Source organism: Papaver somniferum, chromosome 11 (genome assembly GCF_003573695.1).
Source record: "Papaver somniferum cultivar HN1 chromosome 11, ASM357369v1, whole genome shotgun sequence".
In the NCBI taxonomy this organism is placed as follows: Eukaryota; Viridiplantae; Streptophyta; class Magnoliopsida; order Ranunculales; family Papaveraceae; genus Papaver; species Papaver somniferum.
In genome coordinates, this window is record NC_039368.1 from 55,656,956 (window position 1) to 55,729,044 (window position 72,089).

The 72,089-nt window shown below is 37.6% G+C and overlaps 2 protein-coding genes across 2 annotated transcripts; one reads left to right on the top strand and one right to left on the bottom strand.

The window, feature by feature from the left end:
• The first annotated feature begins 7,192 nt into the window (after nucleotides 1-7,192).
• On the top strand, nucleotides 7,193-11,092 carry LOC113322012 (ubiquitin-conjugating enzyme E2 22-like). Its single transcript, XM_026570009.1, has 7 exons — nucleotides 7,193-7,398; nucleotides 8,549-8,721; nucleotides 9,021-9,162; nucleotides 9,249-9,326; nucleotides 9,612-9,724; nucleotides 9,830-9,933; nucleotides 10,388-11,092. Exons 2-7 carry the CDS (start codon nucleotides 8,719-8,721, stop codon nucleotides 10,764-10,766), a joined length of 819 nt encoding a protein of 272 aa, XP_026425794.1. The 5' UTR covers nucleotides 7,193-7,398; nucleotides 8,549-8,718; the 3' UTR covers nucleotides 10,767-11,092.
• A 1,368-nt stretch (nucleotides 11,093-12,460) lies between these two features.
• LOC113322014 (calmodulin-7) lies at nucleotides 12,461-14,519 on the bottom strand. Its single transcript, XM_026570010.1, has 2 exons — nucleotides 14,324-14,519; nucleotides 12,461-13,251 (listed from the first exon to the last, which is right to left on the bottom strand). Exons 1-2 carry the CDS (start codon nucleotides 14,397-14,399, stop codon nucleotides 12,878-12,880), a joined length of 450 nt encoding a protein of 149 aa, XP_026425795.1. The 5' UTR covers nucleotides 14,400-14,519; the 3' UTR covers nucleotides 12,461-12,877.
• Nucleotides 14,520-72,089: the final 57,570 nt, after the last annotated feature.

A 72,089-nucleotide genomic window follows, 5' to 3' on the forward strand; every position in this document is an offset into this window, starting at 1 on the left:
AAGGAGTTCTGGTATACATCTTTAGAGATTTCGTCTCTTTCCATATAGTCAGACTGCTTCAAACACAGACTTATTAGGTCTTTACGTGTTTTCCTGCTCTGATACCAATTGAAAACACCGGGGTACCAAAATATACCACTAATTTTTTCGTAGGCAATCTGTATGGGCTAACTCAACACAACTCCGAGAGTAAAAACTCAATCAAGGAAAGTGTCTAGAGTTATATCTCTCTCTCTCTCTCTCTTATTGTTAGAACGTTTACAGAACTGAATCCGTGAACCTAACTACAAAGAGAGTTCTTGGACGGTACCAAAGTCCAATGTCTTTGGATCAATCAAGTATTATCCAACAAACAAGGTCAGACCTATTTCCTGTGATTGATCAATGCACAACCTGTGATATTCCAATTATAAAGATAAACAATATAATGCGGAAAAACAAATAACACAGACACCAAAAAATTTGTTAACAAGGAAACCGCAAATGCATAAAAACCTCGGGGCCTAGTCCAGATTGAACATAAAACTGTATTAAGCCGTTATAGACACTAGCGTACTACCAATTAACTTCGGTCTGGAGTGTAGTTAAGCACGAACTCAGTCTCCCACTGATTCAGGTATAGCCACACTCTTTATGCCTCTTGAATCCCAGCAGGACTCTGCGCAATTGATTCCCTTAAATGGTCTCACACCAACTAAGAGTTGCTTCAACTCAATTGAAGACTTTAAACCAAATCTGCCTCCCACAGATTAAGCTTATGATTGATTTTCTGATTTACGATGCATACAGATGATGAGATCAAATAATAGATTCAGGTGATGCAAATCGATAGCAACTTGAAAAAAGTCTGGCTATCCTCAAAATCCGGACTTATGCAAGCTTAAGTGCAGCCTAGATTATCATTCACCTCACAAGTATAAAACTTGCGGAATCAACAAAGTCTGAGACGAAGATAACTTTGATGATTACTATCTATCTTGATCATTGGAGCAAGGCTCTACAAACAATCAAGATCAGGATACTGAGTTATCAAGATAAAAGATAACTAATCATGGCTTCACGAATCCCAATGAAGTCTTTGTAGTCGCTAAACCCTAAAAGGGTTTCTGGAGAGGACGACTCTAGATACAGCTAGGACACACCAAAAAGTAGTGCCAAGATTCAAAGATTCCAGTTGCCAAGAGTTCCCCGTATATAGACTTCAAATCCTAGGTGTTTGAGGGTGAAAACAATTTCTGCTGATTTTGGTAATTTCGAGTGTGTGGGTGAGAAACGAGTCTTAACCCTAAACAATGTACTTCAAGGGAGTACTTTGATTCGAGAGATCAATCTGTACAAATACGACCTAAACCAAGAAATGGCCATTCCAGACTTGCTTCGGTCACAAAGTGAAGGAGAAGGGTTTGTCTAGGGAGGGAAGTGAAGAGAGTGTTGGGACCAGAATAGTTAATTCGGGAAGAGTAGTTGTTTGGCGACTTGTATCAGAAAGTGGAAAGCTAACATATGGGAAAGCTAACAAGTGATTTCTGAGTGTTGTATTCTCCTGAACAAAACCTCTCTCTTTGGTGGAAATAGGTGAGACCTATTTATACAAGTCGCAACGAAACGTACCCTGGTCTCGTAAGAAGTGGAAACGGTTGAGTAAATGGAAGAAAGCGGTAACGGTAACGTCTGGAATTGATGTTTCCATAATGAATGAAATGTTTCACCATTACTCCTTGTATTTACTAACCGCTTCACTCTTATGACACTTTCTTGTAACAGGCGTAGTGTACACCGCACGCTGTAAACCGCCAGACCAATACCCTGATGAGCATCCCCCAGTTTGTGACATGTTTTGATGTCTCGAATGTTTTCGTAGAAAACGTGTAACATGTTGCTTTTGTTTGGAAAGTTAAGATTGAGAGGCTTGCCGGTTCGGTGGTGACTTTCGACGACCGAGATTTCGCATCTTGAGAGGAAGGTTAGCCGTTGATTGTGGTTACCTTCCGTTGGTAGCCAGTGGCGTGGCCACGGTGCTGGCATGGCTTGCACATGCTCTTGGCGTGGCTAATTAGGGTTTGGTGTCGTGACCAAAAAATTGGCATAGCTAAGTATGCGTCGTGGCCAAAGAGTTGGCATCGTAGCCAAAGGTTGCCACAAGTCGTTTGGTGGCAAGTTTGTACAGCTGAGATCTGCATCTCAGGATGAAGGATAGCCGTTGATTGTTGCAACCTTCCGTTTGGCATCCAGCGGCATGGAGGCATGGCCGGCATGGCTTTGGCGTGGCCAAATTAGGGCTTTGGAACCGTGGCCAAGAGATTGCCACAAGCCATTTGGTGGCAAGTTTGTACGGCTGAGATCTGCATCTCAGGAGGAAGGATAGCCGTTGATTATTGAAAACCTTCCATTTGGCAGCCAGCAACATGGAGGTATGGATGGCATGGATTTGGCGTGGACAAATTAGGGCTTTGGCACCGTGGACAAATTAGGTTTTTGGCACCGTGGCCAAGAGTTGGCACCGTAGCCAAGGGATTTCCAGAACTCGTTTGGTGGCAAGTTTGTACGGCTGAGATTTGCATCTCAAAGGGAAGGGTAGCCGTTGATTGCAATCCTCCGTTTGGCAGCCATCGGCATGGAAACATAGCCGGCGTAGCTTTGGCATGGTTTAGGCGCGGCCAAGCTAGGATTTTGGCATAGTTTTAGGCGCGGCCAAAATTAGGGTTTTGGCATAGTTTAGGCGCGGCCAAAATTAAGGTTTGGCATTGGGACAATAGTTTTCACGCGTTTGGTGGCGAACTTGGACGGCTGAGATTTTCATCTCAGAAGGAAGGGTGGTCGTTGATTGTTGCAACCCTTTGTTTGGCAGCCAGCGGCATGGAGCCATGGACGACGTGGCTTTGGCATGGTTTAGGCGTGGCCAAGCTAGGATTTTGGCATGGTTTAGGCGCGGCCAAGCTAGGATTTTGGCATAGTTTTAGGCGCGGCCAAAATTAGGGTTTTGGCATAGTTTAGGCACGACCAAAATTAGGGATTGGCATTGGGCCAAAAGTTGCCACGCGTTTGGTGGCGAACTTGGACGGACGAGATTTTTATCTCGTAAGGAAGGGTGGTCGTTGATTGTTGCAACCCTTCGTTTTGCAGCCAACAGCATGGAGGAATGGCCGGCATGGCTTTGGGGCGGAGGTGTGGCTGGCATGGCATGTCATTGGCACTATGGTGCGGCTGGTATGGTTGGTGTGCCTTTGGCACAGAGACGTGGATGGCATGGCATGCCATTGGCACGGTGGTGCGTCTGGCATGGTTGGCATGCCTTTGGTGCGGAGATGTGGCTGGCATGGCATGCCATTGGCACGGTGGTGCGTCTGGAATGGTTGGCATGCCTTTGGCGCGGAGATGTGGCTGTCATGGCATGCCATTGGCACGGTGGTGCGGCTGGCATGGTTGGCATGCCTTTGGCGCGGAGATTACTGAATGGCATAATGGGTGCATGAGCTGATTGAAACCTTTTCTTTTTTTATGTGCAGACTATGGATGCTCGCAACTCGTAAGAACAACGACGATCTTTGCCGAATCTGTTGGAGTTTTTGCTTTTGTTTTAGCTTTTGTATTATGTTAAATCTCATGCCTTAAAAAGTAAAAACTATGTTTGTAGCAGGTGGAATTTTGTCTTGCTGACACTTTTTATTGAAAATTTAACCTGTCGGATACGAGAAACTGACCAAAATAAAAGATTGTTTATAAATCGTTTGGTTTTTAACCAAACCGAGTAGAAACTGAACCGAGTGAAACCGAATAGGTTATATGGTTTCATTGGTTTTTAATATTGAAAAACCGAACCATGTGCAGCCCTAGCCGTAACGTCAACAAACCCATAATTTTTTTCTAATTTTAAACGGATTTTAATCTATAAAATAGTTATTGGGAGTTATTGGTTTTCCTAAGTATTTTGACTAAGGTTTTCATCAAAGTTTTTCAAAAATATTTCATCCTTCTTCATAATCAAGGAAAATAAAGTTTTAATTTTCAAAAGGTTAATCATTTAGTTAGTCTAATCCATTCACCAATATTGATTAGATTAGTTAATCACTATAATTAGCACTAATCAAATTTATGGTACATTAGGCATTACAAAGAATACTATGATAAAATACTATGATAAGGGATATAGATTACCATTTCATGACCCAATTTTGGACTCTAGTGAACCCCAAAACACAGATAATCTCATCCCCAGTGATATGATTCTTTAAAATACAATAACCATACATTTAATAAAACAAGACCTGGTTTTGGACTCTAATGAGCCCCAAAACCCAGCCGATCTCATACCCAATAATAGGATTCTTTAAAATACGTTAACCATACATTTAAAAAAAAATGCTAACATCCAAAACTCCCAACCGAACATGAGCCAATTAAAACAAGCAACTAACTCATGGAAGTGGCATTGTTGGTGAATCGGTGTGCCAGTTCTATTATCTTTTATCTTTCTTGTTTCTTCATCACTCATTGTCCACTTATCGATCCTGGCTTGATTGGGATATACCCAGATTAATTAGGATATACTCATTTTATTTTCATCCAAACTAGTGTGTTAAGGGGTGTCTAAAAGATCAAATTGTCCATACTAAAAAACCATGCCGACCAAAACATATTAAAAAAAAAATCAAAATCTTTCTTCAAAATTCTAACTATACATGATGAGATAAAAAAATAAAAAAATAAAAGCGAAGAATCAAAACGGATCGTAAGTCGGAAAGGTTTTCTTTGTCGACCTTGCCGACTGAAATATAGTCGGCAGGGTATAAGGTTGAATAATGTGCCGACTTTTCATCTCTGAAATCAGCAGTTACAGGGTCGACACGGTATTCAACCTTATACCCTACCGACCATATTTTAGTCGGCACGATATTCATCCTTATACCTTGCCGACTATAGTTTAGTCGGCAGGTTATGAAATTAATACCTTGCCGACTAATCATGCATTTGAACACCTTTTTCTGTATGTCAAAAATCCTATAGTCGGCAGGTATTCTTTTGTCGACCTTGCTGACTTTTCATATTTTCAGAACTGAAAATGTTGATTTCTTTTGTAATTTTGAGTATACGCCCAGCAGCTCTACAATCTCATATTTATAAGTGTTTGGGTAGTACGATTTCATTTCCGTTTCAAGTAGAATTCTCAAAAAGAAAAAAAAAAATCTCAAAAATCTACCCATATCCATGAGTTCAATCTAAAATAAAACCTAATTCCAAAATTTCAATAAACTAATTAACTAACTAAATTAATTAACCTAATCGTATTTATTAGTGTTAATTAATCAATGGTATATTAGCCATTTTTGTAAATATGTGGTTAAGGGGCTTTGTGTTTTACTTCAAAATGACCTTATTTTGTCTCATTTGGTATACCCCAATTAATTTGGGTAATACCTCAATCAAGCCGAGAATTTTTTTAATGGGGCAAATATGGATGGGGGCGTGAGGGACAAATAAAATGACGTCATGTGTCTGTGCAGTTAACTGTTTTAAACCAACAAAAATTCCGATTACTACATATGAAAAAAGACTCGGTGTTCTGTGTGTCTTATTATTTTCCATCTCCCCATATCTTACAGGAAATATATGAATCATTAGACCAAGTGATTTCATATATCGTTTTGGTCGATTTTGTTTTGGTTGGAGGAAACTTCAATCATCTCTTCCTCTCACACATAATTTTTTCCTCCATCCCTAACAGTCTCATTACTCATTAGAAGAACATGGATCACTAGTAACCTTAAATCACAGTAACATCAATAGTGGGCATCCTTTCTTTCTTAGGTTTATATTGATTAAAATATTTGATCTCAAAAATCTCAGTATCTATCACTATCAGCATCAAGATCAATGAAACCCCCAGAAGATGCCCTAACTTGTATATAATTTTCAAATGAATTCTCTTTGTTTTGCCTCTTTTTGAAATGAGTGAATGAGAAATTAGAGTTTTCAGGATTAATGGTTTCAATTTTGGTACTGTACTTGATCTGCAGTGCATCATAACTTTAATTTTCAAGAACTCATAACTGCCATGATCGATGCTTTTTAATTGCAGACAGAAATACCCTTATATCCCACATAACCCAAACATTTGTTAGTTTAGAAACAGTTAACTACCGCGACACATGGCATAATTTTATTTGTCCCTCACGCCCCATCCAAATTCGCCCCCATCAAAACATTTCTCAATCAAGCAGTTACCGATTTCTTTTTTATGTTTTCTAATAAAAAGGTAGTATGTTTGAATTTTTGGAATCTTCCTTTTATACATAATCTCAACCGCTGTGCCTAGTTGTATAGAATCCAAGCCGACCATTTACAAATTTTCTGGCTGTCTCTTATAACGGCTACTTATGAACTATCAACGCTTACACGGCTCTCCGCTTCCAACGGTCACAAGCGTCGGCAAACCTAACCGTGGTTACAAGGTTGCATAATCGTGGTTAACTTAAAATTTTAAAATACCAGTAGGACCCGCTGAAAGGTTGAATGTGACCCTACAATCCGACAATTGGCGGGACCTAAAACTACACCTAATCTAAATTCTCACCTTCAGTAGTAATTTTGGGTTCCGGTTTGAGTTTGCCTTTTTTATAGAAATGACTTTGCTATCCTCAACATCTTTGACCATGCAATTAACTCAAAGCACCCTTGGGACAGAATTTAATTAGTCATTAGTCCACAATGACTCATATCATTAAGTCCGACTTAAAAATTACTAATAATTAGAGTTATAAAAAACATTTGAATCCAGTTAGATGTGTGCTGAGTGATTTACAAGTCAAATGTACGAGCCAAAACAGACCTCAAATCACACATCAAGAAATAAAAATAAACAGTCTGACGTCTGACTCGCGAGTAAAACTCAAATCGGGAGTGCAACTCAGGCAAACAAGGCTTAATACCGATACAGGTTGTGTCATTGCCTTTGTCAAAGAAATTTGGATGTCTCTCCAGGTAAGAAGTGAATTAGAATAGTTGTGAAGGAATTTGAAAATGAATGTTTTCTTTTCGATTTTGGCGTTGCAACAAAATGAAATGGAGGGTGTTTTTGTATTTAGGCGAAAAATTGACTATGTTACGAGGACGAAATTAGAAAAGAAGGGCAAGGGCAATAAGGTGAGAAGAGATTAAAAGAGGCACGTCAGTCGAAAAACAATTCAATTGTTGTTTTCTTCTTCCTTTGCTATAAAACAACAAAGAAACCAAATACGTATTTTCTCTCTGGTTTTCAATAATTCTCTTTCACATCAAAATAAATTCTTCACAAGAGAAGAGAAGAGAAGAGATCGCTCTCCAGGATCGTAGCCAGCATAGATCAATCTCTAACCCACTTATCCTCTTTCTACCTATCTGGGTTACGTTTCGTTTGTTCAGGTCTGATTTCTCTCTCTAGATTATAGTTAGTTGATCAATTTTGTGTTTTTCTTTTGATCTATTTGGTTAGATCTTCAATTCTAGGTTTTCAGAATTCCTGGTTTACTTTGAACTTTAATTAATCTTTTAAATCGTTGTATTCTTATTACCGATTGTGTCTTCTGGGATCTGTGTGAAATTGTGTGGGAGTTTGATTGATAATGTTTGTTTTTGTTGTCTGTGTCTTCTTGATTAGTAATTAATATTCAAACTTTGGATGTCCGTATGTGTTCAAATATATAAAGTCGTCAAAAGGATAGTGAGATTTGTGGTTAGGGTTTACTGTGTCTCACATTATTTTTTGTACTCTTAAAAGAAAGTTATTTCTTTTAAAGAAAAACTATAATCACTTTCTATGGATAATAGCATTTTCATTGCTTATAAATGTGTATTACTTTTACCTTTTTTTGGAGTAAAATGTTGATCAAATGAACCTACAGGTCAATACTTTCATAAATTGACTTGATTGATTTAGGGTTTTCTGTATGTTGTCATTGACTTTATGTTTCATTTCTGATTAAAGCTCAAAATTTGTTCTAGTGTCAGGGTTTGCATGATCATTATATCCCCTCTTCTTTTTCTTTTTTAATTTAACTTTATAATCAAGATTGTCTTTGCATATTGCTTTTTTCCCCTTGTCATATTGTGTTTCAGTTGAATTGTAATTGTAACCCTTTGTCACGAGTATTAGTAATATAGAATACAGACTGATTGGTGTTTATGATCATTGGGCAGCTAGATTGCTATTCTCTATGTATATATAGCGTTATAAATTCTGGTTTGTTATTTTATAATAAAGAGGATTGGACATGTGGAAGCTGTTGGTAGGTTAGATGCCCGATAGAAGTATTCTCATTATGCCTGTATTGGAAGGCATTTGGTTGCTGCGAATTGGCCCACTCTTTTGGTTACTTATGTTTGAGTGCTTACATTATGTTTGAATGCTTACATGAGAAGTTAGAATTAGCTTAATAAGTAATGTTTCCAGGTTACCAGTTCTTAGTGTGAGCTGATTCTCTTAATTGAGTGTTTCTAGTTTCTCAATGTTCTGTTATTGCTTTTAGTTACAATATTAGACGCACTGATGGTAAGAAAAGACAATGTCTTGCAGGTCTTGGTGACTTCAATTACAGCCGGCTGTGTAACCTGTTAGCTTCTTATATCTCCTACCAACAATTGTGGGCTTAAATTTAAGACGAAGCATTAGCATTTCATCTGCAGAAGTTTTAATTTCTTCGCAAGGAGTTTGATAACTTCCTTGTATCAGGATACCCTACAGCCATGGTGAGTGTTTACCAATAATCTACTTCTGTCTGTGCCTATTGATTGTTAAAGAGCTTGAAGAGTTTTGGGCTTGTAGTCTGTTACATTAAGCTCGTGTGATATCAGAAGTCTTGTCATCTAGGGATAATGGTAGAATTTTCTCCTAAATAGTGAAGTTGTATGGTTGAACAGTGTTCTACCTACAAAGTCATGCTCTGACTACCAATTTATCTGCTGTTTCGCTTCTCTTCATAGTCTGTCTATCTCGAAGTATAGGGAAATTTGGTTGCTGACTTCTTCTTCTTTTTTTTTTGTTGCAGGCCAATGAAAATCTTCCACCAAATGTGATAAAGCAACTCGCAAAGGAATTGAAGAATCTTGATGAAATCCCCCCAGAGGGCATTAAGGTGGTCATCAACGATGATGACTTTTCCACCATATTTGCAGATATTGAAGGACCAGGTATGTGGCTCTTCTTCTGATTCTTAGTCACTTTTATTGTGATTTATATTGCTTCGTACTGAGTGAGAAAGAAAATGGTTTTACAGCTGGAACTCCATACGAGAATGGTGTTTTCCGCATGAAGCTGATATTGTCTCACGATTTTCCACACACTCCTCCCAAAGGTATGTCCTGGTCGGTGGTTCACTGATTGCCCTATTCAGTTTTGTTATTTGGCAATGCTTGAATATGCATCTATTCTCGTTTATGTCAAGATCATCAAATTTAACTCGTTGACCTATTAAAATCTGGATGTGACGGTGATTGAATTCTCATTTCATTTTGGTTTGGACCGCAAGATGAATGAGATTGTTCGGTCTTGTCGCTATGGGGTTTTAGTCTAAAATATTTGGACTTAAATGATTGGGGCATTACATGGGGTTTTCATTTCAAGTTTATTTCATCTGTAGGTTATTTCCTGACAAAAATCTTCCACCCGAACATTGCAACCAATGGTGAGATTTGTGTCAACACACTGAAAAAGGATTGGAGTCCAAGTCTTGGATTGCGCCATGTTCTACTTGTAAGCTGCAGTACTTTTGTTTCACTACCTTTGCCCATCACTTTTTGGCTGCTTCTTAGATAGTTGATTTCTTATGCCAGTGTCAACTTCTATTTATGGTAACAGGTGGTCAGATGTTTACTGATAGAACCATTTCCAGAATCAGCTTTGAATGAACAGGCTGGTAAAATGTTGCTTGAAGATTATGAGGAGTATGCCAGGCTAGCTAGGTGAGACTTGTCTCTCTTTATTTGTTTGACATTGTCTCCTCCATGCTCATGTAGGACCCCCACTCACCCCACCCCCCACCCCATATCTGACAGCTGTTCTAAGTAGTAGGGTGGGAACAAGAATGTGCAACAAGAAGTTTGTTCATGTTCCCCTGAATCCTAAAAGATCAAATTAGTATGTTAGCTTGTTAGGATAGTGGAGCGAGAATTTGAAAGGATAAACAACCAATCTGTTTGATTGTGTTCACCTGAGTGTGCCGTGGGTGATGAAGGCCAAATTAGGATGTTTGCTTGATTTGTTCAGAGGTGGAGTTAAAGTTATAAAGTATTATGGAATCTATTATTGTTCGGTGCACATAACATTACTGACAGTGGGGAAAATAATTATGTTATTGATGTTTTCCTAGCAGGTTCGCTGATGAAATAATATCTGGCTTTTGAATGAATCTCACAGGCTTTATACAGGAATTCATGCACTAAAGAAGCCTAAAAGCAAGACAGGAGCCATATCTGAGTCAACTACTGCCCTAAATGTAGATCAGACGAAATCGACGAGTCTAGTTGTTGACCACAAAAACAAAGTATCTTGTGTTACAGTACAACCATTGTCATCCCCTCTTACTACTCCCGCAACGCCAACTAAAGGAGGAACTACTGCCAACAGCCAGGATCAACAGCCTACAGTGAGTGCTACGCCAGCTACTGAGACATTAGTTGGTGTTGAGAACACAACACTTGCACAAAAGACCGTAGCAGGCAATGGCGTGGCTGCTAAAGTTCAGGCTGAAAAGAAGAAAATGGATGCCCGGAAGAAGAGCTTGAAAAGATTATAGAATGGAGAAAGGGCTGCGAAGGCAAGTGTGAGCTACGTATAGACAAACATAACCTTGAAAAAGTGATGTCGAAAAGAGAATAACAGGAATGGGAAAGGGGAAATTCTTTGTATGCACGCAGTTGGGGTAACCAGCAAGGGGCAGTTGTCCCAACTGGTTCCAACTTCCCTCCTCGATGTTCTTTGGAACTTTATTTGCCAATCTTGTTGTGAAGCACCCATTTTAATCGTTAATTTCCTGTTGAAATGTCATGACAAAATGCTTTTAGGAGGTCAATATTAGCCTTGTGAAAACATCATTGCTGAATGCTAAGTAGTATACTAGTATGTGAGAGTTGTCCGAGGCATATCAAAACCCGTAATGCTCAATGTGGTAAAAAGAAGCTGGGCCAGTTGATCTTCGAATTGTGGAATTAGGGATTTAGGGTCTTGGACAGTGTTGTTTGCTGAATCTCATTCTGGGTCCTTAGGTTTCGTTTGTCAAATATTCTCATGCACCACAAGACCTTGGCAGACGTATAAATTTGAAAACAATTTATGGCAACAAACCAGTCAAATTTTATTATGGACTTCTTTAATTGGAGTGGTTTGAACCTTCTCAGGACAGGGAAATAGATGTCTATAATGGAGAAGGTCAACATGGACAGCTCACAACTATTGTGACCTCTCCATGTGAGTCAGAATACTAAACCTCCCTCGGATAGATAGGGAAAGATTTAGCATGTACTCGTGGACTTTCAAAGAACAACGCAGCGAGAACGAAGGCGTTCTCTCTTGCTAACACTGTATGCCGGATCGACTCCTTTCTTGGCGCTTGATGAACTCCTATCCTCGAACTTGTTACTCCGTCTTCTGCAATTATATAAAAGAAGACAATTACACTCATAGCCTACTGCAAATTCGTAATTTAGACAATAATCAAAATATGTGTCGGGGAGAGTTTTTCCACTTCTTTGTACACCAGGTACTTTTGCACTGGTATCATGAAATCCAAAGTAACACTTAAAAATATACCACCCAGCAGATGAACTCCGAAAGTAATGAACGTTGCAGCAGCAATCTACGGAAAGCATGCTCAGACTTGGTTTGCCATTAAAAAAGTGAGGTGCCCAAGAGATGAGGAATATTGATGAGAATTGATGAAGAAAAGCAGAGGAAAAAGAAACAAGGGATGTTAGAAGTGCTAGAATTTCTCCTGAGGGTGTTGCAATCTAGAATGCAATGAATTTGAGTGATGCCTCAGGTTTATCTCCTAGCCTTGTAAATTTTGTTGTTATAATATCCGATCGGTATGTTATAATTCATGGTTGAAATGTTATAGTTGATGGCTAGGGGAAAAAAAGGCTAGTCTTGCGTTAACCAAGCAAATGATTTCCCCAAAATTTCAATACTGGGTCTTCCTAGCGCTCAAAATAGAGAAGAAACGAATTGGCTCTTCCACTAAATAAAAAGGCTCCAGTTCAAGGTCAAGTATTATATCGTTTCTGTTCAAAGTGAAAAAATACATCAGCTTACGAGAAGTGGGTGCCTTCAGGAAAAAATACTCTTACGGAAGAAGTAGGTTTCCTTTAAAGTACAGGTTATACCCACATCCTTTCTGCTGGACTTGGGCCATCTTAAAGAACACTAGCGTGTAGAGATATTCCCTATGGCCAGTAGAGCGACCAAGGCAACCAAATGATTTCAAAGGACTACTTGAGAATTCTTTTTACAATAATGATAATAAGGATTTCAATAAAATTAGTCATCCAAACAAGACCCAAAACACATTAGACAAATGTCATCGTCTCAACCTTCAACGACAAAAAGATATTCAAGAGAGAAAGAAAGAAATAAACAACCTACAAATCCAATCTAATACAAAGAAAGATGATGAATGACCGAAAAGACAAACGGCAATTACACAACGAAAGATGGAACAAGGAGATAAGACTGACCGACTGACCAGACCACCAAAGAAATCACCTTACGCTTTTCCTTCGAGATCTATTTTAGTTAAAACAAATTCATAGAGGAGAATGTAATAAATACTTATCTGCCTTGTTTCCATTTTTTTTTGGTTTTTTGTTTCTGTATTTTTAGAGAGAGAGAGGGAGTGAAGTGAAGGGGTCCTCACTTGGCCATCATGACTTTGACGAATTCCTCATAGTTGATCTGACCATCACCGTCAACATCAGCTTCTCGGATCATCTCGTCAACTTCCTCATCAGTGAGCTTCTCCCCTAGGTTGGTCATGACATGGCGCAACTCAGCTGCGGAAATGAAACCATTCTGGTCCTTGTCAAACACTCGGAAGGCCTCCTTAAGTTCTTCCTCGGAGTCGGTATCCTTCATTTTCCTGGCCATAAGGTTGAGGAACTCCGGAAAATCAATGGTACCATTTCCATCAGCGTCAACCTCATTAATCATGTCCTGAAGTTCAGCCTCTGTAGGATTTTGTCCTAGTGATCGCATAACTGTTCCGAGCTCCTTGGTTGTGATGCAACCTAAAAAAAATTCAAGATAATTTAGAAGACACGAGGACAACCACTTAAGCAAGTTCAAAGTACCAGTAAAGACTCGTGGTTTTTCCTAAACACTTATATAATGCCTTCATTCCACAAGTCACAACTACACAAATACAAAGTACCACAAACCTCATCTGTTTCCAATTTATCTAGTTTCCTAGCAGATGTTTGCTGATTGTCGATTATTACATGCTAAAACCTGAATGATCTAGCTTTTCATCTTTCAATGGCATATGATGCCATCCATCAACACAATAACTTCTTATAGCGTCTTTCAAGTACACTTTAATCAGGCAAGGAGCATGTAAATAAAACTATACAAGTAACAGTATAAAAAACTGATCCCGGAGATAAAAACGAATTAGCAGATAACCATACAAGCAGCTACGCACATTAAGATCACACTTTTTTTTTCATGTTGGAAATAAAAAAAAAACAAAAGACGCAGATCAGAGATAGTGAACGGACGAGACACAAAACTGATGTCCTTGATACTACTAATTCCACAGCCATGATTTGGGTCTTTCCATATTCATGATCCATGAACGATAAATGCATCCCGACTACTTGAACACGATTAACGGGTACATAACCAAGAGCAAGTAATACAGCCACAGCCAAATTTGAGCAAAGATTCTAATGGCACATGTATATCATAGCTCTGAAACTAACACCAACAGAGGATCCAAGTAGTCTATATTGTCAGACAGGATTCTAGATTCATGCAATCAAACATTATCTGCACAGAATTCTGCATCTACACGATCATCAAAGAAAAATAAATACAAAACAAGTAGGTCAAACAGGTGACCATCCTAAACACAAATAACATCTCTGATCTGGAAATTAAAAGCTTATAATCAAATAATTATCAATATCTTCCAGTAAATTGATCGGAATATTTCGTCAAATATATCTAATCAGTAGCTAGATCTGATTAAAACTGGCAAATAATTGATCATAATGTAGTTACCACAAATAGGAATTTGATTAATCGAAAACAAACATAAGAAGAAAAAAAGGTATAAATCAAAAGGTATATGAATCTAACCATCTCCATCCTTGTCGAATAAGCTGAAAGCTTCCTTAAATTCAGAGATCTGATCGTCAGTGAGTTGATCTGCCATTGTTGTTTCTGTAGATGTTTTTTTGTTTTTCGGAGAAGAAAAAGAGAGAGAGATCTGAGAGAAAATCGAAAAGATAGTTTTAAATTGGTGTTTCGTTGTGTATTACCCGGACAATTAGGGTTTTATACGAGTGGAGAAAAGTCATCGACAAGGAGAGTAAGTGGTGGGCAAGGGCATCTAATGCTGCCAACCCAGGGAAGGGTATCGCCTTTTCGGAATCGAACATTTCAAAATTACATATTTATCCTTATGCTTCCCTTACCTATTTTAAGGATGAAATTTTTTAATTTTTTCAAAATTTAATTAAGTTTAGACCACTAAAAATTAACGGAAAAATCACCAAAACCAAAGATCCAATAAATAAGGTCATTTTCTTGATTTGAAGGGAAACAAATTATTACAACACTAATGCTGTCAATATTGACCGTATTGAGTCCACATTTAAGCAGTGTGGTTTGAAATTTGAACCAGATTACCACTTTTCATCATCTTACTATTATGTTACCAACTAACGCTTAGCTTAGCTACTAGCATAGATCAAGGGGCAAAATTGCGGACGGCAAATATTCGTAGCTTTTTCAAGCTAAAGCGATGGACGATATTCTTGAATGACTCACGGTATTAAAGAGTGTTTGAGATGCTAAGAATTAATGTCGATCCTTGTCATTTTTCAAAGAAAGAAAAAAGCAAGGTATAACTTGTCACAGTGTAAGTCGCATAAGATATGGAAAAGATTGTGTCAAGTAGTTCACGGGTTCTGGATTTAATAAAAGAGAAAGCTCACTCGTTCCCACTGCGTATTGGCAGATTTATGCTCAAACAATTGTCTTTGGCTGTCATGTTGCTGGATCGTAAATATGCAAGCAAATTCATTCTGAAACAAGTTTCGTTTTACCTCCCGGCTCCCGAGTCAGGCAAATAACAATGGCAAGGCCTATAGCCTATAGTTGTTTTCAGCGAATCAGGCCTATAAGGAACCCCGTGGATGATGTGGTAACATAAGATTGAGCCAAAATGCAGATGCCACGTATTTACTAGAGACTACAGTTTTGTTTCCGCACATCCTCTTCTTTTGGAATCTATCTATCTTTTTCTCATGATAAATGATAAAAGAATCTCTCACTATCTTACGCTACGCGGTCTTCACGCGTAAAAATCTGATCCAGAATTCGTTATAGCTGACCCACTATGGCGAATTTTTATAATAGGCTCCACCATCACCGAGAGCCAATGGGCTCATGATTTGAAGTTTCATGTTTTTGTTGTTAGAGATTAGATGTCCTGGTTTAAAATGTGTCGACTCATTTATGCCGGAGAGACGGAATGTCCTGTCGGAATGTCGGACCAAAAACTTATATAAAATAAATAATTGTTTGTCCTGACATTTTTAATCTAACATCATTCTTTAAAAAAAAAATTGATAAAAAGAACTTTTTCATTAATGATAATTCGTGGTTCCAATGAGTTTAAGATCGAAAATAAGAGAATATAAAGAAACAAGATCATATCGTAAGAGTATAATACCAAAAAATCCAACAAGAGAAAGATAAACATTATCGGAGTAACACAAATAATAGTATGAATAAGATCCGATTAAATCGGAGGAAAAATGGTTCTTTTCGGAATTAAAATCCAACCATTTTGTTTGGTTTTCTTCTATAGGATGTGCTCCCAAAATAGGAGTGATTTCATTAGTGCTACGTACACCGTGGGCTCGCCACAACAGGTTGTCCCGTGTGAGACAATCTGGCAGGACCCACAGACCCGCTGACCCTGGAGTTAACAGAGGAGTGCGGTTTTTGGTTGTGTGGGGGTCCTACCAGGTTGTCTCACACGGGACAACCCGTTGCGACGAGTCCACGGTACACAAAGCATTATTGGAGTGATTGCTCATATCTCTTGTAATTAGAGATGGAGATTTCTTCGTCAAAAAAATCACCGTTGTAGTTTCCGTCGCCGGATAAATTAGTGATGAAGATTTCGTCGTCGGAGACAACAAAGATGAAGGTTTCTTCGCTGGGGAATATCCCTATTGATCTTAAAACCCAAACTAGTAACCAAGAATCATCATTAAAGCGTAGATAAACCTTCAAAAAGGAGACAAAACCACCACAATGGTATATATAACTAAAAAAAACATGATTACAACTAAACTAAACTTACTAACTAACCTAGAAAGCAAGAAAAAGAGAAGAAATCTGCTCACATGTAGCCCAAAACGGACAAAATCTGAGCAGAAAAGAAGTTGTTAAAGGTGTTTTTGTTGGAGAAAAAGAAAGGGTGAGAGAGGGGAGAGAAGAAGGAACCGTTGATTTCTAATTTATACTCTCTGTTGAATAATCAAGCAAGAAACGTCATTAAAGTGTCGATAACTAAAAATACGATAACAACTAAACTAAACTTACTAACTAACCTAGAAAGCAAGAAAAAGTGAAAAAACCAAATCGGACTAGATCTGAGTAGAGAACCGCCGTTAAAGCGTAGATAAACCTTCAAAAAGAAGATGAACCTTAAAACCCAAACTATTGATCTTAAAATCAAACTAGTAACCAAGAACCGTCATTAAAGAATAGATAAACCTTCAAAAATGAGGTAAAACCACCATAATGTTGTAGATAATTAAAAAACATGATAACAACTAAACTAAACTTACTAACTAGCCTAGAAAGCAAGAAAATGTGAAGAAACCTGCTCAGATATAGCCCAAAACGGACTAGATCTCAGCAGAGAAGGAGTTGTTAGAGGTGTTTTTGTTGGAGAAGAAGAAGGGGTGAGAGAGAGGGGAGATAAAAAGGAACCATTGATTTTCTAAATTATACTCCATGTTGAGTAATCTAGCAGCATTATAATATTCACACTGTTGCTGCCATACTAAAAACGCTTTTAAAGTATCAGTACGAAATCCCAAATAAGCTGTGATGATGTGAGATAAAAAAGTATTTGAATAATATGAGAACAGAAAATAAATCGGATCAGATTATATACGTTAGTTTTTGTCTATTATATTCATTATCTAGACTTTATATTGATATATAATCTACTAAGTCAAGTTTCGGATATGTTAGAATTGTAGTTGAGTATCAGAGATCACCCTTGAAGACTGAAGATTGACGAAGACATTTGGATAACTTATGTATCAGGTATGTGAACTCCGAACCATTCTATCTTACTCACTATGCCATCATTCTATTTAATGAGACTATGTCGTATGAGTAAATTCACAAAGAAGATGTTTCGAGTCAAGCTTGTCTTGTGAAAAATCTCGTAACATGATTTAGAGATTAGATGTTCAAAGGTCGTTAACAATATTAGTTATATGAATTAATTTCTATATATATTGAAAATTCCCCATGCAAATGATTATATCACTTGGAAATGTTTCAAACATCGTAAGAGAGAAATATGAACTTACTGGAATTTCTACTCAGGGTGCATGGGTTGGCGAACTCAGTTTGCAAACCATAGATATCTGAGATACAAAAATACAAGAAGGTTGGCGAACCAGTTCGCAAACCACAAGTTCAGTTGGGAATAGGTCACGAACCCGGTTGGCGAACCGTGGTGAACTGATTTTATAAGTTGGATTAATTAGTTGGCAGTTGGTGAACCCGGTTCATGAACCAAGGTCATCGGAGTTCGGTAGTCTAGTAGTATTGGCGAACCCGATTTACAAACTGTAGAACCCTGACTCGTGAACAAGCCTTACGGTTGGCGAACCGTTGTCCCAATTGTCCCGATAATGTTTAGCAGATGCTTAAAGACTTATTATTTTAATATGTCTAGCATTTAGAACTCTCTTAAACACTTCTACGACTTCATTGGTTACTTAAACACTTATGTGTTTGAATCATGATTAATTTCTTAGGTGTTTAAATAAATCTCAAGTACCTTTTAGTTCTTTGGCTAACTTGCCAAACCCGACTGTCATTATACACGGTTCAGTAACCGAACCTATATGTATAGTCTTCTATTGTAGTTTGAAGACCTATTTTGTTTTCTTGATTTTCAGGTTATGTTAGCTTGAATTCTAAGCTAACCCTAGTCTTTGAAAACTATAAATAGAGCATCTCTGTCAACTGGGAAAATCAATCCCTGACACTTTATGTCCTAGTTGATTATAGAGTCGCCTCTATTGATCTTTTAGGTCTACGGCTAAAAAGACTTCGCTTGGGGATTCGTGAAGCCAGGTCCGACTATCTTTACCTTGAGAGTTCGTGAATCATTGTTTTAGGGTAAAAACTGTTTCTGTCGGTTTTGGTAAATTTGGGTGTGTTGATGAGAAACAAATTTAGACCTAAACAAATGCACTGCACGGGAGTACTTTAGATTCGCGAGATCAATCTGTACAATCCTGAGCTAAACCAAGAAATGGTCGTTCCAGTCTTGCTTCGGTCACATAGTGAAGGAGAAGGGTTGGTCTTAGGGAGAGAAGCGAAGAAGGTGTTGAGACCAGAATGGTTGATTCTGAAGGTGTGGCTATTTTATAACTTGTATCAGAATGTGGAAATGGCTTGCGGAATGTAAGCTATCGGTTCTTTTGTGTTTTTTCTGGATACTTGTATTGTTGTTCACCAAAACTCTGTTGTTTTTGGTTGAAATAGGTAGAAATACAAGTCATAGTTTGAACGCACCCTGATCTCGTATGAAGTGGGAGTAGTTGAGTGATGGAGAAGTGGGTAATGTGTAAATGCTAGAAACCACGTCCCCACTATGAACGAAACGAGTTAGTTTACACCCACTACTTCTTGCCTCCACTAACTGCCCGCTTTCCTGACACTTTCTTATAATGGGCGTGTTGCACACCGCACGCTGTAAACCACCAGACCAATACCCTGATGAGCATCCCCCAGTTTGTGATATGTTTGATGTCTCGAGTATTTTCGTGGAAAATGTGTAACAGATTTTTGAGTGGGTCTTGTGTGCAAGACTTAATTATTCTGATCAATCGTGCGCCATCTAGGTGGCGGATGATCATGTTTCGGCAAGTCAAGCGATGGAACTTGCCGCAGGAAAATGGTGTGTGAACCTAAGACTTATTATGGGACGGTCAATTCTGTGGCGAATTGGGACGGATGAGATTGTAAGTCATGAAAAAGGGTGGTCGTTGATTATGGCCACGTTCCGTTGGCACCTGATAATAGCATAGTGGTGCCATTGGCACATGCTAGTGGCATAGTGGCATGAATAGCGCCTAGCGTAGCCGTGGCCGCTATATTTTGGCATATTGGTGTTAGACCCAAATATGGCTCGGCAACATTGGTTCCAGTTTCCATATCAAACTTAATGCTCTAGGTAGCATTACTTAGCTTGGTTGGCGTAGCAACCTTATTTAAATTAGTGTTTGGCATACCAAAACCCTAATTAGAGCGTGTGGCATGTGGTCGCGACACGGTGACATTCTTTGTGGAAATAGTGCCATGGCCAAATCAAAGGAATTATGGCAGGGCCATAACATGGAAATGACCACGGGCACAAGGATGGCCACGGGTGATCATAACATGGCGCCATTTTTAGGGTTTCCCTGGCCGCGTACGGCTTGTGGCACGTCGTGGGGCCAAAGTGGCGCAACTTTGGGCCACGACCAAGAATTAGGGTTTCGACTAATGCCACTAAAGCAAAACGTGTTGTCTGATAAGAATGCCCTGGTTGGAGTCTGTTATGGCGTTGTCCACGAACAAAAGTGGGTTAGCACGTAGCTGCGCTGTTTGTGGCACGTTAGCATGTTATTGCAGTGGAGCGGCATGTTGGCATGTCGATTAGCACGTTTGGCATGCCGATTAGCAATTGGCGTGGCATGACACGTTTAGCATTCCATTAACATGTTGGCACGGAATGGCACGTTTAGAATGCCATTAGAAATTGGCGTCGCAGGGCGCATTTGGCATGCCAATTAGCATGGTGGCGTGGCAGGGCGTGTTTGGCATGCCAATTAGCATGGTGGCGTGGCATGGCGCGTTTGGCATTCCATTAGCATGTTGGCGTGGCAGGGCGCGTTTGGCATGCCAATTAGCATGGTGGCGTGGCAGGGCACGTTTGGACTTTAATGCATGTGGCGGTTTTAAAGCGACCTGATTGGTCAAGAAAAGGGGTCGGCTAAACATAGGGCGACCACACCTCTAGTGCTCGTGGCACATTTAAAATGACCGTCGATGGGAAAGAGGAGGGCCGACAAGCAGCATGGGGGCGTGGCCATCTACAGGTGGCGCTGGATGGCCTATGGCACGGCCACACCTCCCCTTGTTGTGGCTACTCTTTTATTCCTCGTTTTCTTATTTCGGGTAGGACTTTGCACCTACTAATCCATGGCGGATCAATTCCCTAGCTTGCCTAGGTTTAATTTCGACTAGCAGGGTCTGATATACTGCGCAGGGCGCACAACCCAATTTTTGCAAATTAATTAGGTTTATATTCGAATGTTGTGAATTATCACAAAATTGATTAAATTTGGTGAGTTATGTGTGTTGACACAGAGTTCTTTTTTATTTTCAGAGAGTAGCTGGCGCGTCTCTTGACTGAATACTTTATGCATACCTTAATGTTGATACTTCGGGAAATTCATGCTACTCTGCTGTGAGTGAGCATTAATTGTTATGTCATATCAATATTAAGGGTTCAGCCGGGAAACATAGCACAAAAAGTATCCAGCGAGCCTTACATTAATGAATAATACAGGCATGTTGTTGAAATTTACAAAATATTTGGGATTGTTGCTACATGCACCATTCTGGAAATATACTGAATTTATCAGTACATGTGAGAGTAGAGAGTCCCGGGAACTCATTTATTTTAAATGGCTCAGTCCTTTTGCAGACGGCGCATTAAATATAAGGTTTTACATTTTTAGCCCTGAACTGAAAACCACCATCAACAATCATGATCTTGCTTTCTGTTATCGAGGTTTTCGTAATCTCTTTCTGGCAAGATAGATAGTAATCACAAAGTTTTCATCATCCATACTTTTGTGATTTCTCAAGATAGATATCTAAAAACTAATCTTAGTTGATTTTTGGACGATTTTTCTTGAGAGGTGGTTAAGAATCTAGGCTGCTCTGCGGGAGTCGTAAGTTCCGGATTTGTGAGGTTTGCTAGCTTGTTAATTTTAAATAGATTTCCATACCTTGATCTTTGATATAAAAGAAAACTAAATAGGCTTATCTGTTAGAGGCGAATTGGTATGAAAAGTCTTCATTTCGGCTGAAAAACTCTTATGATGTAAAGGAAGTCAATTAAGGGAAATAAGTGAGTAGAATCTTACGAGGTTCAAGAGACGTAAGGAGCGCGACTGTATCTGAATCTCTTGAAGGGTAGATTCTGTCTCAACTACATTCCAGTCTGAAGTCTGATAGTAAGCCAGTGTCTGTAGTGGCTTAATATAGGATGGTGTTCAATCTGAACGAGGTTCCGGTGTTTTTATGCTATCGTGGTTTCCTCGTTAAAAAAATTTCTGGTGTCTTGTGTTTTTTATTTTTCGCATTTTATTGTTTATCTTTATAATTGGAGTTACGCATTTTTGTACGTATTCAATCTAAGTAGATACGTCCACTTAATTGTAAACGATTACGAGACTAGTTTCTTGTAGAATTCGTATATTGAAAGGTAGATATCAAATTTAATCGCTTGGCAGAATTCCGTTTGAATTATTTGAATATGACTAGATTGATCTTGGATATTGATTTTTGAGATCGTCCAAGTACTCTGCTTAATAATCAGGTTCACGAACTTTCTGTCTATATACATATTGATACTGATTGAGTATAGGTTGAGATATTAAATCTATATACATATTGTCAAGGATCATTAAGTTGGTCTACTTGCAATTGTGTTAATTTTTTCCTATACAGGATGCGAACAAAAAAGTTGGGTGTATTTGGTATCCCCTGCGTTTTCAATTGGTATCATAGCAGGCAAACATTGTTGACCTAATAATTTTGTGTTTGAAGCGATATGTATTATGGACAAGAGTGCAATATCAATCAACGTACTTCCAACTTTCAATGTCACAAATTAATTATGGTAGAAAACTTCTATACATACCTTTTTACAAGCTCGTGACTTTCGGACATGGGTACTTGTTGTAATAGGATATGATACTCCACTTGTTGGAGAAGGAGCTGCTGCTGTTCCTAAAGGCATAAAAGCATATGTTGATGAAGAAATCAAAGATGCTAAGTGCAAATCCTATGGATTAAACGCCATAATCCAATATCTTCAACATCATGTGTCTACGTGCACTAGATCAAAAGATTCTTGGGATATCTTAAAAACCGTATTTGAAGGGAATTCCGCAGAGAAGGAAGTCAGACTTCAAAACCTAACTTCTGAATGGGAAAACCTTCTTATGTCTGATGAAGATTCTTTTGAGGAATTTAATCACAAAGTGTAGAAAATTGTGTATGCTTGTTATTCACTAGGTAAGACTATTCCTGAACGGGATATTGTGATGAAAATTATAAGATCTTTACCAGCTCGATACGAGTCTAAGAAACATGCCATTATGGTAGGAAATAATCTTACTACACTTTCCAGAAGTACTCTTGTTAGAAAGTTAAAAAAATTTGGTCATGAGAAACTCACTGCTAAAGAATAAGCCTCCGTTCTTGAAACCGTGGCTAAAACAAGTTTTCCTCCTCCAAAGGGTAACTTGTCCTGGGCCGATGAATGTTGTAATGATCATGATGAGGTAGACATTACCATGTCTCTGACTACACAACATTTCAGAAATATTCTCAAGAGACGAAGAGAAATATTTTCTGGAAAAAGGCTCCTTAGATCAGACTTTCAAGATAAATCTTCTTCTCATAATGAAAGTTCACTTTAGTGCTTTAAATGGCGAGATTTTTGACATATGCAAAAGGAATTCCTAAGTATGGAATACTACCAAGGAAATAATACTCTTGTTAATATGCCGGACGAGCTTCCCTCTGAAGATTCAACATAGAATTTTGCTTTTGTTGCAGAAATACTTGTAGTTCCTAATCCTAATTCAGATGATGAAGCAGATAAGGAGATTCTTAAATTATTGGATAAGAGTAAAGATTCATCTTGAAAATCTTCGTCTAAAGAAAAACTTGCAAAAGGTTGAAACATCTCTTCAAGTGAAAATTCTAGAGTTTGACAGACTCAATGAAAATCTCACTGAAACTCTGTCTCTTAAGGATGAAGAGATTAATCTACCTAAGTGTGACTTACATAGACTTTCAGGAAGTTCTGATAAGATTTGAACTATGATGTATAGTCAAAAGTCTTTTGGTAACACAAGTGGAATTAGGTTTAAGAGTAATATAGCTCCTTCACCAAGAACAATACCTTCGTTCTTGCAGGATCTAAGGAGAGTGAAAGTGTTCAAGGTGGTAGAAGTGAGCCAGTTTTTTCTCAAAATTCTCTTGCCTTAAATTGCACTTTTTGTGGCAGTTGTGGTTATTCTAAAGAGAAGTGTCGGATATCAATGAAAAATTACAAGATCCTTGTCAAACTTCAGAATTATATGGAAAGGATGAGTCTTGCTTTGCCTTAGCGAGATAAAAGAAAGAGGAAGCCCAGAAACAACAAGAAAAATGCAACTAACCTTGTTGTGTCAATTGACACGAGTAGTGAGTTATCTACTCACCCCATCACTACTTAATTCTAGTGATGAGTGAAACCTCACAATATTAAATTGAGGTTATGGGGTTTTGCACTAAATAAACATCATAAGAACTATGTTTTTATGATGTCAAGGTGTTGATGGTGGTTTTTATCTTAGGGTTAAAATCGTAAAACCTTGCATCTGATGTGACGTCACTCTGTAATGAAACAGAGCCGTGAGTGTTAACCTCTCTGATTAATGATTTTTCGTGGGTTGTAGTAATGAGGTTCAAACTCTCGGACTTGTGAAGGATAATTTTTTTAGAAAATAAATATATATATATATATATAAATATTGACAAATTGGTAGAGAGTTACTGGGACTAAGGACTTGGCCAATTCTCATGCATATGGTACATTTTATTTATCCTTAACAATTATCGCTCAAAACATAAAATGTAAGGACTCTTATTTTGCCAATATAGATTCTCAGAATATTAGTTATAAATCGTAAGCATGGGACATCAAACATTTAAGCAAGCATGCCGCATCAAATAAAATGATAACTAATTAATCAAAATCATTTTTCAATTTTAAATCAATGCAAAAGTCATAAAAAGAATAAATTAAATTTACCAGAATGACGAAAATCGCCTCCTCCGTTGTCCCAATGTTGGGTTTAGCTCATCATGGTGAAATACCTCTCAAAATATTTTATTAAGCTCAATTGGTGTTTGCAATAAAGAGAAGAAGAGAAAATGGTGTGAAACTGTAATCTGCGACGCACAAAAGGCATCCAGAATAAACGATAAAATCTAACTGTTGTTGTCGCTATGGTTCTAAGACCCACACCTACGACCCACGAGCCACTGTCGTTGTCACTGTTGAAGAACGACGGTTTCTGAGAGTCTGTTCTTCGTGTTCTTCATCTTCATCAGCAGCATAAAACAGCAGCAGGAAGCTGCTGTTCATGGTGATTTCTTGCTCCTCAGTTCTCCTCAATCCCCCAAACTCTCGACAACCTTTCTCTAACCTCCAAGGACTCTATTTAAACCCGAAGCATGCATCGAATCTCCTTCATAACTCCACAAATCCTCGGAAGTGAAAGAAAATATTTTCGGATATTTTCTTTCCTGTTTTAGCTTTTCACGCGTTTTCTCTGGTCCAGCACGCTCCAATTCGACTTATTCACGCCTCAACACTCTTCCAACGCCAGCAGAACTCCCCCATGCACACAAGAACTTCAATTTTGCTCGTGTTACAGTCCACGTGCTCTGTTTTGGGTGTGTGAATCATACCGAAAATTCCAGCCAAATTTGATCGATCATGTCACCCATACTATGTTCCTTAACCTATATCGCCATTGAATCGACCCATAACCCCTTCATTTTGACGATCGAAATTCTGCCAGAACTGTTTAGAAATTTCCCGCCAAAATCGTTTTAAATGGGGAAGAAACTGGTAGCCCCTATCCAGAGTAGGGGTGCGAATAGCAGCTGCCTTGGGGGCGACCTGGGGGTGCCCCTTAGTAATTAGGTTACCCCTTATCCAAAAGCGAGAGTCCGAATAACACTTGTCCTCCGGGTGCCAAAATCAACTTTTTGAGCCGAATTTTCCATAAATGTTTATTTCCTAAAAATACATAAAAACATAATATTAGTACAAAAATAGAGTTCCAACAATACGGACATTGAGGACAAATTAGACACAAAAATGTGTCTATCAAGTACCCCCAAACTTATTATTTGCTAGTCCTCGAGCAAATTTATTCTAGAAGGGAAAATCATTTGAACCCCTAGGTGGCCCTAGTGGCGGAGTGTTGTCTCCGGAGGGTTTACCAGAGGTGTACCCACAAAACTTTTACTCCAGACCCTAGCCATCTACGCAGAACCTTGGAAGGCACTAAATAATCTCCTTGGTTGGCATACTTATTGACTACACGAGGAAGTACCCTGGTGCGAAATTCCAATTGATGTACACGAGTTTGCACTCAAGCATACTAAAATTCATATATAAGTGACAGAGCTCTACTCATATAGTTGCACTATGGACATCATATTCAGAGTCAAACTAATCACATGGAAAGATTAAGAGAAGGATATAGAAAAACATAGATGGTTTTGATGTTTACTAAGTGAACGGCGTTTCCCATATCTGTCTGAAGGCCTCCGCCAAAATGAACCTATCCTAATGGATTGAGATACTAGTCTGACTAATATCAACACACTGACATATACAAGGGAACCAGTGGTCGATAACCTAACTCTAGGTCAACACAACTGGCACATACAAGGGTACCAGTAGTCGACTTTATTGAATTTATTCCTTTTGGTCAAATGGTCTGGTCTCAATATTTTTTTAATTTTATTTTTTTTTCAACTTTTTGGTAACTACAATTTTTTTTTCATGGTATCTCAATCACTCTAATTCACCCTAGCATTGGTAACAACTTGAATCGTGGGCCCCACCTAATCACTTAGAGTACATAGTTTAAAAATAAAATAAAAATAGAAGTGAAAAGGACTCAACGAGATATGGTGCAACTATCATGTTATTTCTAACACCTGAGCTATGTGCTTTTATGAATAGACTCTTTAGATGTTTCCATCTATTCAGTTTGGTTCCTCAACTCCTACAACCAAAATGCTTTCATCCACTTAGATTGGTTAGTGCCGTCCTAAATACGCATAAATTTCTAGGCTCTGGAGTTTATTTTTTGCAACTAAAAAGTTTCTCCCATACCCCCAAACTTAAATCTAACATTGTCCTCAATGTTTAAAAGATGAAACTAAAAGCATGAACAAGGAGAAACTGTTACCATTTGAAGCAAAAAGAGTTAAGGAAGGATATTACCGTGTTGCATGAGATTGGGTTACCTCCCAAGAAGTGCTAAGTTTAAAGTCTTCAGCCAGACGTAGGAAAGGTTTAGTCAACTCGAACCGTATAACAGTAGCCGGAATATCTGTGGGTCTTTAAAACCAAAAAGAGCTGACAAAAGGAAACTGCAGTGAACCAACGAAATGAACAACACTAGCATGCCCTTACCTAGTTTCCTGATAACTATTGCTAATTGTGGTTCAGGTTCAGGTTCTATGAAAGGGTCTAAATAGAATATTTTCATTGGCTGCGTTTCTTCATAGGTTGGATCCAAATTATTAGGTCCTAGAGTCTGGAAAAACTCAAATATGATCTTAGAAGCGCACAATAATAACCTAAATAACTGAGGATCCTTTAAGTCAATAAGATTTGACTTACATAATTGACCAAAATGAGAGTAGTGGTCATTCTTAAGCAAATGTGTCGATTCTAATTTCCTAAAGCATTTAGGTTTAGTCTCACAACTTAATATTCGACACATTTGGAATATAAACGTTCCCACAGTTGGAAGAAAACTATTTGGTGGGAAAACAAAGTCAATCTGGGGATCATAGCCTGGGAAAACCACATCAACCAGAGGATGGGATCTAACGACTGAACTCCTTTATGGACATCATTAGGCTCGGGAAAACGAGTATGAAGGTAATCTTGTAAAATGGTCGAGGCACAGATATCAAGTCCTAAGTGTGGGGACTTTCTGAGAGTTAAAGGTAAGGCACTAGGGAAGTGATAATCACCCCCAAACTTAGAGTTTTCAGTGTCTCTAGATAGACCTCTAATTATTTCTTGAATTTCCGTATCTTCAGAGTCCTTAAAATATTCAAGAGATTCTTTTAAATTATTATCAGGTAGTGCATCTTTACTCATCTCTACGGGTCTATCTTCTTCTTCCAAGACTATTGTTTCTAAGTCGCGAGACTCTAAAACAGTATTTTCGAAATGAACCCGTTCCTCTAAACCACTATCGGCTTCGTAATCAAAAAGGAAAATCTACATCGTCTAAAACGGTGGTATCCCTAATCAAATCCTCGTCCTTTTGAATAGGTGAATAATCATAAAAATTATTTGGATTTGAACTAGAAATAATATAATCACTATACAGCTCAATTGGATTATTAGACTCCTAATCACTATGCCTACATATTTCAGATTCTTCATTACTGCTATCCTCATCATCATAGTACGAAGATGATTGAACCTTATCTAAATAAGTAGTGTCTTTTATTCTAACCTCGTCCTCTAATTTAGGCAATATTCACTATTTACATCAAGGGTAAAATTGGAAACACTATTTTGGAATGTAAGATTATTTCGAGCAAGTCTTTCGTTCGTCTCAGCCATCATCTTGAGGGATTCCTCTATAGAAAGTTCACTCATTATTGTAGTTCTTTCGTCTAGAATTACATTATTCATCTCAGCTAACTTACGCGTCGACTCAGCTAACTCCCTGAGGGACTCTTCTAAAGGAGGAATAGGAACAGAGGGATCATAAAAAGGACTACTTTTCAATAGTTTGATTGTATCCTCTAGAGACGAAGAACTAGTACTATAATCTTCTTGATCGTAAGACTGATGCATGTGTGGATAGTAATTGGGCTCACCAGGGTATGACCCATATCCTTCAAATGATGGCGTTCCCAACCACTATTCCCAACATGGTCATAGAAAGGATGATGTCCATATTCAAATTCAGGTCGATATTCATTGTATTGGCTTCTATCATACCAGCTCGACATTCTTAGTTGCAAGGGAATTCTACACAACCACAAACAAGGCCGACTCGACTCCACCAAAGCAAACCTAAAGATTTCTAGCAAACAAAAAGCATGATGGCTCCACTTAGATTGTTTTCTAGACCGGCTTCTATTCCTTCGAAAAGGAATTCGTTACAATTTGAGCACACCCCTCTGGAATCAATCTGAGCTAATGTAAGTTGAATCGAGGCGAGAAAATCTTAGTAGAGCTTTGATACCCAAGGCCTCACCGCATTAGAAGGCGGCGCAGTCACGCATTCAACTCACAGAAACCATCATGAACTTTGAAGTGTGCTTAAAGAGGAACCGATATTTTTCGAACGAGTTTCCTATTAATCTCGTTACCCTATCGGTCTCGTTCTATTCCAAATTTTAAAGCTTGGGTTCGCGTTAGGTTTTGTTTTCCTAAGGCGGGCAAGAAGGGAGCGGTGATGAAATCCGAACCCTTATCTTGTATTGGTCAGGCCTTGCCCTTTACTAGGAATTTAAAAACAGTCCAAATTCGTCCTCAATCAATGAATCACCTTAAGGAATACAGTAACTCGCTTACAGGAGATTCGCGAGTGTTTCGATGGACTTACCTCCCGTACCAGACGGGGGATGAACCGTTGAAGTCGACTCGGGCCACGACTCCTATGTCATGTACGAACCCGAGGGGCCGAGACGATATAGTAATCGTCGTCCTTCCCTGCACACAATTTATATAAATGTTTTCTTTTTTAATAATACCCTTCCGTAGGGTTAAAAAATTAAAGTCCAAATGTCCAGTCCAATTAAAAAGTCCAAAAATTACAAAAATTATGAAAAATAAAGCCTATTTACAAATTCTAAAAATAAATAAATAAAAGCTATATACAAAAAAAAAATAATAAAAAAAATTAAATCCTAAAAAAAAAAATTATGTCTTTTTTTTTCTTCTCTTTTAGCTTTTAGCTTTAAGCTTTTTGTTCCCAAGTCCTTAGTATTCCACTTCGAACCTGTAAATCAAAGACACAAAAAGAAACGTAAAAAGGAACAAATAATAGTAAAAATAAATAAATAATAAACCTAAAAATTCTACCTAAGCACAAATCCGCGTCGGCGGCGCCAAAATGATTAATGATTTTTCGATGGTTGTAGTAATGAGGTTCAAACTCTCGGACTTGTGAAGATTAAATTTAAAGATTTGATAAAATTATATATACAAAAATATTAACAATGGGTTCGAGAGGTAACCAAGACACTAGATTCCACTATTATGCAAAATTGAATGATAAATATTTTCAAAACTCTATTCAATTTTTAAGTCCTCTTTTATCTTTAATTCACTATCAATCATACAGATTCTCAAACATTATTTGTAAACCTTAAGCATAGATTATCAAGAGATTAAACCAAGCATAACCTATCAAACTGAATAACAAATAATTAAGACAATCATTCAAACAATTTAAAACTCTGCAAAAGAAGCGATTAGGTGAATTATATAATTAAATGAAATAGTTACTCATTTATGTTGCGTGAATAGCTTCCTCCATTGCCTTGGTTACGAGGGAATTAGCTCATCATAGTATAAATGCTCTCAAAATAATTTATTATGGCTCAAAAATGATTTACAAATGATGAGAAGAAGAGAAAATGGTGTAAAACTGTAATCTGCGACGCACAAAAAGCGTCACAGAATGAACGATAAAAGACAAGTGTTGCTGCTGTTTAGACTGCGTTGCGACCCACGGGTGTGCGTCCTAGACACTGTTCATAAACGACTTTCCTTGCGGGTCCGTTCTTCGTGTTCTTGGTGTTCTTCATCATCAGTAGCAGCAACAATAGAGTTTCATCAACTCTTGATTTCTGCTTCTCTGGACCTCCTCTCGACCCCAAACTCTCGACAACCTTCTATGCTAACCCAAGAGTTAAATTTATACACCTTTGGACCAAGAATAACTTCTCATTAATCCAAAAATTCTTCCAATTACTCGGCAGTGAATGAAAATATTCCCGATATCTTTTTTCTTTAATTCTCTGATTTGTTACGGATTGTTCCCTGTTTTATCTCTTCTCACGCGTCATCCTTGAGCTGTAGGGATTGTTTCCAGCCAATAGAATCAACCCATGCACGTCTCTTCCATCCAAGAATTCCAAGAATAGAATATTTTTCCTATTTTAGAATATCTTCCCTGATTTGATTACCACCGGTTATCTAACCAATTTTGACCGAATCCAACACCCATACCAGCTCTATCTAGGCCCTAGGAACAAACCCATTTATTTTGGGCCATTGAATCTCACTGGAACACCTTCAAATCCTCAACCCTAGTCACGGCAGTTCAAGAACAATTTTTCCCGCCAATTTTTGGTTTTTGAATTTGGGAAGAAGATGTCCTCCCCCTAACCAGAACTGGGGTGCGAATAACAGCTTCCTTGGGGGTGATCTGGGGGTGCCCCTTAGTAATTAGGTTACCCCTTATCCAAAAGCGAGAGTCCGAATAACACTTGTCTTCCGGGTGCCAAAATCAACTTTTCGAGCCGAATTTTCCAAAAATGTTTATTTCCTAAAAATACATAAAAACACAATATTAGTACAAAAATAGAGTTCCAACAATACGGACATTGAGGACAAATTATACACAAAATGTGTCTATCACTCTCCACTGGCATATTCATTGAGCCGTTCAATATATTTACATGAAATTTATCCAGACTGGCGCATGTATCAGTGATGTGATTTTTAATTGAGTTGTAGTAAAAAGTTCGTTGAGACCTGTGAAAGCAAAATATTTTAGATTTAATGAAATTTAAAAACAAACAAAACTAAATTCAAGATTATTGGGAATAACCAAGACACTGATTCCACTATCACACATGAATAAATTATGGCAAATAATCCAAAACTCTAAATATCTTTTAAGTCCCTTATTTCTTAATTCACAATTAATCAAACATATTCTCAAATATTAATTGTATTCCCCAAGCATAGACTATCAATTGATTAAACAAAGTATAATCTATCAGATTGAATCACAAGTAATTAAGAAAATTATGTAAACATTTAAAACTCTGCAATAGCAGCGATTGAGTAAATTATAATTAAAAATTAGAGAGAATGAAATAGTTACCCATTATTCATGCGTGAATAGCTTCCTCATTGCCGTGGTTGTGGGAGAATTAGCTCATCATCATGTTGGAAACACACTCAAAATTCATTTTTATTGCTCAAAGGGTGTTTACAAAGATGAAATGGAGAAAAACTATTAAAAACCGGGTTTGCAACAGTTATAAGTGTTACAAACTGAAAAGAACAGTAGAACAGTATTGTCGCTGATTCTTGACCCACGCCTGTGTGTCGTTTCCACTGTTGAAAAACAACTGTCTTGGATGGTATGTTCTTCGTGTTCTTCAGATGAGCATCAGCAGAAAAATATTTCTGGAACTTGATTTTCTCGATTCTGTGATGCTCTATAATCTCCCCAAACTCCCCGTAACCTTTCTAAGACATCCCAGGGACCTTTTTATACCTCTCGTGCACAATAAATATCCTCCATAACTCCAAATAATTCTCCATTACTCGGCAGTAAAGAGAAAATAATATTCAAATATTTTCTTCTCTGAATTAACATTTAACGCGCTAAAATGATGTATAAACACTCCAAACATGATCGTACACGCTGTAGGATTGATTCAACACGCCTCAGACACATATAATCTTTCCAAAACAACAAGAAATCTCGTGAAAACTTCTCGCGTGAACGTATTACCCTGTTTTCTTCTCGCGGAATATCCAGCCAAACTGGATCGAACCAAAGGCCTTTACCAAGCGTGATAATCCCAATCACGCCATCCCAAAGAGTTTCAACCGTTTAGTCTCTTTGATTCCCGTCCAAAATGCGAATCCAAAATCTGCTACAGCCTGTGAGCTTTTCCCGCCAAAACGATTTTTGAAATGATGAAGACGGTGTCCCCCTAACCAAACCAGGGGTGCAAATAGCAGGTGTCGTTATGGGGGTGCAAATAGCAGGTAGTGTGCCCCTTAGTAATTGGGTGCTGAGGATGAATTTGGGCTAGGCATAACCTTGGGTGCCCCTTAGCCAATTCTGGGATCCGTACAGCAAATGTCCTCCGGGGATCCAAATAGCACTTTTTGAGCAACCTTTTCCACACAAGTGTATTTCTCCAAAAACACCTACATAAACATAAAAACACCATAATAAATACAAAATCAAGCACTAGCAATAGAGACACTGAGGACAATTCAGACACAAAAATGTGTCTATCAAGCAACCATCCCAGATGTCTTGTAAATTTCATCACCTTGCTTATGTTCACTGAATATAAGTTCCTTTCAATGCTTTCTATGCTATGTTCCCCGGATGAACCCTTAATGTTGATATGGCATGACAATTGGTGTTCACTCGCAGCAGAGTAGCACAAATTTCCAAATATCAAGAATAAGGTCTTTGCATAAGGTATTCAATCAGAAAGCATGTTGCTCTCTGGCTATGAACTTAAAGAACTCTGTGTCAACACATAGAATTCAATCAATTACTTTTGCGCCTTGCGCAGTATACCAGACCTTGCTTGTCGAGAGTAAGCCTAGGAAAACTAGGTGGTTAATCCGCCATGGATTAGTAGGTGCAAAACCTTGCCCAGGGTCAGAAAACAGGGAGCCGCAACAGCAAAGGAAGGCGTGGCCATGCCTTGGCACCACTTTCCATTGGCCACGCCCCATCCTAAAACCGACCCTATTTCCCTCGACCAATCAGGTTGCTTTAAACTCGCCACACACACATAAGTTGTGGCTGGGCCCATACTTTCCGGCCCCAACTCCCATCGACCAATCAGGTTGCTCTAAAGCCGCCACACTCACACCAGAAGTGTAGCCACGCCCATGCCTGGCCGGCCACTCTCCTTCCTACCGACCAATCGAGTCACTTTAAATGCGCCACAAGCACTAGAGGTGTGGTCGCGCCTTATGTTTGGCCGACCCCTTTTCTTGGCCAATCAAGTCGCTTTAAACTTGTCACCATACATTAAAGGCCAAACGCACCCCGTCGCGCGACCATACTAACTGGCAAGCCAAACGCGCCCTTCCACAACTACATATTGATCGGCATGCCAACATGCCACTCTGCCGCAGTAACATGCAAAACATGCCACTTCGTGGCAACATGCCATAAATAGCGCCCTATGTGCTAACCTACTTCCTGTTCGTGACCAACGCCATGAAAAGCTTAAGATTAGGGGTTTCTGGTCAAAAGCACGCTTATGCATTAACCAAATCCCTAATATCCAGTCGTGGAACAAATTATGCCACTTCGACCCCACAACATGCCACGAGCCGTGTGGGACCCAGGAAGCCCTAGGGTTGGCACCATATCATAGCCACCCACCACAATCCCTACTCATGTAGCCGTTTCCACACTATGGCCTTGCCATAACTCCTTTTTCATATCTATGGCGTCATTTGCACAAAAGTATCGCCATATCGCGACCGCATGCCACACGCACTAATTAGGGTTTCGACATGCCAAACCGTAATTTGAGAAAAGTTGCTACGCCAACCAAGGCCAAATAACGTTCCCCAGAGCGTTGGGATTGATGTGGAAACATGGAAAATATTGCCACGCCACATGTGGGTCCAACACCATGCCGCCAAACCCTAGCATTGGCCATGCCGCCAAGCCATAACTTTGGCCACGGAGCCAAATCTTGGCTTTGGCCATGCTACAACGCAACTGACATGCCGCATGCCACGGCTACTAGCATGCCGCTATGCCAATGGCGCCACTTCGCTATACAACAAGATGCGACTATAATCAATGGCCATCCTTCCTCATGAGATGCAATCTCAGCCATCCAAGTTCGCCACCGAACTGACAGACTTGTGGCAAGCTTCAGGCGACCAGCTGTCTAAATCTAGTGGCCATGGCTACGCTAGGCGCCACTTGCAACACCGTGCCACTGGCATGCACGAGCCATGCCAGCCATGCCACACTTCCACTGGCATGCACGAGCCATGCCAGCCATGCCACACTGCCACTGGCGTATACCAAAATGCCACCGCGCCATTATCAGGCGCCAACACAAGGTATCCATAATCAACGACTACCCTCTTTCATGAGATGCGATCTCAGCCATCGAAGTTCGCCACCGAACTGACGAACTTGTGGCAAGTTTTAGGCGACCAGCCAAAACGAGCCTAACAGCATTACATGATATTTTCCTGCGGTAAGTCCCTTGACTTTGACTTGCCACACGTAGCGAAGTGCTACATGTTTTCCACGAAAACACTCGAGACATTAAACATGTCACAAACTGGGGGATGCTCATCAGGGTATTGGTCTGGTGGTTTACAGCGTGTGGCGTGCAATGCGCCCGTTACAAGAAAGTGTCATGAAGCGGGACAATTAGTGGTGGTGAAAAGTAACGGTGTAAACAAATTTATTTCCTTCATCATGGAAGCATAATGTCTGACGGTTATACGAATTCAATTCCTTCATCATGGAAGCATAATGTCTAACGGTTACACGTTACTCTTTTCTTCCACCACTCAATCGTTTCCACTTCCTACGAGACCAGGGTACGTTTCAAAATGAATTATATAAATAGGCTTCACCTATTTCTCACAAAACACAAGTTTTGGTCGGCAAAAATACATTATCTAGAAATCACCTGGTAGCTTTCCATTCTGCTATCCAGTTCTACTTTCAGATACAAGTCATAAACAACCACACCTTCAGAATCAACGATTCTGGTCTTAACACTCTCTTCGCTTCCCTCCCTAAGACCAACCCTTCTCCTTCACTTTGTGACCGAATCAAGCATGGAACGACCATTTCTTGGTTTAGGCCAGGATTGTACAGATTGATCTCTCGAATCAAAAGTACTCTCGTGCAGTGCATTGTTTAGGGTTTAAATTCGTTTCTCATTCACACACCCAAATTTAACAAAACCAGCAGAAACAAGTTTTCACCCACAAACACAAGGTTACTCAAGTATGTTATAATCTTTTGTGTTATATTGTATTTTACAGTTTATGATTACAAAGATATTCAGTGTTCTTGATTTCTAAAGGTGTTAAGGGCATATTACTAGGTTCCGTAACCTATGGTATACTAGGCCACGAACTTTCTATGGAATGTTCTGTGTATACCAGTTTTCTTATGTTAAATAACTGCTCGGTCGAACTCGCAAGCGTTTCTATCCCAAGCTTGTTTGTCAAGTTTAGTTGATCAAAATTATATACTTGATTTGTAGTCTACTTATAGCTATGTCTCGGATTATGATAGAATGTGTAGTTGAGATTTAGACTTCACGATGTTCACTAATTGAAGAAGAATATCTACTGAGGATCTTGGAGGAAATTCATCAACAAAAGGTATGTGGAGACTAAAACTTATCTATCACTCAGAAGTCTATTATATTCTATCTTTTAATGAGACTAATTCGTATAACTATATTGACTTTTATATTATACACATTTGATATTTCGATCCGAGTTTATCTCGCTTATCTATTTCTCAAAGTATGTGTTGGAAGCTTTTGCTTTAGCTATGTTCATTGTATTCTTGACGAGTTTAGTTGGAGACAATTTATTTGTTGGTAACTAAATATTAGGTCAAAATATGATCATGTGAAAATTACCTTGAATATCTTATATGATTCGTATGAGACAATCATTTGATGTTAGCCTGGGAAGTTTCGTATTGATCATTCGATCACTTGAAAATTACTTGAAGCTAACGGTATGTGTGAGATTACCATTGTCGTCTTCTAAGGATGTTTCAATGATTTAAATAAGAGTTTAGAACGATTACACATGCTGGATACAACAAGGTATGCATATCCAGTATGCAGACGGCTTAATGTTCATGAATTGATTCTTGTATAAGTACTTTGTACGATTACGAATCAATCCGATTTCGTTTCAACTTGTTCATGAAATATTTCTATGAGATAGTGAACAATTGAAAAACTCTATTTTAAACACAATTAGATTCATTTGATTATCTATCATGATTGATTGATTATCATATTTGATCTGAAAGTGTTAGATGAATACGGCTAAGTCAAAAGTGTTCATACGGCTAACTTCGGTTAACTGTTATTGAGCCAACCCAATATACACGTTTAGGTACGGTTTCCCATATCTAAATATAAGTATATATATATTTCATTTGTGTGTAACAATTCAAGACCATCTAGCAGTGGAGATTGATTGCTTCATTTCTAAGCAGACTTAGCTTGAATCTTAAATCAGGAGTTCATCTAACGGTGAATATTGAATGCTTTGTTACCAAAGATATCTTAGATTTGATTGTAAGCATCCTTGATTTGAAAGGCTATATATGGTAAAACTCTAGCAACTAGAAAAACTAATCCCGACACTTTCCTGTGTCCTAGTTGCAAACTAGAGTCGGTTCTCCTTTAATCTAGGTGTTCCAAAACCATTTTTATATTAACGACTTGAAAATTTCATTTGGGATTCGTGAAGCCAGATTCAAATATTTTCTCTGTAGTTGCGTATCCTGATCTTACTTGTTCTATCGCATTGAGTTTTATCTTATCTAAGATATACTCAAGATTTATTTACGATAGGTAAGATATAAAAAGTAATGACAACAGTTCTTCGTCTCAGACTCTTGTGATTCCGCAATAACTTCTTATGTTAATCAGTTAGGTTATTGTGAGATGACTAATATTTCTAGGCTGCTCTTCGGAAGTATAACACTGGATTATTAGTTGGTTCCTGTTCACCTTGATCTTTGTATCAAAATACAGAACAAAAAGAATAAAGGATAGACATATCTGTGGGAGACAGATTTGTTTTAAGTCTTCGACTTTGGGTCGTAGTTAGTTGTGTGTGAGATCAGCTAAGAAAATCGAGTGTGCAGAATCTCGCGTGGTTCTAGAGGCGTAATGAACGCGACTGTACCTTAATCGGTGTGAGACTTGGTTACGGCTCAACTACATTCCAGTCCGAAGTTAACTTGTAGTAGGCTAGTGTCTGTAGCGGCTTAATACAGTGTGGTGTTCAAAGTTGGACTAGGTCCCGAGGTTTTTCTGCATTTGCGGTTTCCTTGTTAACAAAATTTCTGGTGTCTGTGTTATTTCTTTTCCGCATTATATTTGCTTATATAATTGAAATTTCACAAATTGTGCGTAGTTCAATTACAGTTGATAAATCCGACCTTGTTTGTCGGATAGAACTTGATTGACACTTGGGCATTGCTCTTTGGTACCGTCCAATTTATTTCTCATATCAATCAGGCTCACAGATTTCTATCTGATCGATTTTATGATTGTATTGACAAAGAGATTAAGCTCTTTGATATGTTTCTTGGTCGAGTCTCACTTTTAAGTTGGTTCTCTCAGAATTATATTGGAGTTTAGTCCATATAGATTGCCGAACTAATTATTGGGTGTGGTTGTTATGCCCCCACTTTTTCACCTTATTTTCTTAAATTCTTGATTTTATGATTCTCCTATGTATGTATAAACATGTCATTTAAATCCCAAAGAAGGTGGAGATACAATGGCTCATATTGTTAGAGGTGTTACGAAGAAGGATGCAATATAAGCTGTCAATGTTTTTCTATGCGAAGGAATCACATCATCAAAAACCAAGAAAAGAAAGTCTTCAAAAGTTGCAAATTCTTCCTCAGCTACTGATAGACCCATTTATGTGTCTAATATAGCCCAATTGTATATATTGTTAGTACCCATTTTTGTACTTATTATGGTATTTTATTTATTTGTAGGTGTTTTTTGGAAAAAATAAGGTTTTGCGGCGAAAGTGACTAAAAATGTGGCATTTGGACCTCTGTAGACAGTGAACCGGAAGTACCCCGAAAGTATGTCGGAAGTACCCTAGAAATACCCTGGAGGAACCTCGAAAAAGTGCGGAAAACATCCCAGAAAAATTACTAAAGACACCCATGTTTTGGTTATTTCCACCCCAAGAAGTCTATTTCAACCCCACTTGCTATTTGCACCCCTGAACTGGATAGGGGAAGGTCTTCAACAAAATTCAAATTCTTTTTTTTGGCGGGAATTTTTCTTCTTCCCTGGCAGAATTTCGTTCGAGATTTTTGATGGATCTGTTGGGAGATTAAAGAGCTGAAACTTAATGGGTATATGTGATATGAGTATAAGAAGATATTATGGTGGTTGGGATCGATCAACTTTGGCCAGAAAATCAATTCCCGATCAAAACAGGAGAGAAGAATATCGGTTTAATTTTTGGAAAGAAAATCACGTAAAAGATGCTGCATGGTTGTGGAGTTAAGACCAGATACTTTCCTAGGTTGCGTATCAATCAGTTTCTGAAGATTTTCAAGGAAATTAACGTACACAGAGAAAGAAATAAGAAATTATTCTCAAAAATAATTTTCTTCACTGTGAAGATTTTTGAGGAGTTATGGAGAGATTAAATGAGGCTTAGGAGTATAAATAGGTTACTATTATCACAGAGAAGGGGGTCGAGAGTTTGGGGTCGAGAGGAGAGCTCAGGAGGCGTGAATCAAGAGTTTTCAGAACTCTGTTGCTGCTGCTCCTGCTGCTCGTGAAGAACAGGGAAACGTCGACGGTTTATTCATCCGTTGTAACAGTTTCTTCAACTGCTTGTAACAGTTACTTCAACTGGATTGCAACGCTTATCTCCGTTGTAACAGTTTCTTCATCCTCGTTTGCAACCTTTATCTTCAGATTTGTAACGATTATCTTCAGCATAACAGTTGAGACTTGAAACAGTCGGTCTGCAACGCATATGTGCTGTTGCAGATTTCCTGTTTCATTGTTTTCTCTTCTTGTAAATACCAATTGAGCTTAGTAAAATATTTTGAGAGGTATTTCACCATGATGAGCTAAACCCAACATTGGGACAACGGAGGAGGCGATTTTCTTCATTCTGGTAAATTTAATTTATTCTTTTTATGACTTTTGCATTGATTTAAAATTGAAAAATGATTTTGATTAATTAGTTATCATTTTATTTGATGCGGCATGCTTGCTTAAATGTTTGATGTCCCATGCTTACGATTTATAACTAATATTCTGAGAATCTATATTGGCAAAATAAGAGTCCTTGCATTTTATGTTTTGAGCGATAATTGTTAAGGATAATAAAATGTACCATATGCATGAGAATTGGCCAAGTCCTTAGTCCCAGTAACTCTCTACCAATTTGTCAATATTTGTATATATATTATTTTCTAAAAAATTATCCTTGACAAGTCCGACAGTTTGAACCTCATTACTACAACCCAAGAAAAATCTATAATCATTTTGGCGCCGCTGCCGGGGAATTGTGTTTAGGTAGAATTTTTTTTAGATTTATTTTTCTTTGTTTTTTTTTACGTTCTTTGGGTATTTGTCTATGTGATACAGGTTTGGAGGCTTGGATCGAAAAGAAAAAAGAAGAAGAAGTTGTCAAATATTTTTGGCGATTTCATAAAGACTAGGAGCAAAGCTTAAAGCAAAAAGAACGGAAGAAGACGAAGGACTTTTTTTTTATTATTAATTTTTTTTTTAGAAACTGTAAATAAGGTTTTTATTTTTGTAATCTTTTATTTTTGGACATTTTTTTTTCCGGACATTGAACGTTGGACATTATTTTTAAAACCCTACGGAAGGGTTATAAATTAAAAAATAAATAAAAATAAATACAAACTGCTTGCAGGGAAGGACGACGATTACTATATCGTCTCGGCCCCTCGGGTTCGCACACGGCATATGAGTCGTGGTCCGAGTCGACGACAACGGTTCATCGCCCGTCTGGTACGGGAGGTAAGTCCAATCGAAACACTCGTGAATCTCCTGTAAGCGAGTTACTGTATTCCTTAAGGTGATTCATTGATTGAGGACGAATTTGGACTGTTTTTAAATTCCTAGTAAAGGGCAAGGCCTGGCCAATACAAGATAAGGGTTCGTATTTCATCACCGCTCCCTTCTTGCCCGCCTTAGGAAAACGAAACCGAACGCGAACCTAAGCTTTAAAATTGGGAATAGAACGAGACCGATAGGGTAACGAGCTTAATAGGAAACTCGTTCGAAAAATATTGGTTGCTCTTTAAGCACACTTCAAAGTTCATGATGGTTTCTATGAGTTGAATGCGTGACTGCGCCGCCTAATACGGTGAGGCCTTGGGTATCAAAGCTCTACTAAGCTTCCCTCGCCTCTATTCAACATACTTTGACTCGGATTGATTCCAGAGGGGTGTGCTCAAATTGCAACGAATTCCCTTTCGAAAGATAGAAGCTGGTCTAGAAACAATCTAAGTGGAGCCATCATGCTTTTTGTTTGCTAGATTTTATAGGTTTGATTTGGTCGAGTCGGCCTTGTTTGTGATTGTGTAGAATTCCTCTGTAGTTTGTATTTCCTCGGTGATGAATCCTTTTCAGGAGACGCCACCTGAGATGACGTTACGAGAATATATGTGTAGAAATTCTCGTTATCAAGAGACGTCTTCGAAAATGACTCTTGGTGAATATATGCAAGGGAAATGACATCGGGATGTTCCAACGGTTAGCGGTGAATCACCTCTAACGATCTACGAGAAGTATTATAAAAATAGACCGCTTAGTTTGGAACAAAGATCTAGAATTATTAGATGTCAAAAATTATATTATGATGATGAAGATAGTGCTGATGAAGAATCGAAATTGTGTGGGAATAGTGATCAGGAATTTGTTACCCCAGTTGAGCCTTATAATGATTATAGTATTTCTGGTTCAGATCCTAATAATTTTAAAAATTATTCACCTATTCAAAAGGACGAGGATTTGACCAGAGATACCCCCGTTTCAGACGATGTAGTATGTCCTGTTTACGAAACCAAGAAAGGTTTAGAGGAACCGGTTTATCCTGAGAATACTGTTTTAGAGTCATACGATTTAGAAACTATAGTCTTAGATGAACTCGTAGAGATGAGTGAGGATGCATCGCAAGATTACAACTTAAAAGAATCAATTCCCCATTTTTAAGAATCTGATGACCTACAAATTAGGGAAGTTGTGACTAGTCTATCTAGAGACACTGAAAACTCTAAGTTTGGGGGTGAGTATCATCCTCCATGTGCTTTAACTCTTAGTAAGGTCCCTCACTTGGGACTTGACATCAATGCCTCAACCATCTTACAAGATTATCTTCATACTCGTTTTCCGGAACCTAATGATATCCAACAAGAGTCTCAACTGTTAGAAACCCATCCTCTGGTTGATGTGGTTAACCCAGGCAATAATACCAAGATTGATTTTGTTTTCCCACCAAATAGTTTTCTTCCAAATGTGGGAACGTATAGATTTAAAATGTGTCGAATATTAAGTTGTGAGACTAAACCTAAATGCCTTAGGAAATTAGAATCGACACATTTGCTTAAGAATGACCACTACTCTCACTATGGTCAATTATGTAAGTCAAACTTGATTGACTTAGAGGATCCTCAGTTATTTAGGTTATTATTATTTTGTGATTCTAAGTTCTTATTTGAGTTTTTCCAGACTCTAGGACCTAATAATTTGGATCCAACCTATGAGGAAATGCATCCGAGGAAAATATTTTATTTAGACCCTTTAATAGAACCTGAACCACAATTAGATATAAATATCTTAATCAGGAAACTAGATAAGGGCATGATATACTTTTTCACTTTCTTGGGTTATTGTAGTTTCCTTTGGTAAGCTCTTTTTCGTTTTGAAGACCCACAGTTATTTCGACTGTTACTTTATGGTTCGAGTTGACTAATCCTTTCCTAAGTCTGGCTGAAGACTTTAAACTTAGCACTTCTTGGGAGGTAACCCAATATTCTTGCGACACGGTAATATCCTTCCTTATCTCTTTCGCTTCAAATGGTAACAGTTTCTCCTTGTTCATGCTTTTAGTTTCATCTTTAGAACATTGAGGACAATGTTAGATTTAAGTTTGGGGGTATGGGAGAAACTTTTTAGTTGCAATAAATAAACTCCATAGCCTAGAAATTTATGCGTATTTAGGATGGCACTAACCAATCTAAGTGGATGGAAGCATTTTGGTTGTAGGAGTTGAGGAACCAATCTGAATAGATGGAAACATCTAAAGAGTCTATTAATAAAAGCACAGAGCTCAGGTGTTAGAAATAACATGATAGTTTCACCATATCTCGTTGAGTCCTTTTCACTTATATTTTTATTTTATTTTATTTTTAAACCATGTTTCTCTAAGTGATAGGTGGGGCCCACGATTCAAGTTGTTACCAATGCTAGGATGAACTAGAGTGATTGAGTTACCAAAAAAAAAAAGTTGAAAAAAAAAAAGTTGAAAAAAAAAATATTTTTTTTTTGAGACCAGACCATTTGACCAAAAGGAATAAATTCAATAAAGTCGACCACTGGTACCCTTGTATATGCCAGTTGTGTTGACCTAGAGTTAGGTTATCGACCACTGGTACCCTTGTATATGCCAATGTGTTGATATTAGTCAGACTAGTATCTCAATCCATTAGGATAGGTTCATTTTGGCGGAGGCCTTCAGACAGATATGGGAAACGCCGTTCACTTAGTAAACATCAAAACCATCTATGTTTTTTTATATCCATCTCTTAATCTTTCCATGTGATTAGTTTGACTCCGAATATGATGTCCATAGTGCAACTATCTGAGTAGAGCTCTGTCACTTATATATGAATTTTAGTATGCTTGAGTGCAAACTCGTGTACATCAATTGGAATTTCGCATCAGGGTACTTCCTCTTGTAGTCAATAAGTATGCCAACCAAGGAGATTCTTTAGTGCCTTCCAAGGTTCTACGTAAATAGATAGGGTCTGGAGTATTAAGGTTTTGTGGGTATATCTCTGGTAAACCCACCGGAGAAAACACTCCGCCACTAGGGCCACCTAGGGGTTCAAATGTTTTTCCTTTTTAGAATAAATTTGCTCGAGGACTAGCAAATAATAAGTTTGGGGGTATTTGATAGACCCATTGATGTGTCTAATATAGCCCAATTGTATATATTGTTAGTACCCATTTTTGTACTTATTATGGTATTTTATTTATTTGTAGGTGTTTTTTGGAAAAAATAAGGTTTTGCGGCGAAAGTGACTAAAAATGTGGCATTTGGACCTCTGTAGACAGTGAACCGGAAGTACCCCGAAATTATGTCGGAAGTACCCCAGAAATACCCCGGAGGAACCTCGAAAAACTGCGGAAAACATCCCAGAAAAATTACTAAAGACACCCATGTTTTGGTTATTTCCACCCCAAGAATTCTATTTCAACCCCACTTGCTATTTTCACCCCTGAACTGGATAGGGGAAGGTCTTCAACAAAATTCAAATTATTTTTTTTGGCGGGAATTTTTCTTCTTCCCTGGCAGAATTTCGTTCGAGATTTTTGATGGATCTGTTGGGAGATTAAAGAGCTGAAACTTAATGGGTATATGTGATATGAGTATAAGAAGATATTATGGTGGTTGGGATCGATCAACTTTGGCCAGAAAATCAATTCCCGATCAAAACAGGAGAGAAGAATATCGGTTTCATTTTTGGAAAGAAAATCACGTAAAAGATGCTGCATGGTTGTGGAGTTAAGACCAGATACTTTCCTAGGTTGCGTATCAATCAGTTTCTGAAGATTTTCAAGGAAATTAACGTACACAGAGAAAGAAATAAGAAATTATTCTCAAAAATAATTTTCTTCACTGTGAAGATTTTTGAGGAGTTATGGCGAGATTAAATGAGTCTTAGGAGTATAAATAGGTTACTATTATCACAGAGAAGGGGGTCGAGAGTTTGGGGTCGATAGGAGAGATCAGGAGGCGTGAATCAAGATTTTTCAGAACTCTGTTGCTGCTGCTCCTGCTGCTCGTGAAGAACAGGGAAACGGCGACGGTTTATTCATCCGTTGTAACAGTTTCTTCAACTGCTTGTAACAGTTACTTCAACTGGATTGCAACGTTTATCTCCATTTTAACAGTTTCTTCATCCTCGTTTGCAACCTTTATCTTCAGATTTGTAACGATTATCTTCAGCATAACAGTTGAGACTTGAAACAGTCGGTCTGTAACGCATATGCGCTGTTGCAGATTTCCTGTTTCATTGTTTTCTCTTCTTGTAAATACCAATTGAGCTTAGTAAAATATTTTGAGAGGTATTTCACCATGATGAGCTAAACCCAACATTGGGACAACGGAGGAGGCGATTTTCGTCATTCTGGTAAATTTAATTTATTCTTTTTATGACTTTTGCATTGATTTAAAATTGAAAAATGATTTTGATTAATTAGTTATCATTTTATTTGATGCGGCATGCTTGCTTAAATGTTTGATGTCCCATGCTTACGATTTATAACTAATATTCTGAGAATCTATATTGGAAAAATAAGAGTCCTTACATTTTATGTTTTGAGCGATAATTGTTAAGGATAAATAAAATGTACCATATGCATGAGAATTGGCCAAGTCCTTAGTCCCAGTAACTCTCTACCAATTTGTTAATATTTTTGTATATATATTTTTAAATCTAAAAATCCATCACCTTCACAAGTTCGAGTTTGAACGATACCCCTTACCACTACAACTACAACCCCCAATGAAAAATCCTTAATCATTTTGGCGCAGCCGACGCGGAATTGTGTTTAGCTAGAATTTTTTTTAGATTTATTTTTCTTTGTTCTTTTTTACGTTCTTTGGGTATTTTTCTATGTGATACAGGTTTGGAGGCTTGGATCGAAAAGAAAAAAGAAGAAGAAGTTGTCAAAGATTTTTGGCGATTTCATAAAGACTAGGAGCAAAGCTAAAGCAAAAAGAACGGAAAGAAGACGAAGGACTTTTTTTTATTATTATTTTTTAGATATTTTTTTTATTATTATTTTTTTTTTTAGAAACTGTAGTTAAGGTTTTTATTTTTGTAATCTTTTATTTTTGGACATTTTTTTTTCCGGACATTGAACGTTGGACATTATTTTTAAAACCCTACGGAAGGGTTATAAATTAAAAAAAAATAAAAATAAATACAAACTGCTTGCAGGGAAGGACGACGATTACTATATCGTCTCGGCCCCTCGGGTTCGCACACGGCATATGAGTCGTGGCCCGAGTCGACGACAACGGTTCATCGCCCGTCTGGTACGGGAGGTAAGTCCAATCGAAACACTCGTGAATCTCTTGTAAGCGAGTTACTGTATTCCTTAAGGTGATTCATTGATTGAGGACGAATTTGGACTGTTTTTAAATTCCTAGTAAAGGGCAAAGGCCTGGCCAATACAAGATAAGGGTTCGGATTTCATCACCGCTCCCTTCTTGCCCGCCTTAGGAAAACGAAACCGAACGCGAACCTAAGCTTTAAAATTGGGAATAGAACGAGACCGATAGGGTAACGAGCTTAATAGGAAACTCGTTCGAAAAATATTGGTTTCTCTTTAAGCACACTTCAAAGTTCATGATGGTTTCTGTGTGTTGAATGCGTGACTGCGCCGCCTAATGCGCTGAGGCCTTGGGTATCAAAGCTCTACTAAGATTCCCTCGCCTCTATTCAACTTACTTTGACTCGGATTGATTCCAGAGGGGTGTGCTCAAATTGCAACGAATTCCCTTTCGAAAGATAGAAGCTGGTCTAGAAACAATCTAAGTGGAGCCATCATGCTTTTTGTTTGCTAGATTTTATAGGTTTGATTTGGTCGAGTCGGCCTTGTTTGTGATTGTGTAGAATTCCTCTGTAGTTTGTATTTCCTCGGTGATGAATCCTTTTCAGGAGACGCCACCTGAGATGACGTTACGAGAATATATGTGTAGAAATTCTCGTTATCAAGAGACGTCTTCGACAATGACTCTTGGTGAATATATGCAAGGAAAACGACATTGGGATGTTCCAACGGTTAGCGGTGAATCACCTCTAACGATCTACGAGAAGTATTATAAAAATAGACCGCTTAGTTTGGAACAAAGATTGAGAATTATTAGATGTCAAAAATTATATTATGATGATGAAGATAGTGCTGATGAAGAATCGAAAATATGTGGGAATAGTGATCAGGAATTTGTTACCCCAGTTGAGCCTTATAATGATTATATTATTTCTGGTTCAGATCCTAATAATTTTAAAAATTATTCACCTATTCAAAAGGACGAGGATTTGACCAGAGATACCCCCGTTTCAGACGATGTAGTATGTCCTGTTTACGAAACCAAGAAAGGTTTAGAGGAACCGGTTTATCCTGAGAATACTGTTTTAGAGTCATACGATTTAGAAACTATAGTCTTAGATGAACTCGTAGAGATGAGTGAGGATGCATCGCAAGATTACAACTTAGAAGAATCAATTCCCCATTTTCAAGAATCTGATGACCTACAAATTAGGGAAGTTGTGACTTGTTCGTAACTGGCGTAGAAATTAATTTTTGTTGAAATTTTTTCTTACAAAAATATTGTATCTTGGTGCCTTTAACATTAAGATCGCTATTTTTAACTCTTTGTTCGTAACTGGCGAGAAGAGAAAAAAATATTTGATACAATTTTTTTTTGTACGTAACTGGCCTATTAAATTTAAAGTCCAAGAAAATCCTTCTCTTGCGACTATAGTAAGGTCGCTCATGTCGTTCTTTCGGGAATGACATAAATGGGGGAGAGTTTTTTTTGAACTTTGAAAAAGCGGGGGTCTAACAACCACACCCAGTATTTCATTTTCGTAATATGTATGGACTAACTCCAATATACTTCCAAGAGAATCAACTAGACAGTCAGACTCAATCAAGGAAAATACATCCAAGAGTTATACCTCTGTTTTTCAATGCAATCAGCAAATCAAACAGATAGAAATCCGCGAGCCTGATTATTATTAGAAACAACTTGAACGGTACCAAAGACCAATGTTCAAGTGTCAATCAATTTATATCAACAACCAAAGGTTGGATTATCTAATTGATTGAACTACGCACAACCTGTGATATTTCAATTATATAAACAAATATAGTGCGGAAAAGAAATAACACAGACACCAGAAATTTTGTTAACGAGGAAACTGCAAATGCAGAAAAACCCTGGGACTAGTCCAGATTTGAACACCACACTATATTAAGCCTCTATAGACACTAGCCTACTCCAAGTTGACTTCAGACTGGAATGTAGTTGAGCGCTAACCAATATCACACTAATTATGGTACATTCGCGTTCCTTACGCCTCTGAATCCCAGCAGGACTCTACGCACTTGATTCCCTTAACTGATCTCACCCACAACTAAGAGTTGCTACAACCCAAAGTTGAAGACTTGATAAACAAATCATTCTCACAGAGAAAAGTCTATTCAATAGATAAATCTGTCTCCCACAGAAATACCTATGAGTTTTGTTATGTATTTTGATAAATCAAGGTGAACGGGAACCAATTGATATACCGTACTTATATTCCCGAAGAACAGCCTAGTAATATCCATCACCTCACAATAATCTTAATCGTATGGTAGCAAAACAAGATATTGTGGAATCACAAATGATGAGACGAAGATGTTTGTGACTACTTTTATCTTACCTATCGGAGATTAAATCTCGAGTAAATCGTAGAGAAGATAGTACTCAATGCGATAAAATAAAGTAAGATCAGAACACACAACTACAGAGAAAATAGTTGGATCTGGCTTCATAATCCTAATGAAATCTTTAAGTCGTTAACCTATAATGGTTTTAGGAAAAACCTAGGTTAAAGGAGAATCGACTCAAGTCGCAACTAGTATCACACAGGAGGTGTGGGGATTAGGTTTCCTAGTTGCTAAGTTCTCCCTTATATAATCTTCAAATCAAATCAATATTCACCGTTAGATGAAAATATGATTAGACTCAAGCTAATATCTTTCAACCGTTAGATCGAACTTAGCTTGTTATACACAAATGAAAAGTGACTTCATTTAGATATGGGTAACCGTACCTAAACGTGTACACTTGGTTGGTTCAATAATAGTTAACCGGACTTAGCCATATGAAAATTTTCATATCAACCTTGTTCATCTTAACACAACTAGTTCAAATGACTCAAATGAAACTAGTTATAGAGTTGTTCAATAGTTTATATTCTCATAGAAGTATACAAGACACAATTGAAGCAAAATCGATTTTGATTCACTTGAATCAATTCATGAACATTGTAGCCACGGTTTGCAAAATATTGCAATCCTTATTATATAAATGTATTTGTTCATGAACAAACCGATTTTAGAACTTAACCAACTCAAGTATGCAAACGAGTATGCATACCTAAGTAATTGGACTTGGTCTAGGTTCGCCAGTATGCGAACGGGTACCTAAGTAGTATGTATTGACTAAGGGGGAGAATATATCAGCGAAGTATTGCTTCAAAATTGTGGTGCAATTATATTTTGAGGAAGGTAACAATATTATGTTTCTGTGTAATGACTAATGAGTAGAGTGTGCTTACCTCATTCTATAAAAACTCTAACGAGTATTTTCATAAGATGTTATCGCTACGGATTTTCAATAACAAAGTGTTGAACATGCATAACATTAGAAGAACTTGAAGTACGAAGAATTCAAGACATGTGTTGAAGAACCAAGAAAATCAAGCATAGTGGATTGAGCTTAAAAGTTTAATTTTTTGTACCCATATGTATTGAATAGTTGTCACTAAAATTGACAAAGGGGGAGATTGTTAGAGCATTGCTCGGTTGAACCCACAAGTTGTACTATCTCAAGCTTTTTATCAATGTTAGGTGATCAAAACTATATATTGATTTATAGTCTATTAAGTCAAGTTTCGGATATGTTAGAATTGTAGTTGAGTATCAGAGATCACCCTTGAAGACTGAAGATTGACGAAGACATTTGGAGAACTTCTGTATCAGGTATGTGAAGACTGAACCATTCTATTTACTCACTATACCATCATTCTATCTATTGAGACTATGTCGTATGACTAATAGTAAATTAACAAAGAACATGTTTCGAGTCAAGCTTGTCTCGTGAAAAATCTCGCAATATGGCTATTAAATTTTCAAAGGTCCTTAACAATATTAGTTTTTATGAATTAATTTGTGGATCAATTGAAAATTTCCCATGCAAATGATTATATCACTTGGGAATGTTTCAAACATCATAACAGAGAAATATGAACATATTGGAATTTCTACTCAGTGTATATTGGCGAAATCAGTTTGCAAACAATAAATATCTGAGATACAGAAATACAGGAAGGTTAGCGAACCAGTTTGCAAACCAAAAGTTCATCTGGGAATAGTTCAAGAACCCGATTGACGAATCGTGGTGAACTAATTTTATAAGTTGGATTAATTGGCTAGCAGTTGGCGGAACGGGTTCACGAACCGAGGTCATCGGAGTTCAATAGTCTAGAAGGGTTGGCGAACCCGGTTCACAAACCGTATCACCCTGACTCGTAAACAAGCCTTAAGGTTGGCGAACCGTTGTACCAACTGTCCCGTCAATGTTTAACAGATGCTTATAGACTTATTATTTTAATATGTTTAGCATAAATAGAAATCTCTTTGAACACTTCTAAGACTTCATTGATTACTTAAACACTTATGTATTTGAATAATGATTAATTTCTTAGGTGTTTAAATGAACGTCAAGTACCTTTTAGTTCTTTGGCTAACTTGCCAAACCGAACTGTCATATACACGGTTCAGAAACCGAACCTATATGTACAGTCTCCTATTAAAGTTTGAAAACCTATTTTGTTTGCTTGATTCTCAAGTTATCTTATCTTGAACCCGGGTATTCGAAAATTATAAATAGAGCATCTCCGTCAACTGGGAAAATCAACTCCGACAATTTGTGTCCTAGTTGATTTTAGAGTCATCTCTATTAACCTTTTAGGTCTATGAATAAAAAGACTTCGCTTGGGGATTCGCGAATCCAGGTCCGACTATCATTACCTTGATAGTTCGTGAATCATGATCTTGTTTTCTGTTATCGAGATTTTCGTAATCTCTTTTAGGAAAGATAGATATGATTGGTTTTCAATGTTGTTGTAGTAAAATAGTTCATTGAAGACTTGTGGCAGTATATTCTAGATTTAATTTTCAAATTAAAAATATAACAAACTTAAATAACAAGGTGGTGTGAATATTATGGAGAAACTGGGGTCAGGATTCCACCATTCATCAATGATTATGTGGTTCAAAATTAATTAACATCATGCAATTCATACAATTGATTCGATTCTAAATTATTGCCAAGATCAGATTTCCAAAATATCAAATGTTAGTCGCAAGCATAACGCATCAAGAGTCTAAAACTAAGCATGCATCATCAACAAAAAACACATTTGATTAATAAAAACCATTTAATTCATTTTTTTTTATCAATGCAATTAATCAAATAAAAATATTGCATAAATTTATAAAATAGAGATTACCACATAATTCTTGAGAAAATGGCTTCCCCCGTCACCAGGGATTGGGTTTAGCTTATCATATTGGAAACACGCTCAAAGTATGATTTCATTGCTCAAAATTGTGTTTAAAAATAAAACAGAGTCACTGTTACAAAATGAAGAATAGATGACAGTCAGTAGACAGTGGTCTTTGACTGCATTCTATTCTTCACCTTTTTCTCTTCTCCGTCGATGCTCAACTACTCCGCAGCTCTTTGTTTTCCTCCCAAAACCTCTGTGTAACCCCTCTACAACATCCCAACAGCCTATATATATATATATACTCGACAGGAACAGGAACAACTAGTAATAACTGCTGAAAATCTTCTCCATAATTCGGTAGTAAATAAAATTATCTCGAGAAATTTTCTTTCCTTTCTTGCCTCATCCATGCATCTGCAGCTGTCCAACCTTCCTTATTCATCTCAGTTATGATCCAAATTACAGATAAACTTATCCAAACGCGTTCAGTACACGTCTCAAACTCGCTGTAACTCAAATAGAACCCGTGAAGAACTCGTGTCCTTTGTTTGCTTTTAATCTAATGATGCAGTTCAAGTTTGTCGAAACAAAACACATTACCACCTCTGTTAAACCGTAACAGGGTGATTACAACTCATTGGGGTGATTAAATCTCGCCAAAACTCCCGGAAATTCTTCACAGAAATATCAAAATTTTCACTTCTTCCTGTTTTTTTCAACGTGATTATCTAGCCCAATTTTGCTGATTTTGACGCCCATACCAGGGTTGTTATACCCAATATAGATGACCCAGTTAATTTCATCCCTTTAGTTTCCCTACAACCACTCTAAATCAAGAACCCTAATTCTCTGCCATGAATAACCAGTTTTCCCTCCACTTTTCTGAATTCAAACGAAGGGGATGAGGTACCCGTTAACCAACAATTGGGGTGCAAAAATCAGGTGAGCGCCCCTTATCCATCAAGGTTCCCCTTATTCAAATTGGGATTCCGCTTAGCAATTGTCCTCCGGGAGTGCTGCGAGTAATTTTTCGAGCCAATTTTTCCAAAAATGTTTATTTCTCAAAAATACCTACAAACACATAAAATACCATAATAAGTACATGATCGAGCACCAACAATATAAAAAATTGAGGATAAGTTAGACACAAAAATGTGTCTATCAAAAACCCCAAACTTATTATTTGCTAGTCTTCGAGCAAATCTAATCTATAAAATAAAATCCTAACTCATTACCGCATGCATCGCGATTTCACTTAGTGTGTGCAACAAGCCTTTGAACCCCTAGGTGGCCCTAGTGGCCGAGTTTATCCTCGGGAGGGTTTACAAGAGGTGTACCCACAAAACCTTGACTTCTAATTGGTCACAAGTATCCAAATAGCTATAAGGACATACATATTCTCAACCTATCACCAAGTAACTATAATACAAGAGAAATTAAAGGTATCCTCTCTATAGCTGAATAAAGAAAAGGGGAGACCCTTTCGCTATACTGCTAGATAAAGAGATATATGCTATACAACTAGATAAACATTATGAGATGCATCCGCTTTACAACTAGATAATATTAAGAGAGAGATAAAGATGGGAGGGGCATCTGCTACACAGCTGGACAAATTATGTGCGATGAGCTGAACCAGTGTTAGAAAAATCTTGTGTCAGATGGAAAGCGGACTAATATGCATCTATTTTCAACTCTCTCATAATATTCAGTAGAAACAACGTCTTCTTCGGTTTCAAATGTTGATGATAAACTCTCGAACCTTGAAAATTAACTCTTCTCTTCGATTTCTTGCTTGAAACTTTATTATAGATTTTTACTTCCCTATGGCCTTATTGAAAAAAAGCTAACAACAAAATGTTTTTTTTTTTGAAACACAGTAATAAAAAGACTAATCTTTACATGGCTAAGAGAGAAGGACTTCAGCACTTGGATCTTCGCAACTTGTAATGTCTTGGTATCATGAACTTCAACAACTTACATCGTTTGATTTTCTTTGCTCTTATAACTAAGTCTTCAACTTTGATTTTTGAATTGTGCTTTTCTATTGTTGCTTCTAAACCTTAAACGTCTTCAACTTTCTTCATATATTTTGATGTTACTCCGCTTGTTGATGATGATAAGTTTCTACTGAGAGAGAGTCGTAATCCCGTAACCAAGACTAAATTGTGAGGTTGCATTGTCTTTCTGGCATTTCCTTCTGGCTTAATTGTCTTTCCATCATGGATGGTTAGGTCCATCACGATTACCCTCTAAAAGGTACATGTTCTCTCTTGATTGTCAATGATCTCAGTGTCTTTTTATCTAATGTCTCACTAGAATGTTATCCCTTGCAATTCTAATTTCCATATTTTCGGTGAGAAATAGTATGTAAACTTAGCTAATCGAATATTATGTGACACTATAAGCTTCTCCCTTACTCCCAAACTTAAATCTAACATTGTCCTCAATGTTTCTAACGAAAGAGAAATGCCAAAAAGTAAAGTAATACGAGGAATCAGTAAAGAGAGAAGTCTGAAAGATAGTACTTGGGTGAAGAGAGAAATAAAAAACTAATATACAACATACAATCCGCCTCGATGGTTAATCAAGGGTAAACAGGGTCCTCCAGAGGGACCTCCTCAACATCACCTGTAGGAAAGGGCTCTAAAAAGGGTCTCAATCTCTGACCATTAACCTTCGAGGAACTACTACCATCCGGTGTCTGAATCTCAACAGCCCCATGAGGAAAAATAGTACGGACCATGAAAGGACCGGCCCACCGAGAGAGTAACTTCCCGGGGAATAAATGCAAACGAGTATCATACAAAAGAACTTTTTGACCTGGAGAAAATGACTTTCTTAAAATATTTATATCATGCACAAGCTTCATTTTTTTCTTATATTCCTTAGCACCATCATATACATCTCTACGAATCTCTTCCAACTCATTGAGTTGGAGTTTCAAATGAGATCCTGCCTTGTCAAATGAAAAGTTTAGTTGTTTGACAACCCAATATGCTTTATGTTCTAACTCATCAGGTAAGTGACATGCCTTGCCATACACAAGACGATAAGGTGACATTCCAATGGGGGTCTTAAATGCAGGACGGTAAGCCCATAAGGCATCAGTAAGCTTAGACGACCAGTCTTTCCGATTAGGATTAACTGTTTTCTCTAATATACGTTTTATCTCCCTATTGGAAACCTCTACTTGACCACTAGTCTGTGGGTGATACGGGGTAGCTAACTTTTGTGTAATGCCATATTTCTTCATCAAAAGCCTAAAAGGTCCATTACAAAGGTGCGACCCTCCATCACTAATTATAGCTCGCGGTGTACCAAAACGTGTAAGTATATTATCTTTCAAGAACTCAATCACAACCCTGTGGTCATTGGTTTTACACGCAAACGCCTCTATCCAATTAGAGACATAGTCTACAGCGAAAAGGATGTATAGGTTACCAAAAGAATTAGGAAACAGACGCATAAAGTCAATACCCCACACATCAAAGACCCCAACAACTAAAATAGGGTTCAAGGGCATCATGTTCCTACGGTAAATGGTTCCTAATTTCTGGAAACTTTCACAAGTAGCACAATAACCGTGGGAGTCTTTAAACAACGAAGGCCAATGGAATCCACACTGCAATATCTTAGCAGCAGTCTCCTTAGCACTAAAGTGACCCCCACAAGCATGATAACGACAAAAGGAAATAATATTGGACTGGTCACTCTCAGGTATACATCTCCTAATAATCTGGTCTGGACAACACTTAAACAAATAAGGATCATCCCCAAAAAAGTGTTTAACCTCGGCTAAAAACCTAGAACGATCTTGTGTACCCTAATGTCGGGGCATCCGACCAGTAACAAGATAGTTTACTATATTCGCATACCAAGGTGATTGGGTAACTAAGAACAATTATTCATCAGGAAAACTATCCCTCACATGAGGAGAATCATCAGGGATATCCATAAAAAGCCTAGACAAGTGGTCTGCTACTATATTTTCAACACCTTTTTTGTCTCTAATGTCTAAGAAAAATTCCTGTAACAAGAGGATCCATCTAATCAATCTAGGTTTAGTGTACTTCATAGAAAGAAGATACTTCAAAGAAGCATGATCAGTAAAGATTATGACCTTAGAACCTAAGAGTTAGGTTCTAAACTTGTCTAAGGAAAACAAAATGGCTAACAGTTCCTTCTCTGTAGTGGTATAGTTCAACTTGGCATCATTCAGAGTTTTGCTAGCATAGTAAATTCACATGAAGTAATTTCTTTTCTCGCTGACCTAGCACAACACCAATAGCGTAATCTGAAGCGTCACACATGATCTCAAAGGGTAGGTTCCAATTGGGTGCCTGGACTATAGGAGCGGTAGTGAGTAAAGTCTTAAGCTTCTTAAAAGCCCCTAAACAAGCATCATCAAAGGCAAACTAAACATCTTTTTCAAGCAAATTGCAAAGAGGTCTAGAAATCAATCTAAAATCCTTAATGAAGCGGCGATAAAAACCTGCATGCCCTAAGAATGACATAATATCTCTTACGGTTTATGGGACTTGTAAAGTCATAATAAGGTCAACTTAGGCTTTATCTATATCTATACCCTTAGAAGATACGACACGACCTAAAATAATTCCTGAACGAACCATGAATTGACATTTCTCCCAATTAAGCACTAAATTCTTTTCCTTACAGCTAATCAACACTAATGAGAAATGATGCAAGCACTCATCGAACGACGAACCAAACACTAAAAAATCATTCATAAAGACCTCTAAAAACTTTTCTTCCATATCAGAAAATATGCAGGGGCGTTACATAGCCCGAAAGTCATGCGTCTATACGCAAAGGTACCAAAAGGACAGGTAAAAGTAGTTTTTTCTTGGTCTTCTGGGCAATAACGATCTGATTATAGACGGAGTAGCCATCTAAAAAGCAGTAATGACTATGTCCAGCCAATCTCTCTAGCATTTGGTCGATAAAGGTAAGGGGAAAGTGATCATTCCTAGTGACCTTGTTCAATTTCCTATAGTCAATACAAACACGCCAAACCGTGTCACTCGGGTTGGGATTAACTCATTGTTCTCATTATGGACTACAGTAATGGGGACAACCTGAATAGGGCTGACCCACTTACTGTCTGAAATAGGGTAGATAATTCCTGTATCTAACAACTTAAGAACCTCGGTTCAAACTACTTCTTTCATATTAGGATCCAGTCGACGTTTCATCTCCCTAGAAGGTTTGGTGTCACTTTCTAAATAGATATGTTGCATACAAAAAGTGGGAGTTATACCCTTAAGGTATGCTATGGTCTACCCTAAAGCTTTCTTGTTGTTTTTAAGGACGGTTACTAGCCTACTTTCCTGATCACTATCCAAGTCGGATGCTACAATCACAGGTAAAGTTTCATATGGGCCTAAAAACACATACTTCAAGGTATCTGGTAGTTGTTTAAGGTCCAACTTAGGAGGCTATTCTAACGAAGGAACTAGGGTAGTATTTATTCCAACTTAGTTCCATCCATTACTAGTATCTAACAAAGGGGTTGAATCTAACAAAGCATTCACCTCATTAATCACATTATCATCATCAAAACCAATCCCAAAGTGAGCTAGGAATTTCTCTAATGGATCTTTTAACAAAGTGTTTGGTAATGACTCCTCGACTAATGTTTTTATCATGTTTACTTCTCCTATGCTCGAGTCATCTAGTTCAGAGGGTAGCTTACTCATATTAAAAATGTTCAGCTCAATAGTGATATTACCAAAAGACAAATTCATAATACCATTTCGACAATTAATAATCGCATTGGATGTATCTAAAAACGGGCGACCTAAAATCGCTGGTATTTGGTTCTCTGGGTCAAGGACAGGTTGGGTATCTAGGATAACAAAATCCACCAGATATATAAACTTGTCGACCTCAATAAGAACATCCTAGATCACACTATGAGAAATTTTAACAGACCTATCAGCTATTTGGAGTGTTATCTGGGTAGGTTTCATCTCACCAAGTCCTAGCTTAAGGTACACATGGTACTAGAGTAAGTTCACACTAGCTCCTAAGTCAAGTAACGCTTTCTCAACACAGTAATTACCGTGCAAGCAATAGTAGGGGAACCCGGGTCCTTATACTTAGGAGTACTGGTATTCTGAATAGTAGAACTCACATGACTAGATAGAAAGGCTTTCTTCTGGACACTAAGCTTATGGTTTCACATATACAAGTCCTTAAGGAACTTTTCATAAGGAAGAATTTTCCTAATTGTATCTAATAATGGAAGGTTGATAGTGACCTGCTTAAAAACCTCCAAATTATCATTAAAAATGGACTCCTTCTTAGTTGGTACTAAAAATTATGGGAATGACGCTCTGGGAACAAAGCCGGGCTTATCAGGAACCTCATCGGTCTCTTTAGAGACTCTATCAGTCTCTTCATTTTCTGGTTCATAAGGGTGAACTACAACATGTTCACTATCAGGCATGGCAACCTTGTTGTCTATCACTCTACCACTACTAAGGGTTGAGTTTGACTAGGAAACTTACCTTTTTCTCTTAAAGACTCATTTATCTGACTAACCTGGCTTTTCAACTCGGAAATAGCCTGAGAGTTAGCCTGACCTATTCTCTTATTTTCTTCTAAACCTTGAGTAACAGATTGTTGAAACTGCACAGTGTTATGAGTTAACAAGGTGAGAGACTCTTCTAAACTCATGATTTTCTTATCTGAGGGTAGATGAAATTGTGTCAGAGCTGAAGGATTCTTAGTATAGACAAAATCTGGGGGAAACTGAGAGTTACTAGACTGACCTTGATACTGACCCTTAGACCAAGAAACGTTTGGATGGTTTCTCCAGCCAGGGTTATAGGTTTCTGAATAACGGTCAAACTTTTGACGATTATCAAACCTAGTACTATTATAAAGAGCATTGGCTTGGTATTCAATCGTCCGGCCTTCCCAAAAAGGCTCTACTCTACCATTGGTTTGACTCAGTTCTAAAGCTTCTAACCTCTTAGATATGGCTGCTATTTTGGCATCTGATTCAAATGATCATTTTACCCTATTGGTATTTCCTCTATTTGGAAGAATTGTTTTCTGGGTTCCTACTATTTCCCATTGCTGGGTCTTATAGGCGATTTTATTCAAATATGTCATCTCCTGATCAACAGTTTTATTCTCAAACCCACCAGTACACAAAGACTCGACCATGGTTGTTGTCGAATAATCTAAACCGTCATAAAGGATCCGAACTAGCCTAACCTTCTCTAAACCATGGTGAGGACATTGAGATAACAAGTCATCGAACCTTTCCAAATACCTATATAGAGATTCTCCCTCTTATTGAGCAAAAATACAGATTTGCGTCCTAATAGACGATGTTTTGTGCCTAGGGAAAAACTTCTGTAAAAAGGCAGATGTAAGTTGGGGTTTCAATTAAATCAGAAGGCAAACTATATAGCCAAGATTTGGCTTTATCTCTTAGGAAAAATGGGAACAATCTAAGTTTCAAAGCACTATCATCTAGGTTTTTAATTCGTAAGGTACAACAAATTTCCTCGAATTCCCTAACATGAAAATAGGGGTTTTCATTTTCTTTCCCTAAAAAGACTGGGAGCATCTGTAAGGTCCCAGATTTCAGTTCATAATTTTCCTCAGTTCTTGCTAACTTGATACATGACGGACGAGAGGTCCTAGTTGGGTTCAACAAAGCTTTCAAAGTTGCCATTTACAGCACTACCAAAGGACTAAGAGTACTTTTTTCACTAAGTGTCAAGTTTTCAAAGACGAAGTTTCCAAACACAAGGCTCTCAAAAGAAGAGTCTTTGAGATCCCCGCCTTCACAAGAAGAACTACTAGGTGTTTCACTAATCAATCGACCTAGAGTGTTTCTTTTCAAAGCCCGTTCTCTAATGACCTCGGGCATACACTAGAAAAACAAAAAAACAAAAATCCTAAAATTAAGGGAAGTTCTAAGCAAACACACACAAGGCTCACTCCACCAAAGAAAAGCTACTGATTTCTAGCAAACAACAAACACGATGGCTCCCTTAGATGGTTTCTAGACAAGATTCTACTCTTCCAAGAGGCAACTAGGTACAATTTTAGAAAACCTCGTAGGACGATCCGAATAAAGTAAGTCAAAGAGAAGCAGGAGAAGCTCAAAGGATATTTGATACCCCCACCTCTTTGGAAACGCTTCCCTGGGTTACAAGGCGGCTCTAATCGACTTTCAGTAATCTTCCTGAACTTTGAGATAGGCTAACAAGATACCCAATACGATCCTTTTGAACAACTTTCCTATAAGCTCGTTACCCTGTCGCTCTCGTTCTAGTCAGTATTTTAAGCTTGGGTTCGTGTTTGGTATCGTTTTCCTAAAGCAGGCAAGAAGAGAATGGTGATGAAACCTGAACCCTTATCTTGTATGTCCAGGCATTGCCCTTTACTAGGAAATTAAACTGTTTTCAGTCCTGAACATATAACCATACGAAGGAAACAGTAAACCCGCTGACAGGGGATTCGCGGGTGTTTAGACAAACTTACCTCCCGTTCCAGACGGGGGATGAATCGTTGAAGTCGACTCGGGCCACTGACTCCTATGTCAGTGTGCGAATCCGAGGGACCGAGGAAATATCGTAATTGCCTTCCTTCCCTGTACAATTTAATATTTAATTACCCTTCCTTAGGATTTAAAAATAAAAAATAATGTCCCAATGTCCAAAAAGGAAAGTGCAAAAGAAAAAAAAATTACAAAAAAAAGATATACAATTTCTAAAAAGAAAATCTAACAAAATTAAAATAAAAATAAAACTAAAATTTAAAAGTCCAAAAAATATAAAAAAAAATAATTTCTTTGTCTTTCTTCCTTTTCTTTTAACTTTTATCTTCTTTTTTTTGGTTTGAATGAGAACGTCATATTAAAAAAAAAAAAAAACAGGAACAATTACATCCAAAACAATCCAATCCCCCATATTTGGATGGGACAATTAGACTTTGGGTCTCAACTTTGTGACCAACTTTGAGTTTGGGTCTTGTGAAAATTTTAATTAGAGTTTGGGTCTCAGGACCGTCATTGACCGTCTTGACAGTTAAGAAAATTATTATAATTAAAATTAATTTATATTTACTTAACGGCGTACTTGTCGTCAAACATGTGAAACACACGTGTTATTTAGTATCTCCTGAAACACATCTGACGGTGCAGAATAGATGTACACCAACGGTCTGGATTATTCATCTGTTACCTGACTGTTGCACCCAACCTCAAACCTCTGCACAAACCAGGTTTCAACCATTTTTCACACATCAACTTTACACCTGCGGAAAGATTTAAGCTCACAATTTCACACATCAACATATATGTCCACAAATATAAAATGAAAAACACATGAATACAAGAACCAGAGGTAAGTTGCATTCATAAACCAAGAGTTATCAGATTCAATAGTACCCAACTTGTTTGTCACTACAACTTGTTCATATTCTCAAAAGAAAGATGACAATGTTTCGCCTTTATCCCATAGTAAGATGTCTGCAAAAGAAACTAACTTGTATGCTAAATAAAAGACTACGAAGAGCTTAAACAAGCCTGATGCATTTAGTTTTCATCATTGGACCACTGCTCTGGTGTGCCAAACCAGTCTATGAACCTCCTACTTCCCCTTCCATATGATGATGAAAATATACCTCCACCCCTTGTCACTAGGCCACCTCCTCCGCGACCCACTCTGCCACCCCCTCTGCCAGTATTGAATACCTAAAACATTGAGTAACAAGAAATTGTAAATTACAAAAAAATGACAAGCAACAAGAAACTACAAGTTGTAAAGAATGACAAACGGGAATAAATTGAGCCTAAATGTTACCTGAGCTAGTGTTGGTTCTCTACGCAGTGTTGGCGGTTCAGCTTGTAATATACCAAAACCAACAATCTCGCCATGTCTTCTATGCACAAGCCTTACCCTTGCATTGGATCTAGATCCCCTTCCTCTTGGTCTACCACCTCTGGTAGTAGCAACTCCTCTTCCAAAGGCAACAGTTGTAGATGCTTGAACTTGAACAACAGGTTCAACTGGTGCAGTAGAAACTCCTCTTCCGCCTCTGCTACCCCTACCACCTCTTCCTCTTTTTGCATGACCTTGTTCTGCTAGTGTAGTTGAAGTTGATGCAGTGACAACTGAAGAAGGTGCAACAGTAGTTGATGTTGGAGCTGATGTTGTTGCACCACCTCTCCTCTTTCTGGTACCACCACCTCGAGCTGATGTCGTAGTTGAATTTGATGCAGAATTTGATGCAGTAGCTGGTGTTGGTGGAGGTGGCCTAAATGCTGGATTGGGCCTCACATGAGGACCTGTGAAGGTGGCTGGAGCTGCAAAAACAATCCCAGCACAAGGCATTTTGATCATAAGCCAAATTCAAAGTAATTCAGAGCATACACAGTCAATGTCCACACATATATATTACCTTGATGTTGGTCCTCAACAGCAGCCCCTTTACAAGTTACCCTATTATGACCATAGACGTAATATTTCCCGCACATATATTTCCTATTATTCCCACCCTCATCTCTGTCACTTCTTCTTTGACTTCTAGGTCTACCTGGTGGCCTAGAGCATTTAGGAGGTTTCACGTCCATGGGATTCTGTATAAAAATGAATAAGATATGTATAAGAGATATATATAAGAGATGTCATATTAAAAAACAACATTGTTTAAGATTGTTACCACTGCCCATAAAGCTTTATCCAATAGAGGTTCAATAGAAGGAGCATATAGTTTTCTGTAGGTGTCAACAGACATCTATTCATGGATGTACCTGCAAACATAAATTCAGTTGACTTAAGTAATTAGTATTCAAACAGTTGAGAGTTAAAAGCAAAATAGCTCAATTCAGTGATTTCAGTAATTCAGTTTGTCACTTACTTGTCATGGTTCTTTGTTCTATGATATAAACTTGCACATATGCCATGTACACATGGTACTCCACATACTTGCCATGCCTGGCAGGTGCAAGTGTGCTCCTCCAGGTTCACCACCCAAGATATGTCCTTTTTTGTATCAGAGACCGACCAAGGATGCTTAGTTGACGGTTGTTTAGTGAACTCGTGGCTGAAGTACAAATGCTTCTTTACGATATCTGTCACTCTAGGGACCACACCACCATCAGGCATTTGCTCACCCACTTGTTCTCTATCAAAGAATATTCGCATCATAAGTAAATGTAATTTTTGCACCAACTTACATACAGGCATCTTCCTGTAATCCAGAATCCATGAGTTGAAGGCTTCGCAGAAGTTAGACGTAACATGCTCACACTTTGATGACCTATCAAAATAACATCTTGCCCATGTCTCAACTGGTTCTCTGTCAAACCACTCTGGTGCAGAAGTCTTTGCCTCTTTAAGTCTGTCCATCCAAATTTTATGACCTACTTCAGAGAATGACCTTGCTGATCTCCATACAATAAACTCTAGGTTCTTACCAGGATGTGATTTCTTAAAATTATTGTAAAGATGTCTAAAACAGTACCTATGACTGTGATTTACATCACTAAAATTTCTTGAAACACCTTCAATCATCCCCTTTTGTCTATCACTAATGAAAGTCAGAGCCGTTGGATGTTTCTTTAACTCTTCAGCCATTATACTCAGAAAATCTATCCAACTTTCTTTACACTCTGACTGACAAATGTATAACGCAATGGGAAATAAACCATTGTTTCCATCAAGAGATGTGATTGCCAACAATACACCACCATATTTACCATTTAGATGACATCCATCTAGTCCTAGTATAGGTCTATTTTTCAAAAACCCATCTAAAGACACCTTGTATGAAATACATAATGACACAAATCTCCCGGTTACATGGTCTGTTTTCAATTTAACTATGTTCCTGCTATTCTCTCTCTTAATTTGATCACATAGAGCAGGAAGTAAAGAATAACCTTCTTCGTAACTACCCATAATTTTCTCATTACACAAATGGAAAGCATGCCATGCAGTAAAATAAGAAATATCAACTTTATGATTTTTCTTCACCTCAGTTGTAAAGTCCCTGGGCTTGTAGTTAGGATGGGCCTTGTAGCATTCCAACATCACCTTGGCCACCCATCTTGCATTGGCTAATGGATGATTGAGCCCATGTATAGACTCACAGGTGTGAATGAAATGACCTGAAATTTTGAACACCACAAAGTCAATCTCAAAAGTAGGACCATCTCTACAAGTCAATACAGGATACTCATGAAATTCAAAAACAACAAGATAACATGAAATAAAGAAGTATGTCAAGCTTATAAATGTAAAATAGAAGCAAATTTGAGTTACTAACCTGCTTTGCATTCAAATGTTTGCCCATCAGGTAGTACAGAGCAGTAAATCTTCCATTCACAAGTTTCATCCTTGCATCTGTATGATTGAATCTTTTCCTTGTTCTTTTTTTGTACCATACAATAATTCATGTCAAGTGCTAGATCCTTCAAATAATCCCTGCAATGTTGTTTGCTCAACCATTGCTGCCCAACAAATAGCTTCTCCACAAATTCTTGCTTTTCAGATAACTTGAAGTCGCCATCAATCTTCTGTGTATCTTCAACGAACTCCTTGAATTCAAGGGTTGAATTTAACGTTTCTTGAGTTTTACCAGTGAGATCAATCTCTTCATCATCATTTATCTCTGGTACATGTAAGAGTTCCACATCTTCACTATCGTAGTCTTCATCAGGTATATCTTGTTCCTCTATATTGACTGTCTCACTAGTATTGTATGTACTACCAAATAGTTCATCATCATCAACCTGTGAAAAAATTTCATTACTTTGCAATTGGTCTACAACACCAGATGCTTGACATCCAGTTGTGCTTGACTCAACTTGACAGCTGCCTTGTGTTGCAGTTTTATTGGGGTACAAAATAGGAAGGAAGTCCAAGTCCTCTTCTGGTCTATAGTCAGGCATTTTCTCCAAATTAGGATGCTCGGCTCTTTTATATTTTCCAACAAGATATCCACCTCTAGTGGGATAATATCTAAACAAGTCATCCATGGTACCTTCATTTTAATACCCACACATACTTGCATTAGTTACCCAACAATGACTCAACAACACACAATAACTACAACCACAATTTTTTTTCTTTCTACCGTGAAGTCAATTTTCAGTAATTGATAAACAACCACAGTACAACAACACAGGAAAAAATCCTTTTCCTTTCTTTACAGTTCACAGAAATTATTAAAGGCAAAACAAGGACCACAACAAAACTCTTCCATCAGTGAATTAACTATTCCATGTACCCTTTCTTTATTTAAATATCACTCGACAAAAGCAGAAAAATAATCAAAAGGAAAATCTAAAGAAATACTTGAACAGAACAAAACCCTAAAAGACAAAGTGAAAAACAAAATTCATCGTTTAAATTAGTATTCCTGTCCTAAAATTCATAGACTTCAATCAGAACAACCCAGAAAAAAACCAAAATCAATGGGTCTACAAAACCCCAAAAATGAAACTTTTTAACTTACCTCAAATCAGATTAATCAAACAATGAATCAACTGCAGAAATCTTGTACAACGACAATAATAAGACCACACTCAACTCAAATCAGGCTTGAACCGTCGATTCTCTTCAGAAAAATGTCCGTGTTGAGCGTAGCAAAAAAACCCTAGAAAAATGGTAAGTTTTACTATTCTCTTCGATATATAGTTAGGTCAATTTTTTTTTTATCTTGAACCGTCGATTATTGGGCAGTTCTCCTCCACACACGTGTAAACGGTAGGTATAGTTAGTAAATAAAAAGAAACGTCAGATTTAGTTGGTCTTTTCCTCTTTTAACCAGTTTCATAACTGTCAACGTGGTCAATGACAGTCCTGAGACCCAAACTCTAATTAAAATTTTCACAGGACCCAAACTCAAAGTTGGTCACAAAGTTGAGACCCAAAATCTAAATATCCCTATTTGGATTTACTACTGCAAACCAAAATGTTTGCAGACACAAAACCTACATTCCCAAATATACCCTATGTAGAAGAGAGAGCAAAAGTCTGCATATCAAAACAATGTCTTCAGCTAAAAGCAGAGTGGAAGAGATCCTGCGACAACTCATAGAAAGCTGCAGAATAAAAAGAAAACCATTTCAGATGTGCAACAACAAGATGCGGGAGCCAAAAACACCAAAAACTTCATCATCTGCACATCCTATTCCAAGAGATTGCACCCGTAGTTTCACTGCTCCACGAAACATGTCTAATCATAGTTTTACTAATTATTACATACCCATAAGTATATCCCAGCCGCTCCATATGAGATTGGAAGTTACATATTTAAATGTATCGGTATCACACATCCACAAGACCAAAGTGTACTTCACCAAGTCAATAATTTCAGCTTCACTTTTGTGTCTTCCATTAAAAACTCGATTGTTTCTCTCCTTCCAAAGCTTCAAACAAACTGCATAAGGTAAGATTTTACACACTTTCCTATCTTTCAGCACATTTAAAGACCAAGCGTCAAATAGATCCAGTAGAGTTCTCGGGAGTGGCCAAGCTATCTTGAATGCCTTGATAAAGTAACCCCAGATTTCAAAAGCAAAGTTGCAGTGCATGAGCATGTGTTCAACAGTCTCCCTTTCGGCATTACAGAACACGCATAAGTCGCCATCAATTTGCATACCTCGTTGACGCATCATAACTCTTGTTGGTAATGCATTTTGGAACCCTGCCCATAACATAAAACTAACTTTATGCGGAATACTACTCTTCCAAATGTACTGCTGGAATTGACACTGCTCTAGATTTCCTAGTAAAGCATCGTAGCACTTTGAAGTACTGAAATCATTTAAGATATTTAAGTCATCCTCACCCCCCACCAATTCTGGAACTGGCCCTAAATCTCTTCTTAACAGATCCCATTCCAACCTCTCATTAGCATCAAGTCTTTTCTTAAAATCCCATCTCCATTCGCTACCGTCAATCATCTCAGCAATCGAGATATTTTTATTTTTGACTGCTTTATATACCACGGGAAAGAGATCACATAAGCATTCTCTATCCAACCAATTATCACACCAAAATCTGATGCCACTACACCATTTTTTAATGTGAAAGTTGAGAAATTCTGGATATCTTTCACCATATTTACAACATTCTTCCACAAACTTCTGCACTTAGGCTGATTATCTACTTCCGGTACTAACAAATCTTGTCCAACTTTGAAATTCTATTGAACTACTCTCCTCCATAAAGCATTTTTATATCTTGAATATCTCCACGCCCACTTTGCTAACAAGGCTTTATTAGTTTTTCGCAAGTTTCTAACACCCAACCCTCCATTGACTTTTGGGTAGCAGATTTTAGTCCACCCTATCTTTTTAGCTTCTATCTTTGACTCTAAGTCTTTTAATCACCAAAGTCTTTGGCTCAATTTTTTTCGGTCCAAATTCCAAACCTATAGCACGAAGATAAATACCCAAAAAAACGTAAAATAGAACAAAGTGAAAATAATAATAATAATAATAATAATAATAAAAAGATGGATTATTTAATGTTTGGTAACCAGCAAATGTCCAATGACTAGCTTTGGTATCTAATATTTCAAATATTAAGGGTTGGTACCTATACTAGCTGTTGACTGTCAAAGACAACATTTGACCTTTTTGTTTATTTATTTTTCCAAATATTTATTAAAAGTATATTCAAATTACCAATTAATTCCTAATGAAAAACCCTAATATTTTCCTCCATCACCGCCATTGAAGCAAAGAAAAAAGAATACTACTTCCTTTTTTCTGGTTATTAGCAAAACCAACAAACACCCAACAGAAATATAGAGAAAGATAGGGAGACTTGATGGATCAGAGACTTGAAACATTTATTTACATTTGGGTTACCCAGAAATCGATTCTCTTTGAGCACTTAGGTTCGTCATTTTTATTTTGGTAAAAGAAATTGGTGGCCGTGGTTGGAGATTTAAAAACAGTTGAATTTGTTTCATCATTAGTCCTGATGGGTTTTCAAAGCGATCTTTTCAGTGGTTCATGGTTTAATTTCTTCAATAAGAAGATAAAGGAGTGAGTTTTGGGTGATATTTAAAGTGGATTTTCTTACTTAACTAAAGAAATTGGAATTCGTATATGGAGAGTTAACTAAAGATATTTAAAGTGGATTTGCTTCTATCTTCAATTGATTACGGTGGCTCTAAAACAAGACATTGGAATTCCTATATGGAGTTCTAATGACATATTTAGGTGGGTTTGAAAAAACTAAAATGATTAGGAGGACTGGCTATTGAAGAACACGACGTTGTGAATGTATAAATCATAATTTTTTTCTTGATTTGGATTTACAATGGCCGCTGTTGCAGACCAAGTAGGAGACGGGAGGGAGAAGACAATAGTTTTTCTTCAGGGTAAACTGGTAATTTCATATATTCTTTCAGTAAAAATTAATAAAACTAAACTAAAAATTAGCCAAACGTTGACTTTGACGGTCAACAGTAGATTTAGGTACCAACCGTTAATTATTGAAATGTTGGGTACCAAAGCTACTGACAGTCATCTATTCTTCCTAACATTAAATAACCCTACAAAAATAAAATCTAAAAACTCTAAATTAAAAACAAGTCCGCGTCGGCGGCGCCAAAAATTGATGGGTTTTCAATGTTATTGTAGTAAAATAGTTCGTTCAAGACTTGTGAAAGCAGATTCTAGACTTAATTTACAAATTAAAAATATAGCAAACTTATATAACAAGGTGATATGAATATTATGGAGAAACTGGAGTCAGGATTCCACCATTCATCAATGAATATGTGGTTCAAAATTAATTAATATCATGCAATCTATACAATTGATTCGATTCTAAATTATTGCCAAGATCAGATTTCCAATATATCAAATGTTGGTCGCAAGTACAACGCATCAAGAATCTAAAACTAAGTATGCATCATCAAGAGAAAACACATTTGATTATTAAAAACCATTGAATTCATTCTTTTATTATCAATGCAATTAATCATATAAAAATATTATAAATTTATAAAATAGATATTACCACATAATTCTTGAGAAAATGGCTTCCTCCATCACTTCAGGGATTGGGTTTAGCTCATCATATTGGAAACACGCTCAAAGTATAATTTCATTGCTCAAAATTGTATTTACAAAGATGGAATTATAACAAAACATAGATTCGCAACAATATATAGGCGTTATATAGGCGTTACAAATCAGTTAAATGACTGTTACAAATAAAACATTGTTACTGTTACAAAAGGAAGAATAGATGACTGTCAGTAGACAGTGGTCTTTGACTGCATTCTGTTCTTCACCTTCTTCTCTTCTCTGTCGATGATCAACTACTCTGCAGCTCTTTGTTTTCCACCCAAAACCACCGTGTAACCCCTCTATAACATCCCAGCTGCCTATATATACTCGATAGGACTAGGAACAACTAGTAATAACTGCTGGAAATCTTCTCCATAACTCGATAGTAAATAAAATTATCTCGAGAAATTTTATTTCCTTTCTTGCCTCATCCATGCATTTGCAGCTGTCCAACCTTCCTTATTCTTCTCAATAATGCTTCAAATTACATATAAACTTATCCAAACGCGTTCAGTACACGTCTCAAACTCGTTGTAACTCAAATAGAACCCGTGAATAACTCGTGTGCTTTGTTTGCTTTCAATGTAATGATGCAGTCCAAGTTTGTTGAAACAAAACACATTACTACCTCTGTTAAACCGTAACAGGATGATTACAACTCATTAGGGTGATTAAATCTCGCCAAAACTCCGGGAAATTCTTCACAAAAATATCATATTTTTCACTTCTTCCCTGTTTTTTTCAACGTGATTATCTAGCCCAATTTTGCTAATTTCGACGCCCATACCAGGCTTGTTATACCCAATATAAATGTATTTGTTCATGAACAAACCGATTTTAGAACTTAACCAACTCAAGTATGCAAACGGGTATGCATACCTAATTAGTTGGACTTGCTCTGGGTTCGCCAGTATGTGAACGGGTACCTGAGTAGTATGTATTGACTAAGGGGGAGAATATATCAGCGTAGTATTGCTTCAAAATTGTGGTGCAATTAGATTTTGAGGAAGGTAACAATACTATGTTTCTGTGTAACGACTAATCAGTAGAGTGTGCTTACCTCATTCTATAAAAACTCTAACGAGTATTTTCATAAGATGTTATCCGTATTTTCAATAACAAAGTGTTGAACATGAAGAACATGAGAAGAACTTGAAGTACGAATAATTCAAGACGTGTGTTGAAGAACCAAGAAAATCAAGCATAGTGGATTGAGCTTAAAATTTTAATCTTTTGTACACATATGTATTGAATAGTTTTGTCACTAAAATTGACAAAGGGGAAGATTGTTAGAGCATTGGTCGGTTGAACCCACAAGTTGTGCTATCTCAAGCTTGTTGTCAATGTTAGGTGATCAAAACTATATATTGATTTATAGTCTACTAAGTCAAGTTTCGGATAGGTTAGAATTGTAGTTGAGAATCAGAGATCACCCTTGAAGACTGAAGATTTACGAAGACATTTGGAGAACTTCCGTATCAAGTATGTGAATACTGAGCCATTCTATTTACTCACTATACCATCATTCTATCTATTGAGACTATGTCGTATGACTTATAGTACATTAACAAAGAACATGTTTCGAGTCAAGCTTGTCTCGTGAAAAATCTCGCAATATGGCGATTAGATTTTCAAAGGTCCTTAACAATATTAGTTCTATGAATTAATTTGTGGATCAATTGAAAATTTCACATGCAAATGATTATATCACTTGGGAATGTTTCAAACATCATAACAGAGAAATATGAACTTATTGGAATTTCTACTCAGGGTAGGTTGGCGAAATCAGTTTGCAAACAATAAATATCTGAGATACAGAAATACAGGAAGGTTGGCGAACCAGTTCTCAAACCACAAGTTCATTTGGAACAGTTCACGAACCCGGTTGACGAACCGTGGTAAACTAATTTTATAAGTTGGATTAATTGGCTAGCAGTTGGCGAAACCGGTTCACGAACTGAGTCATCGGGAGTTCAATAGTCTAGAAGGGTTGGCGAACCCGGTTCACAAACCTTAGCACCCTGACTCGTAAACAAGCCTTACGGTTGGCGAACCGTTATACCAACTGTCCCGATAATGTTAAACAGATGCTTATAGACTTATTATTTTAATGTGTTTAGCATTACTAGAACTCGCTTTAAACACTTCTACGACTTCATTGATTACTTAAACACTTGTGTGTTTGAGTTTAAATGAACATCAAGTACCTTTTAGTTCTTTGGATAACTTGCCAAACCGAACTGTCATATACACAGTTCAGAAACCGAACCTATGTGTACAGTCTTTTATTAAAGTTTGAAAACCCATTGATTCTCAAGTTATCTTAGCTTGAACCCTGGTATTTGAAAATTATAAATAGAGCATCTCTGTCAACTGGGAAAATCAATCCCTGACACCTTGTGTCCTAGTTGATTCTAGAGTCAGCTCTATTGACATTTTAGGTCTATGAATAAAAATACTTCGCTTGGGGATTCGTGAATCCAGGTCCAACTATCTTTACCTTGATATTTCGTGAATCATGATCTTGTTTTATGTTATCGAGATTTTCGTAATCTCTTTTAGGCAAGATAGATATGTTTGGTTTTCAATGTTGTTGTAGTAAAATAGTTCGTTCAAGACTTGTGGCAGTATATTCTAGACTTAATTTTCAAATTAAAAATATAGCGAACTTAAATAACAAGGTGATGTGAATATTATGAAGAAGATGGGGTCAGGATTCTACCATTCATCAATGATTATGTGGTACAAAATTAATTAACATCATGCAATTCATACAATTGATTCGATTCTAAATTATTGCCAAAATCAGATTTCCCAAATATCAAATGTTAGTCGCAAGTATAACGCATCAAGATTCTAAAACTAAGCATGCATCATCAAGAAAAAACACATTTGATTAATAAAAACCATTTAATTCATTTTTTTTATCAATGCAATTAATCATATAAAAATATTGCATAAATTTATAAAATAGAGATTACCACATAATTCTTGAGAAAATGGCTTTCCCCGTCACCCAGGAATTGGGTTTAGCTTATCAAATTGGAAACACGCTCAAAGTGTGATTTCATTGCTCAAAATTGTGTTTACAAAGATGGAATTCTAATAAAACATAGATTCACAACAGTGTATAGGCGTTACAAATCAGTTAAATGACTGTTACGAATAAAATAAAGTCACTGTTACAAAATGAAGAATAGATGACAGTCAGTAGACAGTGGTCTTTGACTGCATTCTATTCTTCACCTTCTTCTCTTCTCCGTCGATGATCAACTACTCCGAAGCTCTCAGTTTTCCTCCAAAACCTCTGTGTAACCCATCTACAACATCCCAACAGCCTATATATATATACTCGACGGGACCAGGAACAACTAGTAATAACTACTGAAAATCTTCTCCATAACTCGGTAGTAAATAAAATTATCTCGAGAAATTTTCTTTCCTTTCTTGCCTCATCCATGCATCTGCAGCTGTCCAACCTTCCTTATTCATCTCAGTAATGCTCCAAATTACAGATAAAATTCTCCAAACACGTTCAGTACACGTCTCAAACTCGTTGTAACTCAAATAGAACCCGTGAAGAACTCGTGTCCTCTGTTTGCTTTCAATCCAACGATGCAGTCCAAGTTTATTGAAACAAGACACATTACCACCCTGTTAAACCGTAACAGGGTGATTACAACTCATTGGGGTGATTAAATCTCGCCAAAACTCCCTGAAATTCTTCACATATCTTATTTTTTCACTTCTTCCCTGTTTTCTTCAACGTGATTATCCAGCCCAATTTTGTTGATTCCGACGCCCATACCAGGCTTGTTATACCCAATATAGATTACCCAATTAATTCCCGCCTTTTAGTTTCCTTACGACCACTCTAAATCACGAACCCTAATTCTCTGCCGTGAATAACCAGTTTTCTCTCAACTTTTCTGAATTCAAACGAAGGGGATGAAGGTTCCCCTTAACCAAAAGCTGGGGTGCGAAAATCCGGTGTGCGACCCTTATCTGTTGATGTGCTCCGAGTAATTTTTCGAGCCTATTTTTCCAAAAATATTTATTTCTCAAAAATGCCTACAAA

What these genes read in the sequence shown, in the direction of transcription:
- LOC113322012 (XM_026570009.1), top strand. An exon ending in TGCAGATATTGAAGGACCAG is followed by an intron (nt 9,163 to 9,248) that starts GTATGTGGCTCT and finishes ATGGTTTTACAG; the next exon opens with CTGGAACTCCATACGAGAAT. An exon ending in GATTGCGCCATGTTCTACTT is followed by an intron (nt 9,725 to 9,829) that starts GTAAGCTGCAGT and finishes TTATGGTAACAG; the next exon opens with GTGGTCAGATGTTTACTGAT.
- LOC113322014 (XM_026570010.1), bottom strand. Translation starts at nt 14,399, where the DNA reads ATGGCAGATCAACTCACTGACGATCAGATCTCTGAATTTAAGGAAGCT. An exon ending in ATTCGACAAGGATGGAGATG is followed by an intron (nt 13,252 to 14,323) that starts GTTAGATTCATA and finishes AATTTTTTTTAG; the next exon opens with GTTGCATCACAACCAAGGAG.